The sequence below is a fragment of the Stegodyphus dumicola genome, chromosome 6 (assembly GCF_044657685.1).
Source record: "Stegodyphus dumicola isolate Sdum_Otavi_A_Nest chromosome 6, ASM4465768v1".
Lineage (NCBI taxonomy): Eukaryota > Metazoa > Arthropoda > Arachnida > Araneae > Eresidae > Stegodyphus > Stegodyphus dumicola.
In genome coordinates, this window is record NC_140773.1 from 232890468 (window position 1) to 232962556 (window position 72089).

The window sequence follows — 72089 nt, forward strand, 5'->3', positions numbered from 1 at the left end:
TTTTTTTAAAATTGATCTACTCTTCGAGAGCAACATTTTGGCTATCTCGGATTTTTAAAATTCGCGAAGGGAGTTTCTGCGGGGAATTTCCGTTCGATTTTTGGCCTATTCTTTAAACCTTCAAAAATTCGCCATAAAAAAACTATTAAAGCTAGGACCACGAAATTTGGAGGGTTTGTAGGAAAGAATAGGGAGCCCTTTCACACCAAAATTTGCGCAATTCTATCGAACCGTTTCGGAGATATTCGCGAGTTTTTGTTTTAGCATTACGGCGAAAAGGGGGGGACCCCCCCTGGTGAGGGGCGACTGCGGGGCATGGGGAGGAAGGCCGAAACCCTGTTAGGCCACGTTTCAAATTTCAAGTCGATCGGACAATTAGGGCCCGAGATATCGGGGGTCAAAGTTTGGCCCATTTCAGTCACCATTTCGGTGACCCCATCGAAATTTCGGTCCCTTGCGCCGGGGTCAAAAATTGAGCTACGAGAAAACGCTTGCGGGGGATTGTTCATGTGTCCGAATGGGAAGTGCTGTGTGAGCGGTTTGAAATTCGGTGCAACGGTTACAGGGAATTCTCGCGGCCGAAATGTGTCAAATTCGTGAACTTTGACCCTATGAAAGTCGGGTCCTATTGGGCCTAGAGAGAAACTTTTTTTTTTTAAATTGATCTACTCTTCGAGAGCAACATTTTGGCTATCTCGGATTTTTAAAATTCGCGAAGGGAGTTTCTGCGGGGAATTTCCGTTCGATTTTTGGCCTATTCTTTAAACCTTCAAAAATTCGCCATAAAAAAACTATTGAAGCTAGGACCACGAAATTTGGAGGGTTTGTAGGAAAGAATAGGGAGCCCTTTCACACCAAAATTTGCGCAATTCTATCGAACCGTTTCGGAGATATTCGCGAGTTTTTGTTTTAGCATTACGGCGAAAAGGGGGGGACCCCCCCCTGGTGAGGGGCGACTGCGGGGCATGGGGAGGAAGGCCGAAACCCTGTTAGGCCACGTTTCAAATTTCAAGTCGATCGGACAATTAGGGCCCGAGATATCGAGGGTCAAAGTTTGGCCCATTTCAGTCACCATTTCGGTGACCCCATCGAAATTTCGGTCGCTTGCGCCGGGGTCAAAAATTGAGCTACGAGAAAACGCTTGCGGGGGATTGTTCATGTGTCCGAATGGGAAGTGCTGTGTGAGCGGTTTGAAATTCGGTGCAACGGTTACAGGGAATTCTCGCGGCCGAAATGTGTCAAATTCGTGAACTTTGACCCTATGAAAGTCGGGTCCTATTGGGCCTAGAGAGAAACTTTTTTTTTTAAATTGATCTACTCTTCGAGAGCAACATTTTGGCTATCTCGGATTTTTAAAATTCGCGAACGGAGTTTCTGCGGGGAATTTCCGTTCGATTTTTGGCCTATTCTTTAAACCTTCAAAAATTCGCCATAAAAAAACTATTGAAGCTAGGACCACGAAATTTGGAGGGTTTGTAGGAAAGAATAGGGAGCCCTTTCACACCAAAATTTGCGCAATTCTATCGAACCGTTTCGGAGATATTCGCGAGTTTTTGTTTTAGCATTACGGCGAAAAGGGGGGGACCCCCCCTGGTGAGGGGCGACTGCGGGGCATGGGGAGGAAGGCCGAAACCCTGTTAGGCCACGTTTCAAATTTCAAGTCGATCGGACAATTAGGGCCCGAGATATCGGGGGTCAAAGTTTGGCCCATTTCAGTCACCATTTCGGTGACCCCATCGAAATTTCGGTCGCTTGCGCCGGGGTCAAAAATTGAGCTACGAGAAAACGCTTGCGGGGGATTGTTCATGTGTCCGAATGGGAAGTGCTGTGTGAGCGGTTTGAAATTCGGTGCAACGGTTACAGGGAATTCTCGCGGCCGAAATGTGTCAAATTCGTGAACTTTGACCCTATGAAAGTCGGGTCCTATTGGGCCTAGAGAGAAACTTTTTTTTTTAAATTGATCTACTCTTCGAGAGCAACATTTTGGCTATCTCGGATTTTTAAAATTCGCGAACGGAGTTTCTGCGGGGAATTTCCGTTCGATTTTTGGCCTATTCTTTAAACCTTCAAAAATTCGCCATAAAAAAACTATTGAAGCTAGGACCACGAAATTTGGAGGGTTTGTAGGAAAGAATAGGGAGCCCTTTCACACCAAAATTTGCGCAATTCTATCGAACCGTTTCGGAGATATTCGCGAGTTTCTGTTTTAGCATTACGTCGAAAAGGGGGGGACCCCCCCTGGTGAGGGGCGACTGCGGGGCATGGGGAGGAAGGCCGAAACCCTGTTAGGCCACGTTTCAAATTTCAAGTCGATCGGACAATTAGGGCCCGAGATATCGAGGGTCAAAGTTTGGCCCATTTCAGTCACCATTTCGGTGACCCCATCGAAATTTCGGTCGCTTGCGCCGGGGTCAAAAATTGAGCTACGAGAAAACGCTTGCGGGGGATTGTTCATGTGTCCGAATGGTAAGTGCTGTGTGAGTGGTTTGAAATTCGGTGCAACGGTTACAGGGAATTCTCGCGGCCGAAATGTGTCAAATTCGTGAACTTTGACCCTATGAAAGTCGGGTCCTGATGGGCCTAGAGAGAAACTTTTTTTTTTAAAATTGATCTACTCTTCGAGAGCAACATTTTGGCTATCTCGGATTTTTAAAATTCGCGAAGGGAGTTTCTGCGGGGAATTTCCGTTCGATTTTTGGCCTATTCTTTAAACCTTCAAAAATTCGCCATAAAAAAACTATTGAAGCTAGGACCAACGAAATTTGGAGGGTTTGTAGGAAAGAATAGGGAGCCCTTTCACACCAAAATTTGCGCAATTCTATCGAACCGTTTCGGAGATATTCGCGAGTTTTTGTTTTAGCATTACGGCGAAAAGGGGGGACCCCCCCCTGGTGAGGGGCGACTGCGGGGCATGGGGAGGAAGGCCGAAACCCTGTTAGGCCACGTTTCAAATTTCAAGTCGATCGGACAATTAGGGCCCGAGATATCGAGGGTCAAAGTTTGGCCCATTTCAGTCACCATTTCGGTGACCCCATCGAAATTTCGGTCGCTTGCGCCGGGGTCAAAATTTGAGCTACGAGAAAACGCTTGCGGGGGATTGTTCATGTGTCCGAATGGTAAGTGCTGTGTGAGCGGTTTGAAATTCGGTGCAACGGTTACAGGGAATTCTCGCGGCCGAAATGTGTCAAATTCGTGAACTTTGACCCTATGAAAGTCGGGTCCTGATGGGCCTAGAGAGAAACTTTTTTTTTTAAAATTGATCTACTCTTCGAGAGCAACATTTTGGCTATCTCGGATTTTTAAAATTCGCGAAGGGAGTTTCTGCGGGGAATTTCCGTTCGATTTTTGGCCTATTCTTTAAACCTTCAAAAATTCGCCATAAAAAAACTATTGAAGCTAGGACCACGAAATTTGGAGGGTTTGTAGGAAAGACTAGGGAGCCCTTTCACACCAAAATTTGCGCAATTCTATCGAACCGTTTCGGAGATATTCGCGAGTTTTTGTTTTAGCATTACGGCGAAAAGGGGGGGACCCCCCCTGGTGAGGGGCGACTGCGGGGCATGGGGAGGAAGGCCGAAACCCTGTTAGGCCACGTTTCAAATTTCAAGTCGATCGGACAATTAGGGCCCGAGATATCGGGGGTCAAAGTTTGGCCCATTTCAGTCACCATTTCGGTGACCCCATCGAAATTTCGGTCGCTTGCGCCGGGGTCAAAAATTGAGCTACGAGAAAACGCTTGCGGGGGATTGTTCATGTGTCCGAATGGGAAGTGCTGTGTGAGCGGTTTGAAATTCGGTGCAACGGTTACAGGGAATTCTCGCGGCCGAAATGTGTCAAATTCGTGAACTTTGACCCTATGAAAGTCGGGTCCTATTGGGCCTAGAGAGAAACTTTTTTTTTTAAATTGATCTACTCTTCGAGAGCAACATTTTGGCTATCTCGGATTTTTAAAATTCGCGAACGGAGTTTCTGCGGGGAATTTCCGTTCGATTTTTGGCCTATTCTTTAAACCTTCAAAAATTCGCCATAAAAAAACTATTGAAGCTAGGACCACGAAATTTGGAGGGTTTGTAGGAAAGAATAGGGAGCCCTTTCACACCAAAATTTGCGCAATTCTATCGAACCGTTTCGGAGATATTCGCGAGTTTTTGTTTTAGCATTACGGCGAAAAGGGGGGGACCCCCCCTGGTGAGGGGCGACTGCGGGGCATGGGGAGGAAGGCCGAAACCCTGTTAGGCCACGTTTCAAATTTCAAGTCGATCGGACAATTAGGGCCCGAGATATCGGGGGTCAAAGTTTGGCCCATTTCAGTCACCATTTCGGTGACCCCATCGAAATTTCGGTCGCTTGCGCCGGGGTCAAAAATTGAGCTACGAGAAAACGCTTGCGGGGGATTGTTCATGTGTCCGAATGGGAAGTGCTGTGTGAGCGGTTTGAAATTCGGTGCAACGGTTACAGGGAATTCTCGCGGCCGAAATGTGTCAAATTCGTGAACTTTGACCCTATGAAAGTCGGGTCCTATTGGGCCTAGAGAGAAACTTTTTTTTTTAAATTGATCTACTCTTCGAGAGCAACATTTTGGCTATCTCGGATTTTTAAAATTCGCGAACGGAGTTTCTGCGGGGAATTTCCGTTCGATTTTTGGCCTATTCTTTAAACCTTCAAAAATTCGCCATAAAAAAACTATTGAAGCTAGGACCACGAAATTTGGAGGGTTTGTAGGAAAGAATAGGGAGCCCTTTCACACCAAAATTTGCGCAATTCTATCGAACCGTTTCGGAGATATTCGCGAGTTTCTGTTTTAGCATTACGTCGAAAAGGGGGGGACCCCCCCTGGTGAGGGGCGACTGCGGGGCATGGGGAGGAAGGCCGAAACCCTGTTAGGCCACGTTTCAAATTTCAAGTCGATCGGACAATTAGGGCCCGAGATATCGAGGGTCAAAGTTTGGCCCATTTCAGTCACCATTTCGGTGACCCCATCGAAATTTCGGTCGCTTGCGCCGGGGTCAAAAATTGAGCTACGAGAAAACGCTTGCGGGGGATTGTTCATGTGTCCGAATGGTAAGTGCTGTGTGAGTGGTTTGAAATTCGGTGCAACGGTTACAGGGAATTCTCGCGGCCGAAATGTGTCAAATTCGTGAACTTTGACCCTATGAAAGTCGGGTCCTGATGGGCCTAGAGAGAAACTTTTTTTTTTAAAATTGATCTACTCTTCGAGAGCAACATTTTGGCTATCTCGGATTTTTAAAATTCGCGAAGGGAGTTTCTGCGGGGAATTTCCGTTCGATTTTTGGCCTATTCTTTAAACCTTCAAAAATTCGCCATAAAAAAACTATTGAAGCTAGGACCACGAAATTTGGAGGGTTTGTAGGAAAGACTAGGGAGCCCTTTCACACCAAAATTTGCGCAATTCTATCGAACCGTTTCGGAGATATTCGCGAGTTTTTGTTTTAGCATTACGGCGAAAAGGGGGGGACCCCCCCTGGTGAGGGGCGACTGCGGGGCATGGGGAGGAAGGCCGAAACCCTGTTAGGTCACGTTTCAAATTTCAAGTCGATCGGACAATTAGGGCCCGAGATATCGGGGGTCAAAGTTTGGCCCATTTCCGTGACCCTTTCCGTGACCCCATCGAAATTTCGGTCGCTTGCGCCGGCGTCAACGGAAATGGTGACTGAAATGGGCCAAAATTTGACCCCCCATATCTCGGGCCCTAATTGTACGATCGACTTGAAATTTGAAACGTGGCCTAACAGGGTTTCGGCCTTCCTCCCCATGCCCCGCAGTCGCCCCTCACCAGGGGGGGTCCCCCCCTTTTCGCCGTAATGCTAAAACAAAAACTCGCGAATATCTCCGAAACGGTTCGATAGAATTGCGCAAATTTTGGTGTGAAAGGGCTCCCTATTCTTTCCTACAAACCCTCCAAATTTCGTGGTCCTAGCTTCAATAGTTTTTTTATGGCGAATTTTTGAAGGTTTAAAGAATAGGCCAAAAATCGAACGGAAATTCCCCGCAGAAACTCCCTTCGCGAATTTTAAAAATCCGAGATAGCCAAAATGTTGCTCTCGAAGAGTAGATCAATTTAAAAAAAAAAGTTTCTCTCTAGGCCCAATAGGACCCGACTTTCATAGGGTCAAAGTTCACGAATTTGACACATTTCGGCCGCGAGAATTCCCTGTAACCGTTGCACCGAATTTCAAACCGCTCACACAGCACTTCCCATTCGGACACATGAACAATCCCCCGCAAGCGTTTTCTCGTAGCTCAATTTTTGACCCCGGCGCAAGGGACCGAAATTTCGATGGGGTCACCGAAATGGTGACTGAAATGGGCCAAACTTTCACACCCGATATCTCGGGCCCTAATTGTCCGATCGACTTGAAATTTGAAACGTGGCCTAACAGGGTTTCGGCCTTCCTCCCCATGCCCCGCAGTCGCCCCTCACCAGGGGGGGTCCCCCCCTTTTCGCCGTAATGCTAAAACAAAAACTCGCGAATATCTCCGAAACGGTTCGATAGAATTGCGCAAATTTTGGTGTGAAAGGGCTCCCTATTCTTTCCTACAAACCCTCCAAATTTCGTGGTCCTAGCTTCAATAGTTTTTTTATGGCGAATTTTTGAAGGTTTAAAGAATAGGCCAAAAATCGAACGGAAATTCCCCGCAGAAACTCCCTTCGCGAATTTTAAAAATCCGAGATAGCCAAAATGTTGCTCTCGAAGAGTAGATCAATTTAAAAAAAAAAGTTTCTCTCTAGGCCCAATAGGACCCGACTTTCATAGGGTCAAAGTTCACGAATTTGACACATTTCGGCCGCGAGAATTCCCTGTAACCGTTGCACCGAATTTCAAACCGCTCACACAGCACTTCCCATTCGGACACATGAACAATCCCCCGCAAGCGTTTTCTCGTAGCTCAATTTTTGACCCCGGCGCAAGCGACCGAAATTTCGATGGGGTCACGGAAATGGTGACTGAAATGGGCCAAACTTTGACCCCCGATATCTCGGGCCCTAATTGTCCGATCGACTTGAAATTTGAAACGTGGCCTAACAGGGTTTCGGCCTTCCTCCCCATGCCCCGCAGTCGCCCCTCACCAGGGGGGGTCCCCCCCTTTTCGCCGTAATGCTAAAACAAAAACTCGCAAATATCTCCGAAACGGTTCGATAGAATTGCGCAAATTTTGGTGTGAAAGGGCTCCCTATTCTTTCCTACAAACCCTCCAAATTTCGTGGTCCTAGCTTCAATAGTTTTTTTATGGCGAATTTTTGAAGGTTTAAAGAATAGGCCAAAAATCGAACGGAAATTCCCCGCAGAAACTCCCTTCGCGAATTTTAAAAATCCGAGATAGCCAAAATGTTGCTCTCGAAGAGTAGATCAATTTTAAAAAAAAAAGTTTCTCTCTAGGCCCAATAGGACCCGACTTTCATAGGGTCAAAGTTCACGAATTTGACACATTTCGGCCGCGAGAATTCCCTGTAACCGTTGCACCGAATTTCAAACCGCTCACACAGCACTTCCCATTCGGACACATGAACAATCCCCCGCAAGCGTTTTCTCGTAGCTCAATTTTTGACCCCGGCGCAAGGGACCGAAATTTCGATGGGGTCACCGAAATGGTGACTGAAATGGGCCAAACTTTGACCCCCGATATCTCGGGCCCTAATTGTCCGATCGACTTGAAATTTGAAACGTGGCCTAACAGGGTATCGGCCTTCCTCCCCATGCCCCGCAGTCGCCCCTCACCAGGGGGGGTCCCCCCCTTTTCGCCGTAATGCTAAAACAAAAACTCGCGAATATCTCCGAAACGGTTCGATAGAATTGCGCAAATTTTGGTGTGAAAGGGCTCCCTATTCTTTCCTACAAACCCTCCAAATTTCGTGGTCCTAGCTTCAATAGTTTTTTTATGGCGAATTTTTGAAGGTTTAAAGAATAGGCCAAAAATCGAACGGAAATTCCCCGCAGAAACTCCCTTCGCGAATTTTAAAAATCCGAGATAGCCAAAATGTTGCTCTCGAAGAGTAGATCAATTTTAAAAAAAAAAGTTTCTCTCTAGGCCCAATAGGACCCGACTTTCATAGGGTCAAAGTTCACGAATTTGACACATTTCGGCCGCGAGAATTCCCTGTAACCGTTGCACCGAATTTCAAACCGCTCACACAGCACTTCCCATTCGGACACATGAACAATCCCCCGCAAGCGTTTTCTCGTAGCTCAATTTTTGACCCCGGCGCAAGGGACCGAAATTTCGATGGGGTCACCGAAATGGTGACTGAAATGGGCCAAACTTTGACCCCCGATATCTCGGGCCCTAATTGTCCGATCGACTTGAAATTTGAAACGTGGCCTAACAGGGTTTCGGCCTTCCTCCCCATGCCCCGCAGTCGCCCCTCACCAGGGGGGGTCCCCCCCTTTTCGCCGTAATGCTAAAACAAAAACTCGCGAATATCTCCGAAACGGTTCGATAGAATTGCGCAAATTTTGGTGTGAAAGGGCTCCCTATTCTTTCCTACAAACCCTCCAAATTTCGTGGTCCTAGCTTCAATAGTTTTTTTATGGCGAATTTTTGAAGGTTTAAAGAATAGGCCAAAAATCGAACGGAAATTCCCCGCAGAAACTCCGTTCGCGAATTTTAAAAATCCGAGATAGCCAAAATGTTGCTCTCGAAGAGTAGATCAATTTAAAAAAAAAAAGTTTCTCTCTAGGCCCAATAGGACCCGACTTTCATAGGGTCAAAGTTCACGAATTTGACACATTTCGGCCGCGAGAATTCCCTGTAACCGTTGCTCCGAATTTAAAACCGCTCACACAGTACCTCCCATTTATGGACCTAATTAAACCTACAAAGGCATTTCCTCCCAACTCAATTTTTGCGACTTCATGGTCCGACCCTATATTCAATGTTAAGTGTATGGGAGCAAACCGTTTAAATAAAGATATCGGCTTGAAACTTTATCAGCGTCTTTAGTCCCCGGAATGCATTCGATTGCAGCAAGAGGATTCAAAATCGCTTCATTAGTTCTCTTCGTATAACGTTAAATGTGCGAAATCGTCGTTTCTCGGTGAGAAAACGCGTTTTCGCATATGCTTTCGAATTTTAAGGGAACGGCTGCACGGATTTTGAAACCGCTTTCACAGAACCTCGCATTTAGGGGACTGAACAAGCCTATAAAAGCATTTCCTCCTATCTCAATTTTTGCGACTTCATGGTACGACCCTATATTCAATGTTAAGTGTATGGGAGCAAACCGTTTAAATAAAGATATCGGCCTGAAACTTTATCAGGGTCTTTAGTCCCCGGAATGCATTCGATTGCAGCAAGAGGATTCAAAATCGCTTCATTAGTTCTCTTCGTATAACGTTAAATGTGCGAAATCGTCGTTTCTCCGCGAGAAAACGCGTTTTCGCATATGCTTTCGAATTTTAAGGGAACGGCTGCACGGATTTTGAAACCGCTTTCACAGAACCTCGCATTTAGGGGACTGAACATGCCTATAAACGCATTTCCTCCTATCTCAATTTTTGCGACTTCATGGTTCGACCCTATATTCAATGTTAAGTGTATGGGAGCGAACCGTTTAAATAAAGATATCGGCCTGAAACTTTATCAGCGTCTTTAGTCCCCGGAATGCATTCGATTGCAGCAAGAGCATTCAAAATCGCTTCATTAGTTCTCTTCGTATAACGTTAAATGTGCGAAATCGTCGTTTCTCGGCGAGAAAACGCGTTTTCGCATATGCTTTCGAATTTTAAGGGAACGGCTGCACGGATTTTGAAACCGCTTTCACAGAACCTCGCATTTAGGGGACTGAACAAGCCTATAAAAGCATTTCCTCCTATCTCAATTTTTGCGACTTCATGGTACGACCCTATATTCAATGTTAAGTGTATGGGAGCAAACCGTTTAAATAAAGATATCGGCCTGAAACTTTATCAGGGTCTTTAGTCCCCGGAATGCATTCGATTGCAGCAAGAGGATTCAAAATCGCTTCATTAGTTCTCTTCGTATAACGTTAAATGTGCGAAATCGTCGTTTCTCCGCGAGAAAACGCGTTTTCGCATATGCTTTCGAATTTTAAGGGAACGGCTGCACGGATTTTGAAACCGCTTTCACAGAACCTCGCATTTAGGGGACTGAACATGCCTATAAACGCATTTCCTCCTATCTCAATTTTTGCGACTTCATGGTTCGACCCTATATTCAATGTTAAGTGTATGGGAGCGAACCGTTTAAATAAAGATATCGGCCTGAAACTTTATCAGCGTCTTTAGTCCCCGGAATGCATTCGATTGCAGCAAGAGCATTCAAAATCGCTTCATTAGTTCTCTTCGTATAACGTTAAATGTGCGAAATCGTCGTTTCTCCGCGAGAAAACGCGTTTTCGCATATGCTTTCGAATTTTAAGGGAACGGCTGCACGGATTTTGAAACCGCTTTCACAGAACCTCGCATTTAGGGGACTGAACAAGCCTATAAAAGCATTTCCTCCTATCTCAATTTTTGCGACTTCATGGTACGACCCTATATTCAATGTTAAGTGTATGGGAGCAAACCGTTTAAATAAAGATATCGGCCTGAAACTTTATCAGCGTCTTTAGTCCCCGGAATGCATTCGATTGCAGCAAGAGCATTCAAAATCGCTTCATTAGTTCTCTTCGTATAACGTTAAATGTGCGAAATCGTCGTTTCTCGGCGAGAAAACGCGTTTTCGCATATGCTTTCGAATTTTAAGGGAACGGCTGCACGGATTTTGAAACCGCTTTCACAGAACCTCGCATTTAGGGGACTGAACAAGCCTATAAAAGCATTTCCTCCTATCTCAATTTTTGCGACTTCATGGTACGACCCTATATTCAATGTTAAGTGTATGGGAGCAAACCGTTTAAATAAAGATATCGGCCTGAAACTTTATCAGCGTCTTTAGTCCCCGGAATGCATTCGATTGCAGCAAGAGGATTCAAAATCGCTTCATTAGTTCTCTTCGTATAACGTTAAATGTGCGAAATCGTCGTTTCTCGGGGAGAAAACGCGTTTTCGCATATGCTTTCGAATTGTAAGGGAACGGCTGCACGGATTTTGAAACCGCTTTCACAGAACCTCGCATTTAGGGGACTGAACATGCCTATAAACGCATTTCCTCCTATCTCAATTTTTGCGACTTCATGGTTCGACCCTATATTCAATGTTAAGTGTATGGGAGCAAACCGTTTAAATAAAGATATCGGCCTGAAACTTTATCAGCGTCTTTAGTCCCCGGAATGCATTCGATTGCAGCAAGAGGATTCAAAATCGCTTCATTAGTTCCCTTCGTATAACGTTAAATGTGCGAAATCGTCGTTTCTCCGCGAGATAACGCGTTTTCGCATATGCTTTCGAATTTTAAGGGAACGGCTGCACGGATTTTGAAACCGCTTTCACAGAACCTCGCATTTAGGGGACTGAACATGCCTATAAACGCATTTCCTCCTATCTCAATTTTTGCGACTTAATGGTTCGACCCTATATTCAATGTTAAGTGTATGGGAGCAAACCGTTTAAATGAAGATATCGGTCTGAATCTTTATCAGCGTCTTTAGTCCCCGGAATGCATTCGATTGCAGCAAGAGGATTCAAAATCGCTTCATAATTTCTCTTGGTGTAACGTCAAATTTGCGAGAAACGCCGGACGGAATTTCAAACCGCTTACGTTGTACCTCGCATTTAGGGGTCTGATGAAGGCTATTAAAGCATTTCCTCCTATCTCAATTTTTGCGACCTGGGGTCATTGACCGCACTTCCAATGCATAGTTAATGGGAGCTTCAATAGTAACGGTAGCGGAGCAAAAATTCGATGTTCATGTGTCAAATTTCGAAACTTTGACCCTATCAAATTCGGGTCCTATTGGGCCTGGAGAGAAACTTTTTTTTTTAAAATTGATCTACTCTTCGAGAGCAACATTTTGGCTATCTCGGATTTTTAAAATTCGCGAAGGGAGTTTCTGCGGGGAATTTCCGTTCGATTTTTGGCCTATTCTTTAAACCTTCAAAAATTCGCCATAAAAAAACTATTGAAGCTAGGACCACGAAATTTGGAGGGTTTGTAGGAAAGAATAGGGAGCCCTTTCACACCAAAATTTGCGCAATTCTATCGAACCGTTTCGGAGATATTCGCGAGTTTTTGTTTTAGCATTACGGCGAAAAGGGGGGGACCCCCCCTGGTGAGGGGCGACTGCGGGGCATGGGGAGGAAGGCCGAAACCCTGTTAGGCCACGTTTCAAATTTCAAGTCGATCGGACAATTAGGGCCCGAGATATCGGGGGTCAAAGTTTGGCCCATTTCAGTCACCATTTCGGTGACCCCATCGAAATTTCGGTCCCTTGCGCCGGGGTCAAAAATTGAGCTACGAGAAAACGCTTGCGGGGGATTGTTCATGTGTCCGAATGGGAAGTGCTGTGTGAGCGGTTTGAAATTCGGTGCAACGGTTACAGGGAATTCTCGCGGCCGAAATGTGTCAAATTCGTGAACTTTGACCCTATGAAAGTCGGGTCCTATTGGGCCTAGAGAGAAACTTTTTTTTTTAAAATTGATCTACTCTTCGAGAGCAACATTTTGGCTATCTCGGATTTTTAAAATTCGCGAACGGAGTTTCTGCGGGGAATTTCCGTTCGATTTTTGGCCTATTCTTTAAACCTTCAAAAATTCGCCATAAAAAAACTATTGAAGCTAGGACCACGAAATTTGGAGGGTTTGTAGGAAAGAATAGGGAGCCCTTTCACACCAAAATTTGCGCAATTCTATCGAACCGTTTTGGAGATATTCGCGAGTTTTTGGTTTAGCATTACGGCGAAAAGGGGGGGACCCCCCCTGGTGAGGGGCGACTGCGGGGCATGGGGAGGAAGGCCGAAACCCTGTTAGGCCACGTTTCAAATTTCAAGTCGATCGGACAATTAGGGCCCGAGATATCGGGGGTCAAAGTTTGGCCCATTTCAGTCACCATTTCGGTGACCCCATCGAAATTTCGGTCGCTTGCGCCGGGGTCAAAAATTGAGCTACGAGAAAACGCTTGCGGGGGATTGTTCATGTGTCCGAATGGGAAGTGCTGTGTGAGCGGTTTGAAATTCGGTGCAACGGTTACAGGGAATTCTCGCGGCCGAAATGTGTCAAATTCGTGAACTTTGACCCTATGAAAGTCGGGTCCTATTGGGCCTAGAGAGAAACTTTTTTTTTTAAATTGATCTACTCTTCGAGAGCAACATTTTGGCTATCTCGGATTTTTAAAATTCGCGAACGGAGTTTCTGCGGGGAATTTCCGTTCGATTTTTGGCCTATTCTTTAAACCTTCAAAAATTCGCCATAAAAAAACTATTGAAGCTAGGACCACGAAATTTGGAGGGTTTGTAGGAAAGAATAGGGAGCCCTTTCACACCAAAATTTGCGCAATTCTATCGAACCGTTTCGGAGATATTCGCGAGTTTTTGTTTTAGCATTACGGCGAAAAGGGGGGGACCCCCCCTGGTGAGGGGCGACTGCGGGGCATGGGGAGGAAGGCCGAAACCCTGTTAGGCCACGTTTCAAATTTCAAGTCGATCGGACAATTAGGGCCCGAGATATCGGGGGTCAAAGTTTGGCCCATTTCAGTCACCATTTCGGTGACCCCATCGAAATTTCGGTCCCTTGCGCCGGGGTCAAAAATTGAGCTACGAGAAAACGCTTGCGGGGGATTGTTCATGTGTCCGAATGGGAAGTGCTGTGTGAGCGGTTTGAAATTCGGTGCAACGGTTACAGGGAATTCTCGCGGCCGAAATGTGTCAAATTCGTGAACTTTGACCCTATGAAAGTCGGGTCCTATTGGGCCTAGAGAGAAACTTTTTTTTTTAAAATTGATCTACTCTTCGAGAGCAACATTTTGGCTATCTCGGATTTTTAAAATTCGCGAAGGGAGTTTCTGCGGGGAATTTCCGTTCGATTTTTGGCCTATTCTTTAAACCTTCAAAAATTCGCCATAAAAAAACTATTGAAGCTAGGACCACGAAATTTGGAGGGTTTGTAGGAAAGAATAGGGAGCCCTTTCACACCAAAATTTGCGCAATTCTATCGAACCGTTTTGGAGATATTCGCGAGTTTTTGGTTTAGCATTACGGCGAAAAGGGGGGGACCCCCCCTGGTGAGGGGCGACTGCGGGGCATGGGGAGGAAGGCCGAAACCCTGTTAGGCCACGTTTCAAATTTCAAGTCGATCGGACAATTAGGGCCCGAGATATCGGGGGTCAAAGTTTGGCCCATTTCAGTCACCATTTCGGTGACCCCATCGAAATTTCGGTCGCTTGCGCCGGGGTCAAAAATTGAGCTACGAGAAAACGCTTGCGGGGGATTGTTCATGTGTCCGAATGGGAAGTGCTGTGTGAGCGGTTTGAAATTCGGTGCAACGGTTACAGGGAATTCTCGCGGCCGAAATGTGTCAAATTCGTGAACTTTGACCCTATGAAAGTCGGGTCCTATTGGGCCTAGAGAGAAACTTTTTTTTTTAAATTGATCTACTCTTCGAGAGCAACATTTTGGCTATCTCGGATTTTTAAAATTCGCGAACGGAGTTTCTGCGGGGAATTTCCGTTCGATTTTTGGCCTATTCTTTAAACCTTCAAAAATTCGCCATAAAAAAACTATTGAAGCTAGGACCACGAAATTTGGAGGGTTTGTAGGAAAGAATAGGGAGCCCTTTCACACCAAAATTTGCGCAATTCTATCGAACCGTTTTGGAGATATTCGCGAGTTTTTGGTTTAGCATTACGGCGAAAAGGGGGGGACCCCCCCTGGTGAGGGGCGACTGCGGGGCATGGGGAGGAAGGCCGAAACCCTGTTAGGCCACGTTTCAAATTTCAAGTCGATCGGACAATTAGGGCCCGAGATATCGGGGGTCAAAGTTTGGCCCATTTCAGTCACCATTTCGGTGACCCCATCGAAATTTCGGTCGCTTGCGCCGGGGTCAAAAATTGAGCTACGAGAAAACGCTTGCGGGGGATTGTTCATGTTTCCGAATGGGAAGTGCTGTGTGAGCGGTTTGAAATTCGGTGCAACGGTTACAGGGAATTCTCGCGGCCGAAATGTGTCAAATTCGTGAACTTTGACCCTATGAAAGTCGGGTCCTATTGGGCCTAGAGAGAAACTTTTTTTTTTTAAATTGATCTACTCTTCGAGAGCAACATTTTGGCTATCTCGGATTTTTAAAATTCGCGAACGGAGTTTCTGCGGGGAATTTCCGTTCGATTTTTGGCCTATTCTTTAAACCTTCAAAAATTCGCCATAAAAAAACTATTGAAGCTAGGACCACGAAATTTGGAGGGTTTGTAGGAAAGAATAGGGAGCCCTTTCACACCAAAATTTGCGCAATTCTATCGAACCGTTTCGGAGATATTCGCGAGTTTTTGTTTTAGCATTACGGCGAAAAGGGGGGGACCCCCCCTGGTGAGGGGCGACTGCGGGGCATGGGGAGGAAGGCCGAAACCCTGTTAGGCCACGTTTCAAATTTCAAGTCGATCGGACAATTAGGGCCCGAGATATCGGGGGTCAAAGTTTGGCCCATTTCAGTCACCATTTCGGTGACCCCATCGAAATTTCGGTCCCTTGCGCCGGGGTCAAAAATTGAGCTACGAGAAAACGCTTGCGGGGGATTGTTCATGTGTCCGAATGGGAAGTGCTGTGTGAGCGGTTTGAAATTCGGTGCAACGGTTACAGGGAATTCTCGCGGCCGAAATGTGTCAAATTCGTGAACTTTGACCCTATGAAAGTCGGGTCCTATTGGGCCTAGAGAGAAACTTTTTTTTTTAAAATTGATCTACTCTTCGAGAGCAACATTTTGGCTATCTCGGATTTTTAAAATTCGCGAAGGGAGTTTCTGCGGGGAATTTCCGTTCGATTTTTGGCCTATTCTTTAAACCTTCAAAAATTCGCCATAAAAAAACTATTGAAGCTAGGACCACGAAATTTGGAGGGTTTGTAGGAAAGAATAGGGAGCCCTTTCACACCAAAATTTGCGCAATTCTATCGAACCGTTTCGGAGATATTCGCGAGTTTTTGTTTTAGCATTACGGCGAAAAGGGGGGGACCCCCCCTGGTGAGGGGCGACTGCGGGGCATGGGGAGGAAGGCCGAAACCCTGTTAGGCCACGTTTCAAATTTCAAGTCGATCGGACAATTAGGGCCCGAGATATCGGGGGTCAAAGTTTGGCCCATTTCAGTCACCATTTCGGTGACCCCATCGAAATTTCGGTCCCTTGCGCCGGGGTCAAAAATTGAGCTACGAGAAAACGCTTGCGGGGGATTGTTCATGTGTCCGAATGGGAAGTGCTGTGTGAGCGGTTTGAAATTCGGTGCAACGGTTACAGGGAATTCTCGCGGCCGAAATGTGTCAAATTCGTGAACTTTGACCCTATGAAAGTCGGGTCCTATTGGGCCTAGAGAGAAACTTTTTTTTTTTAAATTGATCTACTCTTCGAGAGCAACATTTTGGCTATCTCGGATTTTTAAAATTCGCGAAGGGAGTTTCTGCGGGGAATTTCCGTTCGATTTTTGGCCTATTCTTTAAACCTTCAAAAATTCGCCATAAAAAAACTATTGAAGCTAGGACCACGAAATTTGGAGGGTTTGTAGGAAAGAATAGGGAGCCCTTTCACACCAAAATTTGCGCAATTCTATCGAACCGTTTCGGAGATATTCGCGAGTTTTTGTTTTAGCATTACGGCGAAAAGGGGGGACCCCCCCCTGGTGAGGGGCGACTGCGGGGCATGGGGAGGAAGGCCGAAACCCTGTTAGGCCACGTTTCAAATTTCAAGTCGATCGGACAATTAGGGCCCGAGATATCGAGGGTCAAAGTTTGGCCCATTTCAGTCACCATTTCGGTGACCCCATCGAAATTTCGGTCGCTTGCGCCGGGGTCAAAATTTGAGCTACGAGAAAACGCTTGCGGGGGATTGTTCATGTGTCCGAATGGTAAGTGCTGTGTGAGCGGTTTGAAATTCGGTGCAACGGTTACAGGGAATTCTCGCGGCCGAAATGTGTCAAATTCGTGAACTTTGACCCTATGAAAGTCGGGTCCTGATGGGCCTAGAGAGAAACTTTTTTTTTTAAAATTGATCTACTCTTCGAGAGCAACATTTTGGCTATCTCGGATTTTTAAAATTCGCGAAGGGAGTTTCTGCGGGGAATTTCCGTTCGATTTTTGGCCTATTCTTTAAACCTTCAAAAATTCGCCATAAAAAAACTATTGAAGCTAGGACCACGAAATTTGGAGGGTTTGTAGGAAAGACTAGGGAGCCCTTTCACACCAAAATTTGCGCAATTCTATCGAACCGTTTCGGAGATATTCGCGAGTTTTTGTTTTAGCATTACGGCGAAAAGGGGGGGACCCCCCCTGGTGAGGGGCGACTGCGGGGCATGGGGAGGAAGGCCGAAACCCTGTTAGGCCACGTTTCAAATTTCAAGTCGATCGGACAATTAGGGCCCGAGATATCGGGGGTCAAAGTTTGGCCCATTTCAGTCACCATTTCGGTGACCCCATCGAAATTTCGGTCGCTTGCGCCGGGGTCAAAAATTGAGCTACGAGAAAACGCTTGCGGGGGATTGTTCATGTGTCCGAATGGGAAGTGCTGTGTGAGCGGTTTGAAATTCGGTGCAACGGTTACAGGGAATTCTCGCGGCCGAAATGTGTCAAATTCGTGAACTTTGACCCTATGAAAGTCGGGTCCTATTGGGCCTAGAGAGAAACTTTTTTTTTTAAATTGATCTACTCTTCGAGAGCAACATTTTGGCTATCTCGGATTTTTAAAATTCGCGAACGGAGTTTCTGCGGGGAATTTCCGTTCGATTTTTGGCCTATTCTTTAAACCTTCAAAAATTCGCCATAAAAAAACTATTGAAGCTAGGACCACGAAATTTGGAGGGTTTGTAGGAAAGAATAGGGAGCCCTTTCACACCAAAATTTGCGCAATTCTATCGAACCGTTTCGGAGATATTCGCGAGTTTTTGTTTTAGCATTACGGCGAAAAGGGGGGGACCCCCCCTGGTGAGGGGCGACTGCGGGGCATGGGGAGGAAGGCCGAAACCCTGTTAGGCCACGTTTCAAATTTCAAGTCGATCGGACAATTAGGGCCCGAGATATCGGGGGTCAAAGTTTGGCCCATTTCAGTCACCATTTCGGTGACCCCATCGAAATTTCGGTCGCTTGCGCCGGGGTCAAAAATTGAGCTACGAGAAAACGCTTGCGGGGGATTGTTCATGTGTCCGAATGGGAAGTGCTGTGTGAGCGGTTTGAAATTCGGTGCAACGGTTACAGGGAATTCTCGCGGCCGAAATGTGTCAAATTCGTGAACTTTGACCCTATGAAAGTCGGGTCCTATTGGGCCTAGAGAGAAACTTTTTTTTTTAAATTGATCTACTCTTCGAGAGCAACATTTTGGCTATCTCGGATTTTTAAAATTCGCGAACGGAGTTTCTGCGGGGAATTTCCGTTCGATTTTTGGCCTATTCTTTAAACCTTCAAAAATTCGCCATAAAAAAACTATTGAAGCTAGGACCACGAAATTTGGAGGGTTTGTAGGAAAGAATAGGGAGCCCTTTCACACCAAAATTTGCGCAATTCTATCGAACCGTTTCGGAGATATTCGCGAGTTTCTGTTTTAGCATTACGTCGAAAAGGGGGGGACCCCCCCTGGTGAGGGGCGACTGCGGGGCATGGGGAGGAAGGCCGAAACCCTGTTAGGCCACGTTTCAAATTTCAAGTCGATCGGACAATTAGGGCCCGAGATATCGAGGGTCAAAGTTTGGCCCATTTCAGTCACCATTTCGGTGACCCCATCGAAATTTCGGTCGCTTGCGCCGGGGTCAAAAATTGAGCTACGAGAAAACGCTTGCGGGGGATTGTTCATGTGTCCGAATGGTAAGTGCTGTGTGAGTGGTTTGAAATTCGGTGCAACGGTTACAGGGAATTCTCGCGGCCGAAATGTGTCAAATTCGTGAACTTTGACCCTATGAAAGTCGGGTCCTGATGGGCCTAGAGAGAAACTTTTTTTTTTAAAATTGATCTACTCTTCGAGAGCAACATTTTGGCTATCTCGGATTTTTAAAATTCGCGAAGGGAGTTTCTGCGGGGAATTTCCGTTCGATTTTTGGCCTATTCTTTAAACCTTCAAAAATTCGCCATAAAAAAACTATTGAAGCTAGGACCACGAAATTTGGAGGGTTTGTAGGAAAGACTAGGGAGCCCTTTCACACCAAAATTTGCGCAATTCTATCGAACCGTTTCGGAGATATTCGCGAGTTTTTGTTTTAGCATTACGGCGAAAAGGGGGGGACCCCCCCTGGTGAGGGGCGACTGCGGGGCATGGGGAGGAAGGCCGAAACCCTGTTAGGTCACGTTTCAAATTTCAAGTCGATCGGACAATTAGGGCCCGAGATATCGGGGGTCAAAGTTTGGCCCATTTCCGTGACCCTTTCCGTGACCCCATCGAAATTTCGGTCGCTTGCGCCGGCGTCAACGGAAATGGTGACTGAAATGGGCCAAAATTTGACCCCCCATATCTCGGGCCCTAATTGTACGATCGACTTGAAATTTGAAACGTGGCCTAACAGGGTTTCGGCCTTCCTCCCCATGCCCCGCAGTCGCCCCTCACCAGGGGGGGTCCCCCCCTTTTCGCCGTAATGCTAAAACAAAAACTCGCGAATATCTCCGAAACGGTTCGATAGAATTGCGCAAATTTTGGTGTGAAAGGGCTCCCTATTCTTTCCTACAAACCCTCCAAATTTCGTGGTCCTAGCTTCAATAGTTTTTTTATGGCGAATTTTTGAAGGTTTAAAGAATAGGCCAAAAATCGAACGGAAATTCCCCGCAGAAACTCCCTTCGCGAATTTTAAAAATCCGAGATAGCCAAAATGTTGCTCTCGAAGAGTAGATCAATTTAAAAAAAAAAGTTTCTCTCTAGGCCCAATAGGACCCGACTTTCATAGGGTCAAAGTTCACGAATTTGACACATTTCGGCCGCGAGAATTCCCTGTAACCGTTGCACCGAATTTCAAACCGCTCACACAGCACTTCCCATTCGGACACATGAACAATCCCCCGCAAGCGTTTTCTCGTAGCTCAATTTTTGACCCCGGCGCAAGGGACCGAAATTTCGATGGGGTCACCGAAATGGTGACTGAAATGGGCCAAACTTTCACACCCGATATCTCGGGCCCTAATTGTCCGATCGACTTGAAATTTGAAACGTGGCCTAACAGGGTTTCGGCCTTCCTCCCCATGCCCCGCAGTCGCCCCTCACCAGGGGGGGTCCCCCCCTTTTCGCCGTAATGCTAAAACAAAAACTCGCGAATATCTCCGAAACGGTTCGATAGAATTGCGCAAATTTTGGTGTGAAAGGGCTCCCTATTCTTTCCTACAAACCCTCCAAATTTCGTGGTCCTAGCTTCAATAGTTTTTTTATGGCGAATTTTTGAAGGTTTAAAGAATAGGCCAAAAATCGAACGGAAATTCCCCGCAGAAACTCCCTTCGCGAATTTTAAAAATCCGAGATAGCCAAAATGTTGCTCTCGAAGAGTAGATCAATTTAAAAAAAAAAGTTTCTCTCTAGGCCCAATAGGACCCGACTTTCATAGGGTCAAAGTTCACGAATTTGACACATTTCGGCCGCGAGAATTCCCTGTAACCGTTGCACCGAATTTCAAACCGCTCACACAGCACTTCCCATTCGGACACATGAACAATCCCCCGCAAGCGTTTTCTCGTAGCTCAATTTTTGACCCCGGCGCAAGCGACCGAAATTTCGATGGGGTCACGGAAATGGTGACTGAAATGGGCCAAACTTTGACCCCCGATATCTCGGGCCCTAATTGTCCGATCGACTTGAAATTTGAAACGTGGCCTAACAGGGTTTCGGCCTTCCTCCCCATGCCCCGCAGTCGCCCCTCACCAGGGGGGGTCCCCCCCTTTTCGCCGTAATGCTAAAACAAAAACTCGCAAATATCTCCGAAACGGTTCGATAGAATTGCGCAAATTTTGGTGTGAAAGGGCTCCCTATTCTTTCCTACAAACCCTCCAAATTTCGTGGTCCTAGCTTCAATAGTTTTTTTATGGCGAATTTTTGAAGGTTTAAAGAATAGGCCAAAAATCGAACGGAAATTCCCCGCAGAAACTCCCTTCGCGAATTTTAAAAATCCGAGATAGCCAAAATGTTGCTCTCGAAGAGTAGATCAATTTTAAAAAAAAAAGTTTCTCTCTAGGCCCAATAGGACCCGACTTTCATAGGGTCAAAGTTCACGAATTTGACACATTTCGGCCGCGAGAATTCCCTGTAACCGTTGCACCGAATTTCAAACCGCTCACACAGCACTTCCCATTCGGACACATGAACAATCCCCCGCAAGCGTTTTCTCGTAGCTCAATTTTTGACCCCGGCGCAAGGGACCGAAATTTCGATGGGGTCACCGAAATGGTGACTGAAATGGGCCAAACTTTGACCCCCGATATCTCGGGCCCTAATTGTCCGATCGACTTGAAATTTGAAACGTGGCCTAACAGGGTATCGGCCTTCCTCCCCATGCCCCGCAGTCGCCCCTCACCAGGGGGGGTCCCCCCCTTTTCGCCGTAATGCTAAAACAAAAACTCGCGAATATCTCCGAAACGGTTCGATAGAATTGCGCAAATTTTGGTGTGAAAGGGCTCCCTATTCTTTCCTACAAACCCTCCAAATTTCGTGGTCCTAGCTTCAATAGTTTTTTTATGGCGAATTTTTGAAGGTTTAAAGAATAGGCCAAAAATCGAACGGAAATTCCCCGCAGAAACTCCCTTCGCGAATTTTAAAAATCCGAGATAGCCAAAATGTTGCTCTCGAAGAGTAGATCAATTTTAAAAAAAAAAGTTTCTCTCTAGGCCCAATAGGACCCGACTTTCATAGGGTCAAAGTTCACGAATTTGACACATTTCGGCCGCGAGAATTCCCTGTAACCGTTGCACCGAATTTCAAACCGCTCACACAGCACTTCCCATTCGGACACATGAACAATCCCCCGCAAGCGTTTTCTCGTAGCTCAATTTTTGACCCCGGCGCAAGGGACCGAAATTTCGATGGGGTCACCGAAATGGTGACTGAAATGGGCCAAACTTTGACCCCCGATATCTCGGGCCCTAATTGTCCGATCGACTTGAAATTTGAAACGTGGCCTAACAGGGTTTCGGCCTTCCTCCCCATGCCCCGCAGTCGCCCCTCACCAGGGGGGGTCCCCCCCTTTTCGCCGTAATGCTAAAACAAAAACTCGCGAATATCTCCGAAACGGTTCGATAGAATTGCGCAAATTTTGGTGTGAAAGGGCTCCCTATTCTTTCCTACAAACCCTCCAAATTTCGTGGTCCTAGCTTCAATAGTTTTTTTATGGCGAATTTTTGAAGGTTTAAAGAATAGGCCAAAAATCGAACGGAAATTCCCCGCAGAAACTCCGTTCGCGAATTTTAAAAATCCGAGATAGCCAAAATGTTGCTCTCGAAGAGTAGATCAATTTAAAAAAAAAAAGTTTCTCTCTAGGCCCAATAGGACCCGACTTTCATAGGGTCAAAGTTCACGAATTTGACACATTTCGGCCGCGAGAATTCCCTGTAACCGTTGCTCCGAATTTAAAACCGCTCACACAGTACCTCCCATTTATGGACCTAATTAAACCTACAAAGGCATTTCCTCCCAACTCAATTTTTGCGACTTCATGGTCCGACCCTATATTCAATGTTAAGTGTATGGGAGCAAACCGTTTAAATAAAGATATCGGCTTGAAACTTTATCAGCGTCTTTAGTCCCCGGAATGCATTCGATTGCAGCAAGAGGATTCAAAATCGCTTCATTAGTTCTCTTCGTATAACGTTAAATGTGCGAAATCGTCGTTTCTCGGTGAGAAAACGCGTTTTCGCATATGCTTTCGAATTTTAAGGGAACGGCTGCACGGATTTTGAAACCGCTTTCACAGAACCTCGCATTTAGGGGACTGAACAAGCCTATAAAAGCATTTCCTCCTATCTCAATTTTTGCGACTTCATGGTACGACCCTATATTCAATGTTAAGTGTATGGGAGCAAACCGTTTAAATAAAGATATCGGCCTGAAACTTTATCAGGGTCTTTAGTCCCCGGAATGCATTCGATTGCAGCAAGAGGATTCAAAATCGCTTCATTAGTTCTCTTCGTATAACGTTAAATGTGCGAAATCGTCGTTTCTCCGCGAGAAAACGCGTTTTCGCATATGCTTTCGAATTTTAAGGGAACGGCTGCACGGATTTTGAAACCGCTTTCACAGAACCTCGCATTTAGGGGACTGAACATGCCTATAAACGCATTTCCTCCTATCTCAATTTTTGCGACTTCATGGTTCGACCCTATATTCAATGTTAAGTGTATGGGAGCGAACCGTTTAAATAAAGATATCGGCCTGAAACTTTATCAGCGTCTTTAGTCCCCGGAATGCATTCGATTGCAGCAAGAGCATTCAAAATCGCTTCATTAGTTCTCTTCGTATAACGTTAAATGTGCGAAATCGTCGTTTCTCGGCGAGAAAACGCGTTTTCGCATATGCTTTCGAATTTTAAGGGAACGGCTGCACGGATTTTGAAACCGCTTTCACAGAACCTCGCATTTAGGGGACTGAACAAGCCTATAAAAGCATTTCCTCCTATCTCAATTTTTGCGACTTCATGGTACGACCCTATATTCAATGTTAAGTGTATGGGAGCAAACCGTTTAAATAAAGATATCGGCCTGAAACTTTATCAGGGTCTTTAGTCCCCGGAATGCATTCGATTGCAGCAAGAGGATTCAAAATCGCTTCATTAGTTCTCTTCGTATAACGTTAAATGTGCGAAATCGTCGTTTCTCCGCGAGAAAACGCGTTTTCGCATATGCTTTCGAATTTTAAGGGAACGGCTGCACGGATTTTGAAACCGCTTTCACAGAACCTCGCATTTAGGGGACTGAACATGCCTATAAACGCATTTCCTCCTATCTCAATTTTTGCGACTTCATGGTTCGACCCTATATTCAATGTTAAGTGTATGGGAGCGAACCGTTTAAATAAAGATATCGGCCTGAAACTTTATCAGCGTCTTTAGTCCCCGGAATGCATTCGATTGCAGCAAGAGCATTCAAAATCGCTTCATTAGTTCTCTTCGTATAACGTTAAATGTGCGAAATCGTCGTTTCTCCGCGAGAAAACGCGTTTTCGCATATGCTTTCGAATTTTAAGGGAACGGCTGCACGGATTTTGAAACCGCTTTCACAGAACCTCGCATTTAGGGGACTGAACAAGCCTATAAAAGCATTTCCTCCTATCTCAATTTTTGCGACTTCATGGTACGACCCTATATTCAATGTTAAGTGTATGGGAGCAAACCGTTTAAATAAAGATATCGGCCTGAAACTTTATCAGCGTCTTTAGTCCCCGGAATGCATTCGATTGCAGCAAGAGCATTCAAAATCGCTTCATTAGTTCTCTTCGTATAACGTTAAATGTGCGAAATCGTCGTTTCTCGGCGAGAAAACGCGTTTTCGCATATGCTTTCGAATTTTAAGGGAACGGCTGCACGGATTTTGAAACCGCTTTCACAGAACCTCGCATTTAGGGGACTGAACAAGCCTATAAAAGCATTTCCTCCTATCTCAATTTTTGCGACTTCATGGTACGACCCTATATTCAATGTTAAGTGTATGGGAGCAAACCGTTTAAATAAAGATATCGGCCTGAAACTTTATCAGCGTCTTTAGTCCCCGGAATGCATTCGATTGCAGCAAGAGGATTCAAAATCGCTTCATTAGTTCTCTTCGTATAACGTTAAATGTGCGAAATCGTCGTTTCTCGGGGAGAAAACGCGTTTTCGCATATGCTTTCGAATTGTAAGGGAACGGCTGCACGGATTTTGAAACCGCTTTCACAGAACCTCGCATTTAGGGGACTGAACATGCCTATAAACGCATTTCCTCCTATCTCAATTTTTGCGACTTCATGGTTCGACCCTATATTCAATGTTAAGTGTATGGGAGCAAACCGTTTAAATAAAGATATCGGCCTGAAACTTTATCAGCGTCTTTAGTCCCCGGAATGCATTCGATTGCAGCAAGAGGATTCAAAATCGCTTCATTAGTTCCCTTCGTATAACGTTAAATGTGCGAAATCGTCGTTTCTCCGCGAGATAACGCGTTTTCGCATATGCTTTCGAATTTTAAGGGAACGGCTGCACGGATTTTGAAACCGCTTTCACAGAACCTCGCATTTAGGGGACTGAACATGCCTATAAACGCATTTCCTCCTATCTCAATTTTTGCGACTTAATGGTTCGACCCTATATTCAATGTTAAGTGTATGGGAGCAAACCGTTTAAATGAAGATATCGGTCTGAATCTTTATCAGCGTCTTTAGTCCCCGGAATGCATTCGATTGCAGCAAGAGGATTCAAAATCGCTTCATAATTTCTCTTGGTGTAACGTCAAATTTGCGAGAAACGCCGGACGGAATTTCAAACCGCTTACGTTGTACCTCGCATTTAGGGGTCTGATGAAGGCTATTAAAGCATTTCCTCCTATCTCAATTTTTGCGACCTGGGGTCATTGACCGCACTTCCAATGCATAGTTAATGGGAGCTTCAATAGTAACGGTAGCGGAGCAAAAATTCGATGTTCATGTGTCAAATTTCGAAACTTTGACCCTATCAAATTCGGGTCCTATTGGGCCTGGAGAGAAACTTTTTTTTTTAAAATTGATCTACTCTTCGAGAGCAACATTTTGGCTATCTCGGATTTTTAAAATTCGCGAAGGGAGTTTCTGCGGGGAATTTCCGTTCGATTTTTGGCCTATTCTTTAAACCTTCAAAAATTCGCCATAAAAAAACTATTGAAGCTAGGACCACGAAATTTGGAGGGTTTGTAGGAAAGAATAGGGAGCCCTTTCACACCAAAATTTGCGCAATTCTATCGAACCGTTTCGGAGATATTCGCGAGTTTTTGTTTTAGCATTACGGCGAAAAGGGGGGGACCCCCCCTGGTGAGGGGCGACTGCGGGGCATGGGGAGGAAGGCCGAAACCCTGTTAGGCCACGTTTCAAATTTCAAGTCGATCGGACAATTAGGGCCCGAGATATCGGGGGTCAAAGTTTGGCCCATTTCAGTCACCATTTCGGTGACCCCATCGAAATTTCGGTCCCTTGCGCCGGGGTCAAAAATTGAGCTACGAGAAAACGCTTGCGGGGGATTGTTCATGTGTCCGAATGGGAAGTGCTGTGTGAGCGGTTTGAAATTCGGTGCAACGGTTACAGGGAATTCTCGCGGCCGAAATGTGTCAAATTCGTGAACTTTGACCCTATGAAAGTCGGGTCCTATTGGGCCTAGAGAGAAACTTTTTTTTTTAAAATTGATCTACTCTTCGAGAGCAACATTTTGGCTATCTCGGATTTTTAAAATTCGCGAACGGAGTTTCTGCGGGGAATTTCCGTTCGATTTTTGGCCTATTCTTTAAACCTTCAAAAATTCGCCATAAAAAAACTATTGAAGCTAGGACCACGAAATTTGGAGGGTTTGTAGGAAAGAATAGGGAGCCCTTTCACACCAAAATTTGCGCAATTCTATCGAACCGTTTTGGAGATATTCGCGAGTTTTTGGTTTAGCATTACGGCGAAAAGGGGGGGACCCCCCCTGGTGAGGGGCGACTGCGGGGCATGGGGAGGAAGGCCGAAACCCTGTTAGGCCACGTTTCAAATTTCAAGTCGATCGGACAATTAGGGCCCGAGATATCGGGGGTCAAAGTTTGGCCCATTTCAGTCACCATTTCGGTGACCCCATCGAAATTTCGGTCGCTTGCGCCGGGGTCAAAAATTGAGCTACGAGAAAACGCTTGCGGGGGATTGTTCATGTGTCCGAATGGGAAGTGCTGTGTGAGCGGTTTGAAATTCGGTGCAACGGTTACAGGGAATTCTCGCGGCCGAAATGTGTCAAATTCGTGAACTTTGACCCTATGAAAGTCGGGTCCTATTGGGCCTAGAGAGAAACTTTTTTTTTTAAATTGATCTACTCTTCGAGAGCAACATTTTGGCTATCTCGGATTTTTAAAATTCGCGAACGGAGTTTCTGCGGGGAATTTCCGTTCGATTTTTGGCCTATTCTTTAAACCTTCAAAAATTCGCCATAAAAAAACTATTGAAGCTAGGACCACGAAATTTGGAGGGTTTGTAGGAAAGAATAGGGAGCCCTTTCACACCAAAATTTGCGCAATTCTATCGAACCGTTTTGGAGATATTCGCGAGTTTTTGGTTTAGCATTACGGCGAAAAGGGGGGGACCCCCCCTGGTGAGGGGCGACTGCGGGGCATGGGGAGGAAGGCCGAAACCCTGTTAGGCCACGTTTCAAATTTCAAGTCGATCGGACAATTAGGGCCCGAGATATCGGGGGTCAAAGTTTGGCCCATTTCAGTCACCATTTCGGTGACCCCATCGAAATTTCGGTCGCTTGCGCCGGGGTCAAAAATTGAGCTACGAGAAAACGCTTGCGGGGGATTGTTCATGTTTCCGAATGGGAAGTGCTGTGTGAGCGGTTTGAAATTCGGTGCAACGGTTACAGGGAATTCTCGCGGCCGAAATGTGTCAAATTCGTGAACTTTGACCCTATGAAAGTCGGGTCCTATTGGGCCTAGAGAGAAACTTTTTTTTTTTAAATTGATCTACTCTTCGAGAGCAACATTTTGGCTATCTCGGATTTTTAAAATTCGCGAACGGAGTTTCTGCGGGGAATTTCCGTTCGATTTTTGGCCTATTCTTTAAACCTTCAAAAATTCGCCATAAAAAAACTATTGAAGCTAGGACCACGAAATTTGGAGGGTTTGTAGGAAAGAATAGGGAGCCCTTTCACACCAAAATTTGCGCAATTCTATCGAACCGTTTCGGAGATATTCGCGAGTTTTTGTTTTAGCATTACGGCGAAAAGGGGGGGACCCCCCCTGGTGAGGGGCGACTGCGGGGCATGGGGAGGAAGGCCGAAACCCTGTTAGGCCACGTTTCAAATTTCAAGTCGATCGGACAATTAGGGCCCGAGATATCGGGGGTCAAAGTTTGGCCCATTTCAGTCACCATTTCGGTGACCCCATCGAAATTTCGGTCCCTTGCGCCGGGGTCAAAAATTGAGCTACGAGAAAACGCTTGCGGGGGATTGTTCATGTGTCCGAATGGGAAGTGCTGTGTGAGCGGTTTGAAATTCGGTGCAACGGTTACAGGGAATTCTCGCGGCCGAAATGTGTCAAATTCGTGAACTTTGACCCTATGAAAGTCGGGTCCTATTGGGCCTAGAGAGAAACTTTTTTTTTTAAAATTGATCTACTCTTCGAGAGCAACATTTTGGCTATCTCGGATTTTTAAAATTCGCGAAGGGAGTTTCTGCGGGGAATTTCCGTTCGATTTTTGGCCTATTCTTTAAACCTTCAAAAATTCGCCATAAAAAAACTATTGAAGCTAGGACCACGAAATTTGGAGGGTTTGTAGGAAAGAATAGGGAGCCCTTTCACACCAAAATTTGCGCAATTCTATCGAACCGTTTTGGAGATATTCGCGAGTTTTTGGTTTAGCATTACGGCGAAAAGGGGGGGACCCCCCCTGGTGAGGGGCGACTGCGGGGCATGGGGAGGAAGGCCGAAACCCTGTTAGGCCACGTTTCAAATTTCAAGTCGATCGGACAATTAGGGCCCGAGATATCGGGGGTCAAAGTTTGGCCCATTTCAGTCACCATTTCGGTGACCCCATCGAAATTTCGGTCGCTTGCGCCGGGGTCAAAAATTGAGCTACGAGAAAACGCTTGCGGGGGATTGTTCATGTGTCCGAATGGGAAGTGCTGTGTGAGCGGTTTGAAATTCGGTGCAACGGTTACAGGGAATTCTCGCGGCCGAAATGTGTCAAATTCGTGAACTTTGACCCTATGAAAGTCGGGTCCTATTGGGCCTAGAGAGAAACTTTTTTTTTTAAATTGATCTACTCTTCGAGAGCAACATTTTGGCTATCTCGGATTTTTAAAATTCGCGAACGGAGTTTCTGCGGGGAATTTCCGTTCGATTTTTGGCCTATTCTTTAAACCTTCAAAAATTCGCCATAAAAAAACTATTGAAGCTAGGACCACGAAATTTGGAGGGTTTGTAGGAAAGAATAGGGAGCCCTTTCACACCAAAATTTGCGCAATTCTATCGAACCGTTTTGGAGATATTCGCGAGTTTTTGGTTTAGCATTACGGCGAAAAGGGGGGGACCCCCCCTGGTGAGGGGCGACTGCGGGGCATGGGGAGGAAGGCCGAAACCCTGTTAGGCCACGTTTCAAATTTCAAGTCGATCGGACAATTAGGGCCCGAGATATCGGGGGTCAAAGTTTGGCCCATTTCAGTCACCATTTCGGTGACCCCATCGAAATTTCGGTCGCTTGCGCCGGGGTCAAAAATTGAGCTACGAGAAAACGCTTGCGGGGGATTGTTCATGTTTCCGAATGGGAAGTGCTGTGTGAGCGGTTTGAAATTCGGTGCAACGGTTACAGGGAATTCTCGCGGCCGAAATGTGTCAAATTCGTGAACTTTGACCCTATGAAAGTCGGGTCCTATTGGGCCTAGAGAGAAACTTTTTTTTTTTAAATTGATCTACTCTTCGAGAGCAACATTTTGGCTATCTCGGATTTTTAAAATTCGCGAACGGAGTTTCTGCGGGGAATTTCCGTTCGATTTTTGGCCTATTCTTTAAACCTTCAAAAATTCGCCATAAAAAAACTATTGAAGCTAGGACCACGAAATTTGGAGGGTTTGTAGGAAAGAATAGGGAGCCCTTTCACACCAAAATTTGCGCAATTCTATCGAACCGTTTCGGAGATATTCGCGAGTTTTTGTTTTAGCATTACGGCGAAAAGGGGGGGACCCCCCCTGGTGAGGGGCGACTGCGGGGCATGGGGAGGAAGGCCGAAACCCTGTTAGGCCACGTTTCAAATTTCAAGTCGATCGGACAATTAGGGCCCGAGATATCGGGGGTCAAAGTTTGGCCCATTTCAGTCACCATTTCGGTGACCCCATCGAAATTTCGGTCCCTTGCGCCGGGGTCAAAAATTGAGCTACGAGAAAACGCTTGCGGGGGATTGTTCATGTGTCCGAATGGGAAGTGCTGTGTGAGCGGTTTGAAATTCGGTGCAACGGTTACAGGGAATTCTCGCGGCCGAAATGTGTCAAATTCGTGAACTTTGACCCTATGAAAGTCGGGTCCTATTGGGCCTAGAGAGAAACTTTTTTTTTTAAAATTGATCTACTCTTCGAGAGCAACATTTTGGCTATCTCGGATTTTTAAAATTCGCGAAGGGAGTTTCTGCGGGGAATTTCCGTTCGATTTTTGGCCTATTCTTTAAACCTTCAAAAATTCGCCATAAAAAAACTATTGAAGCTAGGACCACGAAATTTGGAGGGTTTGTAGGAAAGAATAGGGAGCCCTTTCACACCAAAATTTGCGCAATTCTATCGAACCGTTTCGGAGATATTCGCGAGTTTTTGTTTTAGCATTACGGCGAAAAGGGGGGGACCCCCCCTGGTGAGGGGCGACTGCGGGGCATGGGGAGGAAGGCCGAAACCCTGTTAGGCCACGTTTCAAATTTCAAGTCGATCGGACAATTAGGGCCCGAGATATCGGGGGTCAAAGTTTGGCCCATTTCAGTCACCATTTCGGTGACCCCATCGAAATTTCGGTCCCTTGCGCCGGGGTCAAAAATTGAGCTACGAGAAAACGCTTGCGGGGGATTGTTCATGTGTCCGAATGGGAAGTGCTGTGTGAGCGGTTTGAAATTCGGTGCAACGGTTACAGGGAATTCTCGCGGCCGAAATGTGTCAAATTCGTGAACTTTGACCCTATGAAAGTCGGGTCCTATTGGGCCTAGAGAGAAACTTTTTTTTTTTAAATTGATCTACTCTTCGAGAGCAACATTTTGGCTATCTCGGATTTTTAAAATTCGCGAAGGGAGTTTCTGCGGGGAATTTCCGTTCGATTTTTGGCCTATTCTTTAAACCTTCAAAAATTCGCCATAAAAAAACTATTGAAGCTAGGACCACGAAATTTGGAGGGTTTGTAGGAAAGAATAGGGAGCCCTTTCACACCAAAATTTGCGCAATTCTATCGAACCGTTTCGGAGATATTCGCGAGTTTTTGTTTTAGCATTACGGCGAAAAGGGGGGGACCCCCCCCTGGTGAGGGGCGACTGCGGGGCATGGGGAGGAAGGCCGAAACCCTGTTAGGCCACGTTTCAAATTTCAAGTCGATCGGACAATTAGGGCCCGAGATATCGAGGGTCAAAGTTTGGCCCATTTCAGTCACCATTTCGGTGACCCCATCGAAATTTCGGTCGCTTGCGCCGGGGTCAAAATTTGAGCTACGAGAAAACGCTTGCGGGGGATTGTTCATGTGTCCGAATGGTAAGTGCTGTGTGAGCGGTTTGAAATTCGGTGCAACGGTTACAGGGAATTCTCGCGGCCGAAATGTGTCAAATTCGTGAACTTTGACCCTATGAAAGTCGGGTCCTGATGGGCCTAGAGAGAAACTTTTTTTTTTAAAATTGATCTACTCTTCGAGAGCAACATTTTGGCTATCTCGGATTTTTAAAATTCGCGAAGGGAGTTTCTGCGGGGAATTTCCGTTCGATTTTTGGCCTATTCTTTAAACCTTCAAAAATTCGCCATAAAAAAACTATTGAAGCTAGGACCACGAAATTTGGAGGGTTTGTAGGAAAGACTAGGGAGCCCTTTCACACCAAAATTTGCGCAATTCTATCGAACCGTTTCGGAGATATTCGCGAGTTTTTGTTTTAGCATTACGGCGAAAAGGGGGGGACCCCCCCTGGTGAGGGGCGACTGCGGGGCATGGGGAGGAAGGCCGAAACCCTGTTAGGCCACGTTTCAAATTTCAAGTCGATCGGACAATTAGGGCCCGAGATATCGGGGGTCAAAGTTTGGCCCATTTCAGTCACCATTTCGGTGACCCCATCGAAATTTCGGTCGCTTGCGCCGGGGTCAAAAATTGAGCTACGAGAAAACGCTTGCGGGGGATTGTTCATGTGTCCGAATGGGAAGTGCTGTGTGAGCGGTTTGAAATTCGGTGCAACGGTTACAGGGAATTCTCGCGGCCGAAATGTGTCAAATTCGTGAACTTTGACCCTATGAAAGTCGGGTCCTATTGGGCCTAGAGAGAAACTTTTTTTTTTAAATTGATCTACTCTTCGAGAGCAACATTTTGGCTATCTCGGATTTTTAAAATTCGCGAACGGAGTTTCTGCGGGGAATTTCCGTTCGATTTTTGGCCTATTCTTTAAACCTTCAAAAATTCGCCATAAAAAAACTATTGAAGCTAGGACCACGAAATTTGGAGGGTTTGTAGGAAAGAATAGGGAGCCCTTTCACACCAAAATTTGCGCAATTCTATCGAACCGTTTCGGAGATATTCGCGAGTTTTTGTTTTAGCATTACGGCGAAAAGGGGGGGACCCCCCCTGGTGAGGGGCGACTGCGGGGCATGGGGAGGAAGGCCGAAACCCTGTTAGGCCACGTTTCAAATTTCAAGTCGATCGGACAATTAGGGCCCGAGATATCGGGGGTCAAAGTTTGGCCCATTTCAGTCACCATTTCGGTGACCCCATCGAAATTTCGGTCGCTTGCGCCGGGGTCAAAAATTGAGCTACGAGAAAACGCTTGCGGGGGATTGTTCATGTGTCCGAATGGGAAGTGCTGTGTGAGCGGTTTGAAATTCGGTGCAACGGTTACAGGGAATTCTCGCGGCCGAAATGTGTCAAATTCGTGAACTTTGACCCTATGAAAGTCGGGTCCTATTGGGCCTAGAGAAAAACTTTTTTTTTTAAATTGATCTACTCTTCGAGAGCAACATTTTGGCTATCTCGGATTTTTAAAATTCGCGAACGGAGTTTCTGCGGGGAATTTCCGTTCGATTTTTGGCCTATTCTTTAAACCTTCAAAAATTCGCCATAAAAAAACTATTGAAGCTAGGACCACGAAATTTGGAGGGTTTGTAGGAAAGAATAGGGAGCCCTTTCACACCAAAATTTGCGCAATTCTATCGAACCGTTTCGGAGATATTCGCGAGTTTCTGTTTTAGCATTACGTCGAAAAGGGGGGGACCCCCCCTGGTGAGGGGCGACTGCGGGGCATGGGGAGGAAGGCCGAAACCCTGTTAGGCCACGTTTCAAATTTCAAGTCGATCGGACAATTAGGGCCCGAGATATCGAGGGTCAAAGTTTGGCCCATTTCAGTCACCATTTCGGTGACCCCATCGAAATTTCGGTCGCTTGCGCCGGGGTCAAAAATTGAGCTACGAGAAAACGCTTGCGGGGGATTGTTCATGTGTCCGAATGGTAAGTGCTGTGTGAGTGGTTTGAAATTCGGTGCAACGGTTACAGGGAATTCTCGCGGCCGAAATGTGTCAAATTCGTGAACTTTGACCCTATGAAAGTCGGGTCCTGATGGGCCTAGAGAGAAACTTTTTTTTTTAAAATTGATCTACTCTTCGAGAGCAACATTTTGGCTATCTCGGATTTTTAAAATTCGCGAAGGGAGTTTCTGCGGGGAATTTCCGTTCGATTTTTGGCCTATTCTTTAAACCTTCAAAAATTCGCCATAAAAAAACTATTGAAGCTAGGACCACGAAATTTGGAGGGTTTGTAGGAAAGACTAGGGAGCCCTTTCACACCAAAATTTGCGCAATTCTATCGAACCGTTTCGGAGATATTCGCGAGTTTTTGTTTTAGCATTACGGCGAAAAGGGGGGGACCCCCCCTGGTGAGGGGCGACTGCGGGGCATGGGGAGGAAGGCCGAAACCCTGTTAGGTCACGTTTCAAATTTCAAGTCGATCGGACAATTAGGGCCCGAGATATCGGGGGTCAAAGTTTGGCCCATTTCCGTGACCCTTTCCGTGACCCCATCGAAATTTCGGTCGCTTGCGCCGGCGTCAACGGAAATGGTGACTGAAATGGGCCAAAATTTGACCCCCCATATCTCGGGCCCTAATTGTACGATCGACTTGAAATTTGAAACGTGGCCTAACAGGGTTTCGGCCTTCCTCCCCATGCCCCGCAGTCGCCCCTCACCAGGGGGGGTCCCCCCCTTTTCGCCGTAATGCTAAAACAAAAACTCGCGAATATCTCCGAAACGGTTCGATAGAATTGCGCAAATTTTGGTGTGAAAGGGCTCCCTATTCTTTCCTACAAACCCTCCAAATTTCGTGGTCCTAGCTTCAATAGTTTTTTTATGGCGAATTTTTGAAGGTTTAAAGAATAGGCCAAAAATCGAACGGAAATTCCCCGCAGAAACTCCCTTCGCGAATTTTAAAAATCCGAGATAGCCAAAATGTTGCTCTCGAAGAGTAGATCAATTTAAAAAAAAAAGTTTCTCTCTAGGCCCAATAGGACCCGACTTTCATAGGGTCAAAGTTCACGAATTTGACACATTTCGGCCGCGAGAATTCCCTGTAACCGTTGCACCGAATTTCAAACCGCTCACACAGCACTTCCCATTCGGACACATGAACAATCCCCCGCAAGCGTTTTCTCGTAGCTCAATTTTTGACCCCGGCGCAAGCGACCGAAATTTCGATGGGGTCACGGAAATGGTGACTGAAATGGGCCAAACTTTGACCCCCGATATCTCGGGCCCTAATTGTCCGATCGACTTGAAATTTGAAACGTGGCCTAACAGGGTTTCGGCCTTCCTCCCCATGCCCCGCAGTCGCCCCTCACCAGGGGGGGTCCCCCCCTTTTCGCCGTAATGCTAAAACAAAAACTCGCAAATATCTCCGAAACGGTTCGATAGAATTGCGCAAATTTTGGTGTGAAAGGGCTCCCTATTCTTTCCTACAAACCCTCCAAATTTCGTGGTCCTAGCTTCAATAGTTTTTTTATGGCGAATTTTTGAAGGTTTAAAGAATAGGCCAAAAATCGAACGGAAATTCCCCGCAGAAACTCCCTTCGCGAATTTTAAAAATCCGAGATAGCCAAAATGTTGCTCTCGAAGAGTAGATCAATTTTAAAAAAAAAAGTTTCTCTCTAGGCCCAATAGGACCCGACTTTCATAGGGTCAAAGTTCACGAATTTGACACATTTCGGCCGCGAGAATTCCCTGTAACCGTTGCACCGAATTTCAAACCGCTCACACAGCACTTCCCATTCGGACACATGAACAATCCCCCGCAAGCGTTTTCTCGTAGCTCAATTTTTGACCCCGGCGCAAGGGACCGAAATTTCGATGGGGTCACCGAAATGGTGACTGAAATGGGCCAAACTTTGACCCCCGATATCTCGGGCCCTAATTGTCCGATCGACTTGAAATTTGAAACGTGGCCTAACAGGGTATCGGCCTTCCTCCCCATGCCCCGCAGTCGCCCCTCACCAGGGGGGGTCCCCCCCTTTTCGCCGTAATGCTAAAACAAAAACTCGCGAATATCTCCGAAACGGTTCGATAGAATTGCGCAAATTTTGGTGTGAAAGGGCTCCCTATTCTTTCCTACAAACCCTCCAAATTTCGTGGTCCTAGCTTCAATAGTTTTTTTATGGCGAATTTTTGAAGGTTTAAAGAATAGGCCAAAAATCGAACGGAAATTCCCCGCAGAAACTCCCTTCGCGAATTTTAAAAATCCGAGATAGCCAAAATGTTGCTCTCGAAGAGTAGATCAATTTTAAAAAAAAAAGTTTCTCTCTAGGCCCAATAGGACCCGACTTTCATAGGGTCAAAGTTCACGAATTTGACACATTTCGGCCGCGAGAATTCCCTGTAACCGTTGCACCGAATTTCAAACCGCTCACACAGCACTTCCCATTCGGACACATGAACAATCCCCCGCAAGCGTTTTCTCGTAGCTCAATTTTTGACCCCGGCGCAAGGGACCGAAATTTCGATGGGGTCACCGAAATGGTGACTGAAATGGGCCAAACTTTGACCCCCGATATCTCGGGCCCTAATTGTCCGATCGACTTGAAATTTGAAACGTGGCCTAACAGGGTTTCGGCCTTCCTCCCCATGCCCCGCAGTCGCCCCTCACCAGGGGGGGTCCCCCCCTTTTCGCCGTAATGCTAAAACAAAAACTCGCGAATATCTCCGAAACGGTTCGATAGAATTGCGCAAATTTTGGTGTGAAAGGGCTCCCTATTCTTTCCTACAAACCCTCCAAATTTCGTGGTCCTAGCTTCAATAGTTTTTTTATGGCGAATTTTTGAAGGTTTAAAGAATAGGCCAAAAATCGAACGGAAATTCCCCGCAGAAACTCCGTTCGCGAATTTTAAAAATCCGAGATAGCCAAAATGTTGCTCTCGAAGAGTAGATCAATTTAAAAAAAAAAAGTTTCTCTCTAGGCCCAATAGGACCCGACTTTCATAGGGTCAAAGTTCACGAATTTGACACATTTCGGCCGCGAGAATTCCCTGTAACCGTTGCTCCGAATTTAAAACCGCTCACACAGTACCTCCCATTTATGGACCTAATTAAACCTACAAAGGCATTTCCTCCCAACTCAATTTTTGCGACTTCATGGTCCGACCCTATATTCAATGTTAAGTGTATGGGAGCAAACCGTTTAAATAAAGATATCGGCTTGAAACTTTATCAGCGTCTTTAGTCCCCGGAATGCATTCGATTGCAGCAAGAGGATTCAAAATCGCTTCATTAGTTCTCTTCGTATAACGTTAAATGTGCGAAATCGTCGTTTCTCGGTGAGAAAACGCGTTTTCGCATATGCTTTCGAATTTTAAGGGAACGGCTGCACGGATTTTGAAACCGCTTTCACAGAACCTCGCATTTAGGGGACTGAACAAGCCTATAAAAGCATTTCCTCCTATCTCAATTTTTGCGACTTCATGGTACGACCCTATATTCAATGTTAAGTGTATGGGAGCAAACCGTTTAAATAAAGATATCGGCCTGAAACTTTATCAGGGTCTTTAGTCCCCGGAATGCATTCGATTGCAGCAAGAGGATTCAAAATCGCTTCATTAGTTCTCTTCGTATAACGTTAAATGTGCGAAATCGTCGTTTCTCCGCGAGAAAACGCGTTTTCGCATATGCTTTCGAATTTTAAGGGAACGGCTGCACGGATTTTGAAACCGCTTTCACAGAACCTCGCATTTAGGGGACTGAACATGCCTATAAACGCATTTCCTCCTATCTCAATTTTTGCGACTTCATGGTTCGACCCTATATTCAATGTTAAGTGTATGGGAGCGAACCGTTTAAATAAAGATATCGGCCTGAAACTTTATCAGCGTCTTTAGTCCCCGGAATGCATTCGATTGCAGCAAGAGCATTCAAAATCGCTTCATTAGTTCTCTTCGTATAACGTTAAATGTGCGAAATCGTCGTTTCTCGGCGAGAAAACGCGTTTTCGCATATGCTTTCGAATTTTAAGGGAACGGCTGCACGGATTTTGAAACCGCTTTCACAGAACCTCGCATTTAGGGGACTGAACAAGCCTATAAAAGCATTTCCTCCTATCTCAATTTTTGCGACTTCATGGTACGACCCTATATTCAATGTTAAGTGTATGGGAGCAAACCGTTTAAATAAAGATATCGGCCTGAAACTTTATCAGGGTCTTTAGTCCCCGGAATGCATTCGATTGCAGCAAGAGGATTCAAAATCGCTTCATTAGTTCTCTTCGTATAACGTTAAATGTGCGAAATCGTCGTTTCTCCGCGAGAAAACGCGTTTTCGCATATGCTTTCGAATTTTAAGGGAACGGCTGCACGGATTTTGAAACCGCTTTCACAGAACCTCGCATTTAGGGGACTGAACATGCCTATAAACGCATTTCCTCCTATCTCAATTTTTGCGACTTCATGGTTCGACCCTATATTCAATGTTAAGTGTATGGGAGCGAACCGTTTAAATAAAGATATCGGCCTGAAACTTTATCAGCGTCTTTAGTCCCCGGAATGCATTCGATTGCAGCAAGAGCATTCAAAATCGCTTCATTAGTTCTCTTCGTATAACGTTAAATGTGCGAAATCGTCGTTTCTCCGCGAGAAAACGCGTTTTCGCATATGCTTTCGAATTTTAAGGGAACGGCTGCACGGATTTTGAAACCGCTTTCACAGAACCTCGCATTTAGGGGACTGAACAAGCCTATAAAAGCATTTCCTCCTATCTCAATTTTTGCGACTTCATGGTACGACCCTATATTCAATGTTAAGTGTATGGGAGCAAACCGTTTAAATAAAGATATCGGCCTGAAACTTTATCAGCGTCTTTAGTCCCCGGAATGCATTCGATTGCAGCAAGAGCATTCAAAATCGCTTCATTAGTTCTCTTCGTATAACGTTAAATGTGCGAAATCGTCGTTTCTCGGCGAGAAAACGCGTTTTCGCATATGCTTTCGAATTTTAAGGGAACGGCTGCACGGATTTTGAAACCGCTTTCACAGAACCTCGCATTTAGGGGACTGAACAAGCCTATAAAAGCATTTCCTCCTATCTCAATTTTTGCGACTTCATGGTACGACCCTATATTCAATGTTAAGTGTATGGGAGCAAACCGTTTAAATAAAGATATCGGCCTGAAACTTTATCAGCGTCTTTAGTCCCCGGAATGCATTCGATTGCAGCAAGAGGATTCAAAATCGCTTCATTAGTTCTCTTCGTATAACGTTAAATGTGCGAAATCGTCGTTTCTCGGGGAGAAAACGCGTTTTCGCATATGCTTTCGAATTGTAAGGGAACGGCTGCACGGATTTTGAAACCGCTTTCACAGAACCTCGCATTTAGGGGACTGAACATGCCTATAAACGCATTTCCTCCTATCTCAATTTTTGCGACTTCATGGTTCGACCCTATATTCAATGTTAAGTGTATGGGAGCAAACCGTTTAAATAAAGATATCGGCCTGAAACTTTATCAGCGTCTTTAGTCCCCGGAATGCATTCGATTGCAGCAAGAGGATTCAAAATCGCTTCATTAGTTCCCTTCGTATAACGTTAAATGTGCGAAATCGTCGTTTCTCCGCGAGATAACGCGTTTTCGCATATGCTTTCGAATTTTAAGGGAACGGCTGCACGGATTTTGAAACCGCTTTCACAGAACCTCGCATTTAGGGGACTGAACATGCCTATAAACGCATTTCCTCCTATCTCAATTTTTGCGACTTAATGGTTCGACCCTATATTCAATGTTAAGTGTATGGGAGCAAACCGTTTAAATGAAGATATCGGTCTGAATCTTTATCAGCGTCTTTAGTCCCCGGAATGCATTCGATTGCAGCAAGAGGATTCAAAATCGCTTCATAATTTCTCTTGGTGTAACGTCAAATTTGCGAGAAACGCCGGACGGAATTTCAAACCGCTTACGTTGTACCTCGCATTTAGGGGTCTGATGAAGGCTATTAAAGCATTTCCTCCTATCTCAATTTTTGCGACCTGGGGTCATTGACCGCACTTCCAATGCATAGTTAATGGGAGCTTCAATAGTAACGGTAGCGGAGCAAAAATTCGATGTTCATGTGTCAAATTTCGAAACTTTGACCCTATCAAATTCGGGTCCTATTGGGCCTGGAGAGAAACTTTTTTTTTTAAAATTGATCTACTCTTCGAGAGCAACATTTTGGCTATCTCGGATTTTTAAAATTCGCGAAGGGAGTTTCTGCGGGGAATTTCCGTTCGATTTTTGGCCTATTCTTTAAACCTTCAAAAATTCGCCATAAAAAAACTATTGAAGCTAGGACCACGAAATTTGGAGGGTTTGTAGGAAAGAATAGGGAGCCCTTTCACACCAAAATTTGCGCAATTCTATCGAACCGTTTCGGAGATATTCGCGAGTTTTTGTTTTAGCATTACGGCGAAAAGGGGGGGACCCCCCCTGGTGAGGGGCGACTGCGGGGCATGGGGAGGAAGGCCGAAACCCTGTTAGGCCACGTTTCAAATTTCAAGTCGATCGGACAATTAGGGCCCGAGATATCGGGGGTCAAAGTTTGGCCCATTTCAGTCACCATTTCGGTGACCCCATCGAAATTTCGGTCCCTTGCGCCGGGGTCAAAAATTGAGCTACGAGAAAACGCTTGCGGGGGATTGTTCATGTGTCCGAATGGGAAGTGCTGTGTGAGCGGTTTGAAATTCGGTGCAACGGTTACAGGGAATTCTCGCGGCCGAAATGTGTCAAATTCGTGAACTTTGACCCTATGAAAGTCGGGTCCTATTGGGCCTAGAGAGAAACTTTTTTTTTTAAAATTGATCTACTCTTCGAGAGCAACATTTTGGCTATCTCGGATTTTTAAAATTCGCGAACGGAGTTTCTGCGGGGAATTTCCGTTCGATTTTTGGCCTATTCTTTAAACCTTCAAAAATTCGCCATAAAAAAACTATTGAAGCTAGGACCACGAAATTTGGAGGGTTTGTAGGAAAGAATAGGGAGCCCTTTCACACCAAAATTTGCGCAATTCTATCGAACCGTTTTGGAGATATTCGCGAGTTTTTGGTTTAGCATTACGGCGAAAAGGGGGGGACCCCCCCTGGTGAGGGGCGACTGCGGGGCATGGGGAGGAAGGCCGAAACCCTGTTAGGCCACGTTTCAAATTTCAAGTCGATCGGACAATTAGGGCCCGAGATATCGGGGGTCAAAGTTTGGCCCATTTCAGTCACCATTTCGGTGACCCCATCGAAATTTCGGTCGCTTGCGCCGGGGTCAAAAATTGAGCTACGAGAAAACGCTTGCGGGGGATTGTTCATGTGTCCGAATGGGAAGTGCTGTGTGAGCGGTTTGAAATTCGGTGCAACGGTTACAGGGAATTCTCGCGGCCGAAATGTGTCAAATTCGTGAACTTTGACCCTATGAAAGTCGGGTCCTATTGGGCCTAGAGAGAAACTTTTTTTTTTAAATTGATCTACTCTTCGAGAGCAACATTTTGGCTATCTCGGATTTTTAAAATTCGCGAACGGAGTTTCTGCGGGGAATTTCCGTTCGATTTTTGGCCTATTCTTTAAACCTTCAAAAATTCGCCATAAAAAAACTATTGAAGCTAGGACCACGAAATTTGGAGGGTTTGTAGGAAAGAATAGGGAGCCCTTTCACACCAAAATTTGCGCAATTCTATCGAACCGTTTCGGAGATATTCGCGAGTTTTTGTTTTAGCATTACGGCGAAAAGGGGGGGACCCCCCCTGGTGAGGGGCGACTGCGGGGCATGGGGAGGAAGGCCGAAACCCTGTTAGGCCACGTTTCAAATTTCAAGTCGATCGGACAATTAGGGCCCGAGATATCGGGGGTCAAAGTTTGGCCCATTTCAGTCACCATTTCGGTGACCCCATCGAAATTTCGGTCCCTTGCGCCGGGGTCAAAAATTGAGCTACGAGAAAACGCTTGCGGGGGATTGTTCATGTGTCCGAATGGGAAGTGCTGTGTGAGCGGTTTGAAATTCGGTGCAACGGTTACAGGGAATTCTCGCGGCCGAAATGTGTCAAATTCGTGAACTTTGACCCTATGAAAGTCGGGTCCTATTGGGCCTAGAGAGAAACTTTTTTTTTTAAAATTGATCTACTCTTCGAGAGCAACATTTTGGCTATCTCGGATTTTTAAAATTCGCGAAGGGAGTTTCTGCGGGGAATTTCCGTTCGATTTTTGGCCTATTCTTTAAACCTTCAAAAATTCGCCATAAAAAAACTATTGAAGCTAGGACCACGAAATTTGGAGGGTTTGTAGGAAAGAATAGGGAGCCCTTTCACACCAAAATTTGCGCAATTCTATCGAACCGTTTTGGAGATATTCGCGAGTTTTTGGTTTAGCATTACGGCGAAAAGGGGGGGACCCCCCCTGGTGAGGGGCGACTGCGGGGCATGGGGAGGAAGGCCGAAACCCTGTTAGGCCACGTTTCAAATTTCAAGTCGATCGGACAATTAGGGCCCGAGATATCGGGGGTCAAAGTTTGGCCCATTTCAGTCACCATTTCGGTGACCCCATCGAAATTTCGGTCGCTTGCGCCGGGGTCAAAAATTGAGCTACGAGAAAACGCTTGCGGGGGATTGTTCATGTGTCCGAATGGGAAGTGCTGTGTGAGCGGTTTGAAATTCGGTGCAACGGTTACAGGGAATTCTCGCGGCCGAAATGTGTCAAATTCGTGAACTTTGACCCTATGAAAGTCGGGTCCTATTGGGCCTAGAGAGAAACTTTTTTTTTTAAATTGATCTACTCTTCGAGAGCAACATTTTGGCTATCTCGGATTTTTAAAATTCGCGAACGGAGTTTCTGCGGGGAATTTCCGTTCGATTTTTGGCCTATTCTTTAAACCTTCAAAAATTCGCCATAAAAAAACTATTGAAGCTAGGACCACGAAATTTGGAGGGTTTGTAGGAAAGAATAGGGAGCCCTTTCACACCAAAATTTGCGCAATTCTATCGAACCGTTTTGGAGATATTCGCGAGTTTTTGGTTTAGCATTACGGCGAAAAGGGGGGGACCCCCCCTGGTGAGGGGCGACTGCGGGGCATGGGGAGGAAGGCCGAAACCCTGTTAGGCCACGTTTCAAATTTCAAGTCGATCGGACAATTAGGGCCCGAGATATCGGGGGTCAAAGTTTGGCCCATTTCAGTCACCATTTCGGTGACCCCATCGAAATTTCGGTCGCTTGCGCCGGGGTCAAAAATTGAGCTACGAGAAAACGCTTGCGGGGGATTGTTCATGTTTCCGAATGGGAAGTGCTGTGTGAGCGGTTTGAAATTCGGTGCAACGGTTACAGGGAATTCTCGCGGCCGAAATGTGTCAAATTCGTGAACTTTGACCCTATGAAAGTCGGGTCCTATTGGGCCTAGAGAGAAACTTTTTTTTTTTAAATTGATCTACTCTTCGAGAGCAACATTTTGGCTATCTCGGATTTTTAAAATTCGCGAACGGAGTTTCTGCGGGGAATTTCCGTTCGATTTTTGGCCTATTCTTTAAACCTTCAAAAATTCGCCATAAAAAAACTATTGAAGCTAGGACCACGAAATTTGGAGGGTTTGTAGGAAAGAATAGGGAGCCCTTTCACACCAAAATTTGCGCAATTCTATCGAACCGTTTCGGAGATATTCGCGAGTTTTTGTTTTAGCATTACGGCGAAAAGGGGGGGACCCCCCCTGGTGAGGGGCGACTGCGGGGCATGGGGAGGAAGGCCGAAACCCTGTTAGGCCACGTTTCAAATTTCAAGTCGATCGGACAATTAGGGCCCGAGATATCGGGGGTCAAAGTTTGGCCCATTTCAGTCACCATTTCGGTGACCCCATCGAAATTTCGGTCCCTTGCGCCGGGGTCAAAAATTGAGCTACGAGAAAACGCTTGCGGGGGATTGTTCATGTGTCCGAATGGGAAGTGCTGTGTGAGCGGTTTGAAATTCGGTGCAACGGTTACAGGGAATTCTCGCGGCCGAAATGTGTCAAATTCGTGAACTTTGACCCTATGAAAGTCGGGTCCTATTGGGCCTAGAGAGAAACTTTTTTTTTTAAAATTGATCTACTCTTCGAGAGCAACATTTTGGCTATCTCGGATTTTTAAAATTCGCGAAGGGAGTTTCTGCGGGGAATTTCCGTTCGATTTTTGGCCTATTCTTTAAACCTTCAAAAATTCGCCATAAAAAAACTATTGAAGCTAGGACCACGAAATTTGGAGGGTTTGTAGGAAAGAATAGGGAGCCCTTTCACACCAAAATTTGCGCAATTCTATCGAACCGTTTCGGAGATATTCGCGAGTTTTTGTTTTAGCATTACGGCGAAAAGGGGGGGACCCCCCCTGGTGAGGGGCGACTGCGGGGCATGGGGAGGAAGGCCGAAACCCTGTTAGGCCACGTTTCAAATTTCAAGTCGATCGGACAATTAGGGCCCGAGATATCGGGGGTCAAAGTTTGGCCCATTTCAGTCACCATTTCGGTGACCCCATCGAAATTTCGGTCCCTTGCGCCGGGGTCAAAAATTGAGCTACGAGAAAACGCTTGCGGGGGATTGTTCATGTGTCCGAATGGGAAGTGCTGTGTGAGCGGTTTGAAATTCGGTGCAACGGTTACAGGGAATTCTCGCGGCCGAAATGTGTCAAATTCGTGAACTTTGACCCTATGAAAGTCGGGTCCTATTGGGCCTAGAGAGAAACTTTTTTTTTTTAAATTGATCTACTCTTCGAGAGCAACATTTTGGCTATCTCGGATTTTTAAAATTCGCGAAGGGAGTTTCTGCGGGGAATTTCCGTTCGATTTTTGGCCTATTCTTTAAACCTTCAAAAATTCGCCATAAAAAAACTATTGAAGCTAGGACCACGAAATTTGGAGGGTTTGTAGGAAAGAATAGGGAGCCCTTTCACACCAAAATTTGCGCAATTCTATCGAACCGTTTCGGAGATATTCGCGAGTTTTTGTTTTAGCATTACGGCGAAAAGGGGGGACCCCCCCCTGGTGAGGGGCGACTGCGGGGCATGGGGAGGAAGGCCGAAACCCTGTTAGGCCACGTTTCAAATTTCAAGTCGATCGGACAATTAGGGCCCGAGATATCGAGGGTCAAAGTTTGGCCCATTTCAGTCACCATTTCGGTGACCCCATCGAAATTTCGGTCGCTTGCGCCGGGGTCAAAATTTGAGCTACGAGAAAACGCTTGCGGGGGATTGTTCATGTGTCCGAATGGTAAGTGCTGTGTGAGCGGTTTGAAATTCGGTGCAACGGTTACAGGGAATTCTCGCGGCCGAAATGTGTCAAATTCGTGAACTTTGACCCTATGAAAGTCGGGTCCTGATGGGCCTAGAGAGAAACTTTTTTTTTTAAAATTGATCTACTCTTCGAGAGCAACATTTTGGCTATCTCGGATTTTTAAAATTCGCGAAGGGAGTTTCTGCGGGGAATTTCCGTTCGATTTTTGGCCTATTCTTTAAACCTTCAAAAATTCGCCATAAAAAAACTATTGAAGCTAGGACCACGAAATTTGGAGGGTTTGTAGGAAAGACTAGGGAGCCCTTTCACACCAAAATTTGCGCAATTCTATCGAACCGTTTCGGAGATATTCGCGAGTTTTTGTTTTAGCATTACGGCGAAAAGGGGGGGACCCCCCCTGGTGAGGGGCGACTGCGGGGCATGGGGAGGAAGGCCGAAACCCTGTTAGGCCACGTTTCAAATTTCAAGTCGATCGGACAATTAGGGCCCGAGATATCGGGGGTCAAAGTTTGGCCCATTTCAGTCACCATTTCGGTGACCCCATCGAAATTTCGGTCCCTTGCGCCGGGGTCAAAAATTGAGCTACGAGAAAACGCTTGCGGGGGATTGTTCATGTGTCCGAATGGGAAGTGCTGTGTGAGCGGTTTGAAATTCGGTGCAACGGTTACAGGGAATTCTCGCGGCCGAAATGTGTCAAATTCGTGAACTTTGACCCTATGAAAGTCGGGTCCTATTGGGCCTAGAGAGAAACTTTTTTTTTTAAAATTGATCTACTCTTCGAGAGCAACATTTTGGCTATCTCGGATTTTTAAAATTCGCGAAGGGAGTTTCTGCGGGGAATTTCCGTTCGATTTTTGGCCTATTCTTTAAACCTTCAAAAATTCGCCATAAAAAAACTATTGAAGCTAGGACCACGAAATTTGGAGGGTTTGTAGGAAAGAATAGGGAGCCCTTTCACACCAAAATTTGCGCAATTCTATCGAACCGTTTCGGAGATATTCGCGAGTTTTTGTTTTAGCATTACGGCGAAAAGGGGGGGACCCCCCCTGGTGAGGGGCGACTGCGGGGCATGGGGAGGAAGGCCGAAACCCTGTTAGGCCACGTTTCAAATTTCAAGTCGATCGGACAATTAGGGCCCGAGATATCGGGGGTCAAAGTTTGGCCCATTTCAGTCACCATTTCGGTGACCCCATCGAAATTTCGGTCCCTTGCGCCGGGGTCAAAAATTGAGCTACGAGAAAACGCTTGCGGGGGATTGTTCATGTGTCCGAATGGGAAGTGCTGTGTGAGCGGTTTGAAATTCGGTGCAACGGTTACAGGGAATTCTCGCGGCCGAAATGTGTCAAATTCGTGAACTTTGACCCTATGAAAGTCGGGTCCTATTGGGCCTAGAGAGAAACTTTTTTTTTTTAAATTGATCTACTCTTCGAGAGCAACATTTTGGCTATCTCGGATTTTTAAAATTCGCGAAGGGAGTTTCTGCGGGGAATTTCCGTTCGATTTTTGGCCTATTCTTTAAACCTTCAAAAATTCGCCATAAAAAAACTATTGAAGCTAGGACCACGAAATTTGGAGGGTTTGTAGGAAAGAATAGGGAGCCCTTTCACACCAAAATTTGCGCAATTCTATCGAACCGTTTCGGAGATATTCGCGAGTTTTTGTTTTAGCATTACGGCGAAAAGGGGGGACCCCCCCCTGGTGAGGGGCGACTGCGGGGCATGGGGAGGAAGGCCGAAACCCTGTTAGGCCACGTTTCAAATTTCAAGTCGATCGGACAATTAGGGCCCGAGATATCGAGGGTCAAAGTTTGGCCCATTTCAGTCACCATTTCGGTGACCCCATCGAAATTTCGGTCGCTTGCGCCGGGGTCAAAATTTGAGCTACGAGAAAACGCTTGCGGGGGATTGTTCATGTGTCCGAATGGTAAGTGCTGTGTGAGCGGTTTGAAATTCGGTGCAACGGTTACAGGGAATTCTCGCGGCCGAAATGTGTCAAATTCGTGAACTTTGACCCTATGAAAGTCGGGTCCTGATGGGCCTAGAGAGAAACTTTTTTTTTTAAAATTGATCTACTCTTCGAGAGCAACATTTTGGCTATCTCGGATTTTTAAAATTCGCGAAGGGAGTTTCTGCGGGGAATTTCCGTTCGATTTTTGGCCTATTCTTTAAACCTTCAAAAATTCGCCATAAAAAAACTATTGAAGCTAGGACCACGAAATTTGGAGGGTTTGTAGGAAAGACTAGGGAGCCCTTTCACACCAAAATTTGCGCAATTCTATCGAACCGTTTCGGAGATATTCGCGAGTTTTTGTTTTAGCATTACGGCGAAAAGGGGGGGACCCCCCCTGGTGAGGGGCGACTGCGGGGCATGGGGAGGAAGGCCGAAACCCTGTTAGGCCACGTTTCAAATTTCAAGTCGATCGGACAATTAGGGCCCGAGATATCGGGGGTCAAAGTTTGGCCCATTTCAGTCACCATTTCGGTGACCCCATCGAAATTTCGGTCGCTTGCGCCGGGGTCAAAAATTGAGCTACGAGAAAACGCTTGCGGGGGATTGTTCATGTGTCCGAATGGGAAGTGCTGTGTGAGCGGTTTGAAATTCGGTGCAACGGTTACAGGGAATTCTCGCGGCCGAAATGTGTCAAATTCGTGAACTTTGACCCTATGAAAGTCGGGTCCTATTGGGCCTAGAGAGAAACTTTTTTTTTTAAATTGATCTACTCTTCGAGAGCAACATTTTGGCTATCTCGGATTTTTAAAATTCGCGAACGGAGTTTCTGCGGGGAATTTCCGTTCGATTTTTGGCCTATTCTTTAAACCTTCAAAAATTCGCCATAAAAAAACTATTGAAGCTAGGACCACGAAATTTGGAGGGTTTGTAGGAAAGAATAGGGAGCCCTTTCACACCAAAATTTGCGCAATTCTATCGAACCGTTTCGGAGATATTCGCGAGTTTTTGTTTTAGCATTACGGCGAAAAGGGGGGGACCCCCCCTGGTGAGGGGCGACTGCGGGGCATGGGGAGGAAGGCCGAAACCCTGTTAGGCCACGTTTCAAATTTCAAGTCGATCGGACAATTAGGGCCCGAGATATCGGGGGTCAAAGTTTGGCCCATTTCAGTCACCATTTCGGTGACCCCATCGAAATTTCGGTCGCTTGCGCCGGGGTCAAAAATTGAGCTACGAGAAAACGCTTGCGGGGGATTGTTCATGTGTCCGAATGGGAAGTGCTGTGTGAGCGGTTTGAAATTCGGTGCAACGGTTACAGGGAATTCTCGCGGCCGAAATGTGTCAAATTCGTGAACTTTGACCCTATGAAAGTCGGGTCCTATTGGGCCTAGAGAGAAACTTTTTTTTTTAAATTGATCTACTCTTCGAGAGCAACATTTTGGCTATCTCGGATTTTTAAAATTCGCGAACGGAGTTTCTGCGGGGAATTTCCGTTCGATTTTTGGCCTATTCTTTAAACCTTCAAAAATTCGCCATAAAAAAACTATTGAAGCTAGGACCACGAAATTTGGAGGGTTTGTAGGAAAGAATAGGGAGCCCTTTCACACCAAAATTTGCGCAATTCTATCGAACCGTTTCGGAGATATTCGCGAGTTTCTGTTTTAGCATTACGTCGAAAAGGGGGGGACCCCCCCTGGTGAGGGGCGACTGCGGGGCATGGGGAGGAAGGCCGAAACCCTGTTAGGCCACGTTTCAAATTTCAAGTCGATCGGACAATTAGGGCCCGAGATATCGAGGGTCAAAGTTTGGCCCATTTCAGTCACCATTTCGGTGACCCCATCGAAATTTCGGTCGCTTGCGCCGGGGTCAAAAATTGAGCTACGAGAAAACGCTTGCGGGGGATTGTTCATGTGTCCGAATGGTAAGTGCTGTGTGAGTGGTTTGAAATTCGGTGCAACGGTTACAGGGAATTCTCGCGGCCGAAATGTGTCAAATTCGTGAACTTTGACCCTATGAAAGTCGGGTCCTGATGGGCCTAGAGAGAAACTTTTTTTTTTAAAATTGATCTACTCTTCGAGAGCAACATTTTGGCTATCTCGGATTTTTAAAATTCGCGAAGGGAGTTTCTGCGGGGAATTTCCGTTCGATTTTTGGCCTATTCTTTAAACCTTCAAAAATTCGCCATAAAAAAACTATTGAAGCTAGGACCACGAAATTTGGAGGGTTTGTAGGAAAGACTAGGGAGCCCTTTCACACCAAAATTTGCGCAATTCTATCGAACCGTTTCGGAGATATTCGCGAGTTTTTGTTTTAGCATTACGGCGAAAAGGGGGGGACCCCCCCTGGTGAGGGGCGACTGCGGGGCATGGGGAGGAAGGCCGAAACCCTGTTAGGTCACGTTTCAAATTTCAAGTCGATCGGACAATTAGGGCCCGAGATATCGGGGGTCAAAGTTTGGCCCATTTCCGTGACCCTTTCCGTGACCCCATCGAAATTTCGGTCGCTTGCGCCGGCGTCAACGGAAATGGTGACTGAAATGGGCCAAAATTTGACCCCCCATATCTCGGGCCCTAATTGTACGATCGACTTGAAATTTGAAACGTGGCCTAACAGGGTTTCGGCCTTCCTCCCCATGCCCCGCAGTCGCCCCTCACCAGGGGGGGTCCCCCCCTTTTCGCCGTAATGCTAAAACAAAAACTCGCGAATATCTCCGAAACGGTTCGATAGAATTGCGCAAATTTTGGTGTGAAAGGGCTCCCTATTCTTTCCTACAAACCCTCCAAATTTCGTGGTCCTAGCTTCAATAGTTTTTTTATGGCGAATTTTTGAAGGTTTAAAGAATAGGCCAAAAATCGAACGGAAATTCCCCGCAGAAACTCCCTTCGCGAATTTTAAAAATCCGAGATAGCCAAAATGTTGCTCTCGAAGAGTAGATCAATTTAAAAAAAAAAGTTTCTCTCTAGGCCCAATAGGACCCGACTTTCATAGGGTCAAAGTTCACGAATTTGACACATTTCGGCCGCGAGAATTCCCTGTAACCGTTGCACCGAATTTCAAACCGCTCACACAGCACTTCCCATTCGGACACATGAACAATCCCCCGCAAGCGTTTTCTCGTAGCTCAATTTTTGACCCCGGCGCAAGGGACCGAAATTTCGATGGGGTCACCGAAATGGTGACTGAAATGGGCCAAACTTTCACACCCGATATCTCGGGCCCTAATTGTCCGATCGACTTGAAATTTGAAACGTGGCCTAACAGGGTTTCGGCCTTCCTCCCCATGCCCCGCAGTCGCCCCTCACCAGGGGGGGTCCCCCCCTTTTCGCCGTAATGCTAAAACAAAAACTCGCGAATATCTCCGAAACGGTTCGATAGAATTGCGCAAATTTTGGTGTGAAAGGGCTCCCTATTCTTTCCTACAAACCCTCCAAATTTCGTGGTCCTAGCTTCAATAGTTTTTTTATGGCGAATTTTTGAAGGTTTAAAGAATAGGCCAAAAATCGAACGGAAATTCCCCGCAGAAACTCCCTTCGCGAATTTTAAAAATCCGAGATAGCCAAAATGTTGCTCTCGAAGAGTAGATCAATTTAAAAAAAAAAGTTTCTCTCTAGGCCCAATAGGACCCGACTTTCATAGGGTCAAAGTTCACGAATTTGACACATTTCGGCCGCGAGAATTCCCTGTAACCGTTGCACCGAATTTCAAACCGCTCACACAGCACTTCCCATTCGGACACATGAACAATCCCCCGCAAGCGTTTTCTCGTAGCTCAATTTTTGACCCCGGCGCAAGCGACCGAAATTTCGATGGGGTCACGGAAATGGTGACTGAAATGGGCCAAACTTTGACCCCCGATATCTCGGGCCCTAATTGTCCGATCGACTTGAAATTTGAAACGTGGCCTAACAGGGTTTCGGCCTTCCTCCCCATGCCCCGCAGTCGCCCCTCACCAGGGGGGGTCCCCCCCTTTTCGCCGTAATGCTAAAACAAAAACTCGCAAATATCTCCGAAACGGTTCGATAGAATTGCGCAAATTTTGGTGTGAAAGGGCTCCCTATTCTTTCCTACAAACCCTCCAAATTTCGTGGTCCTAGCTTCAATAGTTTTTTTATGGCGAATTTTTGAAGGTTTAAAGAATAGGCCAAAAATCGAACGGAAATTCCCCGCAGAAACTCCCTTCGCGAATTTTAAAAATCCGAGATAGCCAAAATGTTGCTCTCGAAGAGTAGATCAATTTTAAAAAAAAAAGTTTCTCTCTAGGCCCAATAGGACCCGACTTTCATAGGGTCAAAGTTCACGAATTTGACACATTTCGGCCGCGAGAATTCCCTGTAACCGTTGCACCGAATTTCAAACCGCTCACACAGCACTTCCCATTCGGACACATGAACAATCCCCCGCAAGCGTTTTCTCGTAGCTCAATTTTTGACCCCGGCGCAAGGGACCGAAATTTCGATGGGGTCACCGAAATGGTGACTGAAATGGGCCAAACTTTGACCCCCGATATCTCGGGCCCTAATTGTCCGATCGACTTGAAATTTGAAACGTGGCCTAACAGGGTATCGGCCTTCCTCCCCATGCCCCGCAGTCGCCCCTCACCAGGGGGGGTCCCCCCCTTTTCGCCGTAATGCTAAAACAAAAACTCGCGAATATCTCCGAAACGGTTCGATAGAATTGCGCAAATTTTGGTGTGAAAGGGCTCCCTATTCTTTCCTACAAACCCTCCAAATTTCGTGGTCCTAGCTTCAATAGTTTTTTTATGGCGAATTTTTGAAGGTTTAAAGAATAGGCCAAAAATCGAACGGAAATTCCCCGCAGAAACTCCCTTCGCGAATTTTAAAAATCCGAGATAGCCAAAATGTTGCTCTCGAAGAGTAGATCAATTTTAAAAAAAAAAGTTTCTCTCTAGGCCCAATAGGACCCGACTTTCATAGGGTCAAAGTTCACGAATTTGACACATTTCGGCCGCGAGAATTCCCTGTAACCGTTGCACCGAATTTCAAACCGCTCACACAGCACTTCCCATTCGGACACATGAACAATCCCCCGCAAGCGTTTTCTCGTAGCTCAATTTTTGACCCCGGCGCAAGGGACCGAAATTTCGATGGGGTCACCGAAATGGTGACTGAAATGGGCCAAACTTTGACCCCCGATATCTCGGGCCCTAATTGTCCGATCGACTTGAAATTTGAAACGTGGCCTAACAGGGTTTCGGCCTTCCTCCCCATGCCCCGCAGTCGCCCCTCACCAGGGGGGGTCCCCCCCTTTTCGCCGTAATGCTAAAACAAAAACTCGCGAATATCTCCGAAACGGTTCGATAGAATTGCGCAAATTTTGGTGTGAAAGGGCTCCCTATTCTTTCCTACAAACCCTCCAAATTTCGTGGTCCTAGCTTCAATAGTTTTTTTATGGCGAATTTTTGAAGGTTTAAAGAATAGGCCAAAAATCGAACGGAAATTCCCCGCAGAAACTCCGTTCGCGAATTTTAAAAATCCGAGATAGCCAAAATGTTGCTCTCGAAGAGTAGATCAATTTAAAAAAAAAAAGTTTCTCTCTAGGCCCAATAGGACCCGACTTTCATAGGGTCAAAGTTCACGAATTTGACACATTTCGGCCGCGAGAATTCCCTGTAACCGTTGCTCCGAATTTAAAACCGCTCACACAGTACCTCCCATTTATGGACCTAATTAAACCTACAAAGGCATTTCCTCCCAACTCAATTTTTGCGACTTCATGGTCCGACCCTATATTCAATGTTAAGTGTATGGGAGCAAACCGTTTAAATAAAGATATCGGCTTGAAACTTTATCAGCGTCTTTAGTCCCCGGAATGCATTCGATTGCAGCAAGAGGATTCAAAATCGCTTCATTAGTTCTCTTCGTATAACGTTAAATGTGCGAAATCGTCGTTTCTCGGTGAGAAAACGCGTTTTCGCATATGCTTTCGAATTTTAAGGGAACGGCTGCACGGATTTTGAAACCGCTTTCACAGAACCTCGCATTTAGGGGACTGAACAAGCCTATAAAAGCATTTCCTCCTATCTCAATTTTTGCGACTTCATGGTACGACCCTATATTCAATGTTAAGTGTATGGGAGCAAACCGTTTAAATAAAGATATCGGCCTGAAACTTTATCAGGGTCTTTAGTCCCCGGAATGCATTCGATTGCAGCAAGAGGATTCAAAATCGCTTCATTAGTTCTCTTCGTATAACGTTAAATGTGCGAAATCGTCGTTTCTCCGCGAGAAAACGCGTTTTCGCATATGCTTTCGAATTTTAAGGGAACGGCTGCACGGATTTTGAAACCGCTTTCACAGAACCTCGCATTTAGGGGACTGAACATGCCTATAAACGCATTTCCTCCTATCTCAATTTTTGCGACTTCATGGTTCGACCCTATATTCAATGTTAAGTGTATGGGAGCGAACCGTTTAAATAAAGATATCGGCCTGAAACTTTATCAGCGTCTTTAGTCCCCGGAATGCATTCGATTGCAGCAAGAGCATTCAAAATCGCTTCATTAGTTCTCTTCGTATAACGTTAAATGTGCGAAATCGTCGTTTCTCGGCGAGAAAACGCGTTTTCGCATATGCTTTCGAATTTTAAGGGAACGGCTGCACGGATTTTGAAACCGCTTTCACAGAACCTCGCATTTAGGGGACTGAACAAGCCTATAAAAGCATTTCCTCCTATCTCAATTTTTGCGACTTCATGGTACGACCCTATATTCAATGTTAAGTGTATGGGAGCAAACCGTTTAAATAAAGATATCGGCCTGAAACTTTATCAGGGTCTTTAGTCCCCGGAATGCATTCGATTGCAGCAAGAGGATTCAAAATCGCTTCATTAGTTCTCTTCGTATAACGTTAAATGTGCGAAATCGTCGTTTCTCCGCGAGAAAACGCGTTTTCGCATATGCTTTCGAATTTTAAGGGAACGGCTGCACGGATTTTGAAACCGCTTTCACAGAACCTCGCATTTAGGGGACTGAACATGCCTATAAACGCATTTCCTCCTATCTCAATTTTTGCGACTTCATGGTTCGACCCTATATTCAATGTTAAGTGTATGGGAGCGAACCGTTTAAATAAAGATATCGGCCTGAAACTTTATCAGCGTCTTTAGTCCCCGGAATGCATTCGATTGCAGCAAGAGCATTCAAAATCGCTTCATTAGTTCTCTTCGTATAACGTTAAATGTGCGAAATCGTCGTTTCTCCGCGAGAAAACGCGTTTTCGCATATGCTTTCGAATTTTAAGGGAACGGCTGCACGGATTTTGAAACCGCTTTCACAGAACCTCGCATTTAGGGGACTGAACAAGCCTATAAAAGCATTTCCTCCTATCTCAATTTTTGCGACTTCATGGTACGACCCTATATTCAATGTTAAGTGTATGGGAGCAAACCGTTTAAATAAAGATATCGGCCTGAAACTTTATCAGCGTCTTTAGTCCCCGGAATGCATTCGATTGCAGCAAGAGCATTCAAAATCGCTTCATTAGTTCTCTTCGTATAACGTTAAATGTGCGAAATCGTCGTTTCTCGGCGAGAAAACGCGTTTTCGCATATGCTTTCGAATTTTAAGGGAACGGCTGCACGGATTTTGAAACCGCTTTCACAGAACCTCGCATTTAGGGGACTGAACAAGCCTATAAAAGCATTTCCTCCTATCTCAATTTTTGCGACTTCATGGTACGACCCTATATTCAATGTTAAGTGTATGGGAGCAAACCGTTTAAATAAAGATATCGGCCTGAAACTTTATCAGCGTCTTTAGTCCCCGGAATGCATTCGATTGCAGCAAGAGGATTCAAAATCGCTTCATTAGTTCTCTTCGTATAACGTTAAATGTGCGAAATCGTCGTTTCTCGGGGAGAAAACGCGTTTTCGCATATGCTTTCGAATTGTAAGGGAACGGCTGCACGGATTTTGAAACCGCTTTCACAGAACCTCGCATTTAGGGGACTGAACATGCCTATAAACGCATTTCCTCCTATCTCAATTTTTGCGACTTCATGGTTCGACCCTATATTCAATGTTAAGTGTATGGGAGCAAACCGTTTAAATAAAGATATCGGCCTGAAACTTTATCAGCGTCTTTAGTCCCCGGAATGCATTCGATTGCAGCAAGAGGATTCAAAATCGCTTCATTAGTTCCCTTCGTATAACGTTAAATGTGCGAAATCGTCGTTTCTCCGCGAGATAACGCGTTTTCGCATATGCTTTCGAATTTTAAGGGAACGGCTGCACGGATTTTGAAACCGCTTTCACAGAACCTCGCATTTAGGGGACTGAACATGCCTATAAACGCATTTCCTCCTATCTCAATTTTTGCGACTTAATGGTTCGACCCTATATTCAATGTTAAGTGTATGGGAGCAAACCGTTTAAATGAAGATATCGGTCTGAATCTTTATCAGCGTCTTTAGTCCCCGGAATGCATTCGATTGCAGCAAGAGGATTCAAAATCGCTTCATAATTTCTCTTGGTGTAACGTCAAATTTGCGAGAAACGCCGGACGGAATTTCAAACCGCTTACGTTGTACCTCGCATTTAGGGGTCTGATGAAGGCTATTAAAGCATTTCCTCCTATCTCAATTTTTGCGACCTGGGGTCATTGACCGCACTTCCAATGCATAGTTAATGGGAGCTTCAATAGTAACGGTAGCGGAGCAAAAATTCGATGTTCATGTGTCAAATTTCGAAACTTTGACCCTATCAAATTCGGGTCCTATTGGGCCTGGAGAGAAACTTTTTTTTTTAAAATTGATCTACTCTTCGAGAGCAACATTTTGGCTATCTCGGATTTTTAAAATTCGCGAAGGGAGTTTCTGCGGGGAATTTCCGTTCGATTTTTGGCCTATTCTTTAAACCTTCAAAAATTCGCCATAAAAAAACTATTGAAGCTAGGACCACGAAATTTGGAGGGTTTGTAGGAAAGAATAGGGAGCCCTTTCACACCAAAATTTGCGCAATTCTATCGAACCGTTTCGGAGATATTCGCGAGTTTTTGTTTTAGCATTACGGCGAAAAGGGGGGGACCCCCCCTGGTGAGGGGCGACTGCGGGGCATGGGGAGGAAGGCCGAAACCCTGTTAGGCCACGTTTCAAATTTCAAGTCGATCGGACAATTAGGGCCCGAGATATCGGGGGTCAAAGTTTGGCCCATTTCAGTCACCATTTCGGTGACCCCATCGAAATTTCGGTCCCTTGCGCCGGGGTCAAAAATTGAGCTACGAGAAAACGCTTGCGGGGGATTGTTCATGTGTCCGAATGGGAAGTGCTGTGTGAGCGGTTTGAAATTCGGTGCAACGGTTACAGGGAATTCTCGCGGCCGAAATGTGTCAAATTCGTGAACTTTGACCCTATGAAAGTCGGGTCCTATTGGGCCTAGAGAGAAACTTTTTTTTTTAAAATTGATCTACTCTTCGAGAGCAACATTTTGGCTATCTCGGATTTTTAAAATTCGCGAACGGAGTTTCTGCGGGGAATTTCCGTTCGATTTTTGGCCTATTCTTTAAACCTTCAAAAATTCGCCATAAAAAAACTATTGAAGCTAGGACCACGAAATTTGGAGGGTTTGTAGGAAAGAATAGGGAGCCCTTTCACACCAAAATTTGCGCAATTCTATCGAACCGTTTTGGAGATATTCGCGAGTTTTTGGTTTAGCATTACGGCGAAAAGGGGGGGACCCCCCCTGGTGAGGGGCGACTGCGGGGCATGGGGAGGAAGGCCGAAACCCTGTTAGGCCACGTTTCAAATTTCAAGTCGATCGGACAATTAGGGCCCGAGATATCGGGGGTCAAAGTTTGGCCCATTTCAGTCACCATTTCGGTGACCCCATCGAAATTTCGGTCGCTTGCGCCGGGGTCAAAAATTGAGCTACGAGAAAACGCTTGCGGGGGATTGTTCATGTGTCCGAATGGGAAGTGCTGTGTGAGCGGTTTGAAATTCGGTGCAACGGTTACAGGGAATTCTCGCGGCCGAAATGTGTCAAATTCGTGAACTTTGACCCTATGAAAGTCGGGTCCTATTGGGCCTAGAGAGAAACTTTTTTTTTTAAATTGATCTACTCTTCGAGAGCAACATTTTGGCTATCTCGGATTTTTAAAATTCGCGAACGGAGTTTCTGCGGGGAATTTCCGTTCGATTTTTGGCCTATTCTTTAAACCTTCAAAAATTCGCCATAAAAAAACTATTGAAGCTAGGACCACGAAATTTGGAGGGTTTGTAGGAAAGAATAGGGAGCCCTTTCACACCAAAATTTGCGCAATTCTATCGAACCGTTTCGGAGATATTCGCGAGTTTTTGTTTTAGCATTACGGCGAAAAGGGGGGGACCCCCCCTGGTGAGGGGCGACTGCGGGGCATGGGGAGGAAGGCCGAAACCCTGTTAGGCCACGTTTCAAATTTCAAGTCGATCGGACAATTAGGGCCCGAGATATCGGGGGTCAAAGTTTGGCCCATTTCAGTCACCATTTCGGTGACCCCATCGAAATTTCGGTCCCTTGCGCCGGGGTCAAAAATTGAGCTACGAGAAAACGCTTGCGGGGGATTGTTCATGTGTCCGAATGGGAAGTGCTGTGTGAGCGGTTTGAAATTCGGTGCAACGGTTACAGGGAATTCTCGCGGCCGAAATGTGTCAAATTCGTGAACTTTGACCCTATGAAAGTCGGGTCCTATTGGGCCTAGAGAGAAACTTTTTTTTTTAAAATTGATCTACTCTTCGAGAGCAACATTTTGGCTATCTCGGATTTTTAAAATTCGCGAACGGAGTTTCTGCGGGGAATTTCCGTTCGATTTTTGGCCTATTCTTTAAACCTTCAAAAATTCGCCATAAAAAAACTATTGAAGCTAGGACCACGAAATTTGGAGGGTTTGTAGGAAAGAATAGGGAGCCCTTTCACACCAAAATTTGCGCAATTCTATCGAACCGTTTTGGAGATATTCGCGAGTTTTTGGTTTAGCATTACGGCGAAAAGGGGGGGACCCCCCCTGGTGAGGGGCGACTGCGGGGCATGGGGAGGAAGGCCGAAACCCTGTTAGGCCACGTTTCAAATTTCAAGTCGATCGGACAATTAGGGCCCGAGATATCGGGGGTCAAAGTTTGGCCCATTTCAGTCACCATTTCGGTGACCCCATCGAAATTTCGGTCGCTTGCGCCGGGGTCAAAAATTGAGCTACGAGAAAACGCTTGCGGGGGATTGTTCATGTGTCCGAATGGGAAGTGCTGTGTGAGCGGTTTGAAATTCGGTGCAACGGTTACAGGGAATTCTCGCGGCCGAAATGTGTCAAATTCGTGAACTTTGACCCTATGAAAGTCGGGTCCTATTGGGCCTAGAGAGAAACTTTTTTTTTTAAATTGATCTACTCTTCGAGAGCAACATTTTGGCTATCTCGGATTTTTAAAATTCGCGAACGGAGTTTCTGCGGGGAATTTCCGTTCGATTTTTGGCCTATTCTTTAAACCTTCAAAAATTCGCCATAAAAAAACTATTGAAGCTAGGACCACGAAATTTGGAGGGTTTGTAGGAAAGAATAGGGAGCCCTTTCACACCAAAATTTGCGCAATTCTATCGAACCGTTTCGGAGATATTCGCGAGTTTTTGTTTTAGCATTACGGCGAAAAGGGGGGGACCCCCCCTGGTGAGGGGCGACTGCGGGGCATGGGGAGGAAGGCCGAAACCCTGTTAGGCCACGTTTCAAATTTCAAGTCGATCGGACAATTAGGGCCCGAGATATCGGGGGTCAAAGTTTGGCCCATTTCAGTCACCATTTCGGTGACCCCATCGAAATTTCGGTCCCTTGCGCCGGGGTCAAAAATTGAGCTACGAGAAAACGCTTGCGGGGGATTGTTCATGTGTCCGAATGGGAAGTGCTGTGTGAGCGGTTTGAAATTCGGTGCAACGGTTACAGGGAATTCTCGCGGCCGAAATGTGTCAAATTCGTGAACTTTGACCCTATGAAAGTCGGGTCCTATTGGGCCTAGAGAGAAACTTTTTTTTTTAAAATTGATCTACTCTTCGAGAGCAACATTTTGGCTATCTCGGATTTTTAAAATTCGCGAAGGGAGTTTCTGCGGGGAATTTCCGTTCGATTTTTAGCCTATTCTTTAAACCTTCAAAAATTCGCCATAAAAAAACTATTGAAGCTAGGACCACGAAATTTGGAGGGTTTGTAGGAAAGAATAGGGAGCCCTTTCACACCAAAATTTGCGCAATTCTATCGAACCGTTTTGGAGATATTCGCGAGTTTTTGGTTTAGCATTACGGCGAAAAGGGGGGGACCCCCCCTGGTGAGGGGCGACTGCGGGGCATGGGGAGGAAGGCCGAAACCCTGTTAGGCCACGTTTCAAATTTCAAGTCGATCGGACAATTAGGGCCCGAGATATCGGGGGTCAAAGTTTGGCCCATTTCAGTCACCATTTCGGTGACCCCATCGAAATTTCGGTCGCTTGCGCCGGGGTCAAAAATTGAGCTACGAGAAAACGCTTGCGGGGGATTGTTCATGTGTCCGAATGGGAAGTGCTGTGTGAGCGGTTTGAAATTCGGTGCAACGGTTACAGGGAATTCTCGCGGCCGAAATGTGTCAAATTCGTGAACTTTGACCCTATGAAAGTCGGGTCCTATTGGGCCTAGAGAGAAACTTTTTTTTTTAAATTGATCTACTCTTCGAGAGCAACATTTTGGCTATCTCGGATTTTTAAAATTCGCGAACGGAGTTTCTGCGGGGAATTTCCGTTCGATTTTTGGCCTATTCTTTAAACCTTCAAAAATTCGCCATAAAAAAACTATTGAAGCTAGGACCACGAAATTTGGAGGGTTTGTAGGAAAGAATAGGGAGCCCTTTCACACCAAAATTTGCGCAATTCTATCGAACCGTTTTGGAGATATTCGCGAGTTTTTGGTTTAGCATTACGGCGAAAAGGGGGGGACCCCCCCTGGTGAGGGGCGACTGCGGGGCATGGGGAGGAAGGCCGAAACCCTGTTAGGCCACGTTTCAAATTTCAAGTCGATCGGACAATTAGGGCCCGAGATATCGGGGGTCAAAGTTTGGCCCATTTCAGTCACCATTTCGGTGACCCCATCGAAATTTCGGTCGCTTGCGCCGGGGTCAAAAATTGAGCTACGAGAAAACGCTTGCGGGGGATTGTTCATGTTTCCGAATGGGAAGTGCTGTGTGAGCGGTTTGAAATTCGGTGCAACGGTTACAGGGAATTCTCGCGGCCGAAATGTGTCAAATTCGTGAACTTTGACCCTATGAAAGTCGGGTCCTATTGGGCCTAGAGAGAAACTTTTTTTTTTTAAATTGATCTACTCTTCGAGAGCAACATTTTGGCTATCTCGGATTTTTAAAATTCGCGAACGGAGTTTCTGCGGGGAATTTCCGTTCGATTTTTGGCCTATTCTTTAAACCTTCAAAAATTCGCCATAAAAAAACTATTGAAGCTAGGACCACGAAATTTGGAGGGTTTGTAGGAAAGAATAGGGAGCCCTTTCACACCAAAATTTGCGCAATTCTATCGAACCGTTTCGGAGATATTCGCGAGTTTTTGTTTTAGCATTACGGCGAAAAGGGGGGGACCCCCCCTGGTGAGGGGCGACTGCGGGGCATGGGGAGGAAGGCCGAAACCCTGTTAGGCCACGTTTCAAATTTCAAGTCGATCGGACAATTAGGGCCCGAGATATCGGGGGTCAAAGTTTGGCCCATTTCAGTCACCATTTCGGTGACCCCATCGAAATTTCGGTCCCTTGCGCCGGGGTCAAAAATTGAGCTACGAGAAAACGCTTGCGGGGGATTGTTCATGTGTCCGAATGGGAAGTGCTGTGTGAGCGGTTTGAAATTCGGTGCAACGGTTACAGGGAATTCTCGCGGCCGAAATGTGTCAAATTCGTGAACTTTGACCCTATGAAAGTCGGGTCCTATTGGGCCTAGAGAGAAACTTTTTTTTTTAAAATTGATCTACTCTTCGAGAGCAACATTTTGGCTATCTCGGATTTTTAAAATTCGCGAAGGGAGTTTCTGCGGGGAATTTCCGTTCGATTTTTGGCCTATTCTTTAAACCTTCAAAAATTCGCCATAAAAAAACTATTGAAGCTAGGACCACGAAATTTGGAGGGTTTGTAGGAAAGAATAGGGAGCCCTTTCACACCAAAATTTGCGCAATTCTATCGAACCGTTTCGGAGATATTCGCGAGTTTTTGTTTTAGCATTACGGCGAAAAGGGGGGGACCCCCCCTGGTGAGGGGCGACTGCGGGGCATGGGGAGGAAGGCCGAAACCCTGTTAGGCCACGTTTCAAATTTCAAGTCGATCGGACAATTAGGGCCCGAGATATCGGGGGTCAAAGTTTGGCCCATTTCAGTCACCATTTCGGTGACCCCATCGAAATTTCGGTCCCTTGCGCCGGGGTCAAAAATTGAGCTACGAGAAAACGCTTGCGGGGGATTGTTCATGTGTCCGAATGGGAAGTGCTGTGTGAGCGGTTTGAAATTCGGTGCAACGGTTACAGGGAATTCTCGCGGCCGAAATGTGTCAAATTCGTGAACTTTGACCCTATGAAAGTCGGGTCCTATTGGGCCTAGAGAGAAACTTTTTTTTTTTAAATTGATCTACTCTTCGAGAGCAACATTTTGGCTATCTCGGATTTTTAAAATTCGCGAAGGGAGTTTCTGCGGGGAATTTCCGTTCGATTTTTGGCCTATTCTTTAAACCTTCAAAAATTCGCCATAAAAAAACTATTGAAGCTAGGACCACGAAATTTGGAGGGTTTGTAGGAAAGAATAGGGAGCCCTTTCACACCAAAATTTGCGCAATTCTATCGAACCGTTTCGGAGATATTCGCGAGTTTTTGTTTTAGCATTACGGCGAAAAGGGGGGACCCCCCCCTGGTGAGGGGCGACTGCGGGGCATGGGGAGGAAGGCCGAAACCCTGTTAGGCCACGTTTCAAATTTCAAGTCGATCGGACAATTAGGGCCCGAGATATCGAGGGTCAAAGTTTGGCCCATTTCAGTCACCATTTCGGTGACCCCATCGAAATTTCGGTCGCTTGCGCCGGGGTCAAAATTTGAGCTACGAGAAAACGCTTGCGGGGGATTGTTCATGTGTCCGAATGGTAAGTGCTGTGTGAGCGGTTTGAAATTCGGTGCAACGGTTACAGGGAATTCTCGCGGCCGAAATGTGTCAAATTCGTGAACTTTGACCCTATGAAAGTCGGGTCCTGATGGGCCTAGAGAGAAACTTTTTTTTTTAAAATTGATCTACTCTTCGAGAGCAACATTTTGGCTATCTCGGATTTTTAAAATTCGCGAAGGGAGTTTCTGCGGGGAATTTCCGTTCGATTTTTGGCCTATTCTTTAAACCTTCAAAAATTCGCCATAAAAAAACTATTGAAGCTAGGACCACGAAATTTGGAGGGTTTGTAGGAAAGACTAGGGAGCCCTTTCACACCAAAATTTGCGCAATTCTATCGAACCGTTTCGGAGATATTCGCGAGTTTTTGTTTTAGCATTACGGCGAAAAGGGGGGGACCCCCCCTGGTGAGGGGCGACTGCGGGGCATGGGGAGGAAGGCCGAAACCCTGTTAGGCCACGTTTCAAATTTCAAGTCGATCGGACAATTAGGGCCCGAGATATCGGGGGTCAAAGTTTGGCCCATTTCAGTCACCATTTCGGTGACCCCATCGAAATTTCGGTCGCTTGCGCCGGGGTCAAAAATTGAGCTACGAGAAAACGCTTGCGGGGGATTGTTCATGTGTCCGAATGGGAAGTGCTGTGTGAGCGGTTTGAAATTCGGTGCAACGGTTACAGGGAATTCTCGCGGCCGAAATGTGTCAAATTCGTGAACTTTGACCCTATGAAAGTCGGGTCCTATTGGGCCTAGAGAGAAACTTTTTTTTTTAAATTGATCTACTCTTCGAGAGCAACATTTTGGCTATCTCGGATTTTTAAAATTCGCGAACGGAGTTTCTGCGGGGAATTTCCGTTCGATTTTTGGCCTATTCTTTAAACCTTCAAAAATTCGCCATAAAAAAACTATTGAAGCTAGGACCACGAAATTTGGAGGGTTTGTAGGAAAGAATAGGGAGCCCTTTCACACCAAAATTTGCGCAATTCTATCGAACCGTTTCGGAGATATTCGCGAGTTTTTGTTTTAGCATTACGGCGAAAAGGGGGGGACCCCCCCTGGTGAGGGGCGACTGCGGGGCATGGGGAGGAAGGCCGAAACCCTGTTAGGCCACGTTTCAAATTTCAAGTCGATCGGACAATTAGGGCCCGAGATATCGGGGGTCAAAGTTTGGCCCATTTCAGTCACCATTTCGGTGACCCCATCGAAATTTCGGTCGCTTGCGCCGGGGTCAAAAATTGAGCTACGAGAAAACGCTTGCGGGGGATTGTTCATGTGTCCGAATGGGAAGTGCTGTGTGAGCGGTTTGAAATTCGGTGCAACGGTTACAGGGAATTCTCGCGGCCGAAATGTGTCAAATTCGTGAACTTTGACCCTATGAAAGTCGGGTCCTATTGGGCCTAGAGAGAAACTTTTTTTTTTAAATTGATCTACTCTTCGAGAGCAACATTTTGGCTATCTCGGATTTTTAAAATTCGCGAACGGAGTTTCTGCGGGGAATTTCCGTTCGATTTTTGGCCTATTCTTTAAACCTTCAAAAATTCGCCATAAAAAAACTATTGAAGCTAGGACCACGAAATTTGGAGGGTTTGTAGGAAAGAATAGGGAGCCCTTTCACACCAAAATTTGCGCAATTCTATCGAACCGTTTCGGAGATATTCGCGAGTTTCTGTTTTAGCATTACGTCGAAAAGGGGGGGACCCCCCCTGGTGAGGGGCGACTGCGGGGCATGGGGAGGAAGGCCGAAACCCTGTTAGGCCACGTTTCAAATTTCAAGTCGATCGGACAATTAGGGCCCGAGATATCGAGGGTCAAAGTTTGGCCCATTTCAGTCACCATTTCGGTGACCCCATCGAAATGTCGGTCGCTTGCGCCGGGGTCAAAAATTGAGCTACGAGAAAACGCTTGCGGGGGATTGTTCATGTGTCCGAATGGTAAGTGCTGTGTGAGTGGTTTGAAATTCGGTGCAACGGTTACAGGGAATTCTCGCGGCCGAAATGTGTCAAATTCGTGAACTTTGACCCTATGAAAGTCGGGTCCTGATGGGCCTAGAGAGAAACTTTTTTTTTTAAAATTGATCTACTCTTCGAGAGCAACATTTTGGCTATCTCGGATTTTTAAAATTCGCGAAGGGAGTTTCTGCGGGGAATTTCCGTTCGATTTTTGGCCTATTCTTTAAACCTTCAAAAATTCGCCATAAAAAAACTATTGAAGCTAGGACCACGAAATTTGGAGGGTTTGTAGGAAAGACTAGGGAGCCCTTTCACACCAAAATTTGCGCAATTCTATCGAACCGTTTCGGAGATATTCGCGAGTTTTTGTTTTAGCATTACGGCGAAAAGGGGGGGACCCCCCCTGGTGAGGGGCGACTGCGGGGCATGGGGAGGAAGGCCGAAACCCTGTTAGGTCACGTTTCAAATTTCAAGTCGATCGGACAATTAGGGCCCGAGATATCGGGGGTCAAAGTTTGGCCCATTTCCGTGACCCTTTCCGTGACCCCATCGAAATTTCGGTCGCTTGCGCCGGCGTCAACGGAAATGGTGACTGAAATGGGCCAAAATTTGACCCCCCATATCTCGGGCCCTAATTGTACGATCGACTTGAAATTTGAAACGTGGCCTAACAGGGTTTCGGCCTTCCTCCCCATGCCCCGCAGTCGCCCCTCACCAGGGGGGGTCCCCCCCTTTTCGCCGTAATGCTAAAACAAAAACTCGCGAATATCTCCGAAACGGTTCGATAGAATTGCGCAAATTTTGGTGTGAAAGGGCTCCCTATTCTTTCCTACAAACCCTCCAAATTTCGTGGTCCTAGCTTCAATAGTTTTTTTATGGCGAATTTTTGAAGGTTTAAAGAATAGGCCAAAAATCGAACGGAAATTCCCCGCAGAAACTCCCTTCGCGAATTTTAAAAATCCGAGATAGCCAAAATGTTGCTCTCGAAGAGTAGATCAATTTAAAAAAAAAAGTTTCTCTCTAGGCCCAATAGGACCCGACTTTCATAGGGTCAAAGTTCACGAATTTGACACATTTCGGCCGCGAGAATTCCCTGTAACCGTTGCACCGAATTTCAAACCGCTCACACAGCACTTCCCATTCGGACACATGAACAATCCCCCGCAAGCGTTTTCTCGTAGCTCAATTTTTGACCCCGGCGCAAGGGACCGAAATTTCGATGGGGTCACCGAAATGGTGACTGAAATGGGCCAAACTTTCACACCCGATATCTCGGGCCCTAATTGTCCGATCGACTTGAAATTTGAAACGTGGCCTAACAGGGTTTCGGCCTTCCTCCCCATGCCCCGCAGTCGCCCCTCACCAGGGGGGGTCCCCCCCTTTTCGCCGTAATGCTAAAACAAAAACTCGCGAATATCTCCGAAACGGTTCGATAGAATTGCGCAAATTTTGGTGTGAAAGGGCTCCCTATTCTTTCCTACAAACCCTCCAAATTTCGTGGTCCTAGCTTCAATAGTTTTTTTATGGCGAATTTTTGAAGGTTTAAAGAATAGGCCAAAAATCGAACGGAAATTCCCCGCAGAAACTCCCTTCGCGAATTTTAAAAATCCGAGATAGCCAAAATGTTGCTCTCGAAGAGTAGATCAATTTAAAAAAAAAAGTTTCTCTCTAGGCCCAATAGGACCCGACTTTCATAGGGTCAAAGTTCACGAATTTGACACATTTCGGCCGCGAGAATTCCCTGTAACCGTTGCACCGAATTTCAAACCGCTCACACAGCACTTCCCATTCGGACACATGAACAATCCCCCGCAAGCGTTTTCTCGTAGCTCAATTTTTGACCCCGGCGCAAGCGACCGAAATTTCGATGGGGTCACGGAAATGGTGACTGAAATGGGCCAAACTTTGACCCCCGATATCTCGGGCCCTAATTGTCCGATCGACTTGAAATTTGAAACGTGGCCTAACAGGGTTTCGGCCTTCCTCCCCATGCCCCGCAGTCGCCCCTCACCAGGGGGGGTCCCCCCCTTTTCGCCGTAATGCTAAAACAAAAACTCGCAAATATCTCCGAAACGGTTCGATAGAATTGCGCAAATTTTGGTGTGAAAGGGCTCCCTATTCTTTCCTACAAACCCTCCAAATTTCGTGGTCCTAGCTTCAATAGTTTTTTTATGGCGAATTTTTGAAGGTTTAAAGAATAGGCCAAAAATCGAACGGAAATTCCCCGCAGAAACTCCCTTCGCGAATTTTAAAAATCCGAGATAGCCAAAATGTTGCTCTCGAAGAGTAGATCAATTTTAAAAAAAAAAGTTTCTCTCTAGGCCCAATAGGACCCGACTTTCATAGGGTCAAAGTTCACGAATTTGACACATTTCGGCCGCGAGAATTCCCTGTAACCGTTGCACCGAATTTCAAACCGCTCACACAGCACTTCCCATTCGGACACATGAACAATCCCCCGCAAGCGTTTTCTCGTAGCTCAATTTTTGACCCCGGCGCAAGGGACCGAAATTTCGATGGGGTCACCGAAATGGTGACTGAAATGGGCCAAACTTTGACCCCCGATATCTCGGGCCCTAATTGTCCGATCGACTTGAAATTTGAAACGTGGCCTAACAGGGTATCGGCCTTCCTCCCCATGCCCCGCAGTCGCCCCTCACCAGGGGGGGTCCCCCCCTTTTCGCCGTAATGCTAAAACAAAAACTCGCGAATATCTCCGAAACGGTTCGATAGAATTGCGCAAATTTTGGTGTGAAAGGGCTCCCTATTCTTTCCTACAAACCCTCCAAATTTCGTGGTCCTAGCTTCAATAGTTTTTTTATGGCGAATTTTTGAAGGTTTAAAGAATAGGCCAAAAATCGAACGGAAATTCCCCGCAGAAACTCCCTTCGCGAATTTTAAAAATCCGAGATAGCCAAAATGTTGCTCTCGAAGAGTAGATCAATTTTAAAAAAAAAAGTTTCTCTCTAGGCCCAATAGGACCCGACTTTCATAGGGTCAAAGTTCACGAATTTGACACATTTCGGCCGCGAGAATTCCCTGTAACCGTTGCACCGAATTTCAAACCGCTCACACAGCACTTCCCATTCGGACACATGAACAATCCCCCGCAAGCGTTTTCTCGTAGCTCAATTTTTGACCCCGGCGCAAGGGACCGAAATTTCGATGGGGTCACCGAAATGGTGACTGAAATGGGCCAAACTTTGACCCCCGATATCTCGGGCCCTAATTGTCCGATCGACTTGAAATTTGAAACGTGGCCTAACAGGGTTTCGGCCTTCCTCCCCATGCCCCGCAGTCGCCCCTCACCAGGGGGGGTCCCCCCCTTTTCGCCGTAATGCTAAAACAAAAACTCGCGAATATCTCCGAAACGGTTCGATAGAATTGCGCAAATTTTGGTGTGAAAGGGCTCCCTATTCTTTCCTACAAACCCTCCAAATTTCGTGGTCCTAGCTTCAATAGTTTTTTTATGGCGAATTTTTGAAGGTTTAAAGAATAGGCCAAAAATCGAACGGAAATTCCCCGCAGAAACTCCGTTCGCGAATTTTAAAAATCCGAGATAGCCAAAATGTTGCTCTCGAAGAGTAGATCAATTTAAAAAAAAAAAGTTTCTCTCTAGGCCCAATAGGACCCGACTTTCATAGGGTCAAAGTTCACGAATTTGACACATTTCGGCCGCGAGAATTCCCTGTAACCGTTGCTCCGAATTTAAAACCGCTCACACAGTACCTCCCATTTATGGACCTAATTAAACCTACAAAGGCATTTCCTCCCAACTCAATTTTTGCGACTTCATGGTCCGACCCTATATTCAATGTTAAGTGTATGGGAGCAAACCGTTTAAATAAAGATATCGGCTTGAAACTTTATCAGCGTCTTTAGTCCCCGGAATGCATTCGATTGCAGCAAGAGGATTCAAAATCGCTTCATTAGTTCTCTTCGTATAACGTTAAATGTGCGAAATCGTCGTTTCTCGGTGAGAAAACGCGTTTTCGCATATGCTTTCGAATTTTAAGGGAACGGCTGCACGGATTTTGAAACCGCTTTCACAGAACCTCGCATTTAGGGGACTGAACAAGCCTATAAAAGCATTTCCTCCTATCTCAATTTTTGCGACTTCATGGTACGACCCTATATTCAATGTTAAGTGTATGGGAGCAAACCGTTTAAATAAAGATATCGGCCTGAAACTTTATCAGGGTCTTTAGTCCCCGGAATGCATTCGATTGCAGCAAGAGGATTCAAAATCGCTTCATTAGTTCTCTTCGTATAACGTTAAATGTGCGAAATCGTCGTTTCTCCGCGAGAAAACGCGTTTTCGCATATGCTTTCGAATTTTAAGGGAACGGCTGCACGGATTTTGAAACCGCTTTCACAGAACCTCGCATTTAGGGGACTGAACATGCCTATAAACGCATTTCCTCCTATCTCAATTTTTGCGACTTCATGGTTCGACCCTATATTCAATGTTAAGTGTATGGGAGCGAACCGTTTAAATAAAGATATCGGCCTGAAACTTTATCAGCGTCTTTAGTCCCCGGAATGCATTCGATTGCAGCAAGAGCATTCAAAATCGCTTCATTAGTTCTCTTCGTATAACGTTAAATGTGCGAAATCGTCGTTTCTCGGCGAGAAAACGCGTTTTCGCATATGCTTTCGAATTTTAAGGGAACGGCTGCACGGATTTTGAAACCGCTTTCACAGAACCTCGCATTTAGGGGACTGAACAAGCCTATAAAAGCATTTCCTCCTATCTCAATTTTTGCGACTTCATGGTACGACCCTATATTCAATGTTAAGTGTATGGGAGCAAACCGTTTAAATAAAGATATCGGCCTGAAACTTTATCAGGGTCTTTAGTCCCCGGAATGCATTCGATTGCAGCAAGAGGATTCAAAATCGCTTCATTAGTTCTCTTCGTATAACGTTAAATGTGCGAAATCGTCGTTTCTCCGCGAGAAAACGCGTTTTCGCATATGCTTTCGAATTTTAAGGGAACGGCTGCACGGATTTTGAAACCGCTTTCACAGAACCTCGCATTTAGGGGACTGAACATGCCTATAAACGCATTTCCTCCTATCTCAATTTTTGCGACTTCATGGTTCGACCCTATATTCAATGTTAAGTGTATGGGAGCGAACCGTTTAAATAAAGATATCGGCCTGAAACTTTATCAGCGTCTTTAGTCCCCGGAATGCATTCGATTGCAGCAAGAGCATTCAAAATCGCTTCATTAGTTCTCTTCGTATAACGTTAAATGTGCGAAATCGTCGTTTCTCCGCGAGAAAACGCGTTTTCGCATATGCTTTCGAATTTTAAGGGAACGGCTGCACGGATTTTGAAACCGCTTTCACAGAACCTCGCATTTAGGGGACTGAACAAGCCTATAAAAGCATTTCCTCCTATCTCAATTTTTGCGACTTCATGGTACGACCCTATATTCAATGTTAAGTGTATGGGAGCAAACCGTTTAAATAAAGATATCGGCCTGAAACTTTATCAGCGTCTTTAGTCCCCGGAATGCATTCGATTGCAGCAAGAGCATTCAAAATCGCTTCATTAGTTCTCTTCGTATAACGTTAAATGTGCGAAATCGTCGTTTCTCGGCGAGAAAACGCGTTTTCGCATATGCTTTCGAATTTTAAGGGAACGGCTGCACGGATTTTGAAACCGCTTTCACAGAACCTCGCATTTAGGGGACTGAACAAGCCTATAAAAGCATTTCCTCCTATCTCAATTTTTGCGACTTCATGGTACGACCCTATATTCAATGTTAAGTGTATGGGAGCAAACCGTTTAAATAAAGATATCGGCCTGAAACTTTATCAGCGTCTTTAGTCCCCGGAATGCATTCGATTGCAGCAAGAGGATTCAAAATCGCTTCATTAGTTCTCTTCGTATAACGTTAAATGTGCGAAATCGTCGTTTCTCGGGGAGAAAACGCGTTTTCGCATATGCTTTCGAATTGTAAGGGAACGGCTGCACGGATTTTGAAACCGCTTTCACAGAACCTCGCATTTAGGGGACTGAACATGCCTATAAACGCATTTCCTCCTATCTCAATTTTTGCGACTTCATGGTTCGACCCTATATTCAATGTTAAGTGTATGGGAGCAAACCGTTTAAATAAAGATATCGGCCTGAAACTTTATCAGCGTCTTTAGTCCCCGGAATGCATTCGATTGCAGCAAGAGGATTCAAAATCGCTTCATTAGTTCCCTTCGTATAACGTTAAATGTGCGAAATCGTCGTTTCTCCGCGAGATAACGCGTTTTCGCATATGCTTTCGAATTTTAAGGGAACGGCTGCACGGATTTTGAAACCGCTTTCACAGAACCTCGCATTTAGGGGACTGAACATGCCTATAAACGCATTTCCTCCTATCTCAATTTTTGCGACTTAATGGTTCGACCCTATATTCAATGTTAAGTGTATGGGAGCAAACCGTTTAAATGAAGATATCGGTCTGAATCTTTATCAGCGTCTTTAGTCCCCGGAATGCATTCGATTGCAGCAAGAGGATTCAAAATCGCTTCATAATTTCTCTTGGTGTAACGTCAAATTTGCGAGAAACGCCGGACGGAATTTCAAACCGCTTACGTTGTACCTCGCATTTAGGGGTCTGATGAAGGCTATTAAAGCATTTCCTCCTATCTCAATTTTTGCGACCTGGGGTCATTGACCGCACTTCCAATGCATAGTTAATGGGAGCTTCAATAGTAACGGTAGCGGAGCAAAAATTCGATGTTCATGTGTCAAATTTCGAAACTTTGACCCTATCAAATTCGGGTCCTATTGGGCCTGGAGAGAAACTTTTTTTTTTAAAATTGATCTACTCTTCGAGAGCAACATTTTGGCTATCTCGGATTTTTAAAATTCGCGAAGGGAGTTTCTGCGGGGAATTTCCGTTCGATTTTTGGCCTATTCTTTAAACCTTCAAAAATTCGCCATAAAAAAACTATTGAAGCTAGGACCACGAAATTTGGAGGGTTTGTAGGAAAGAATAGGGAGCCCTTTCACACCAAAATTTGCGCAATTCTATCGAACCGTTTCGGAGATATTCGCGAGTTTTTGTTTTAGCATTACGGCGAAAAGGGGGGGACCCCCCCTGGTGAGGGGCGACTGCGGGGCATGGGGAGGAAGGCCGAAACCCTGTTAGGCCACGTTTCAAATTTCAAGTCGATCGGACAATTAGGGCCCGAGATATCGGGGGTCAAAGTTTGGCCCATTTCAGTCACCATTTCGGTGACCCCATCGAAATTTCGGTCCCTTGCGCCGGGGTCAAAAATTGAGCTACGAGAAAACGCTTGCGGGGGATTGTTCATGTGTCCGAATGGGAAGTGCTGTGTGAGCGGTTTGAAATTCGGTGCAACGGTTACAGGGAATTCTCGCGGCCGAAATGTGTCAAATTCGTGAACTTTGACCCTATGAAAGTCGGGTCCTATTGGGCCTAGAGAGAAACTTTTTTTTTTAAAATTGATCTACTCTTCGAGAGCAACATTTTGGCTATCTCGGATTTTTAAAATTCGCGAACGGAGTTTCTGCGGGGAATTTCCGTTCGATTTTTGGCCTATTCTTTAAACCTTCAAAAATTCGCCATAAAAAAACTATTGAAGCTAGGACCACGAAATTTGGAGGGTTTGTAGGAAAGAATAGGGAGCCCTTTCACACCAAAATTTGCGCAATTCTATCGAACCGTTTTGGAGATATTCGCGAGTTTTTGGTTTAGCATTACGGCGAAAAGGGGGGGACCCCCCCTGGTGAGGGGCGACTGCGGGGCATGGGGAGGAAGGCCGAAACCCTGTTAGGCCACGTTTCAAATTTCAAGTCGATCGGACAATTAGGGCCCGAGATATCGGGGGTCAAAGTTTGGCCCATTTCAGTCACCATTTCGGTGACCCCATCGAAATTTCGGTCGCTTGCGCCGGGGTCAAAAATTGAGCTACGAGAAAACGCTTGCGGGGGATTGTTCATGTGTCCGAATGGGAAGTGCTGTGTGAGCGGTTTGAAATTCGGTGCAACGGTTACAGGGAATTCTCGCGGCCGAAATGTGTCAAATTCGTGAACTTTGACCCTATGAAAGTCGGGTCCTATTGGGCCTAGAGAGAAACTTTTTTTTTTAAATTGATCTACTCTTCGAGAGCAACATTTTGGCTATCTCGGATTTTTAAAATTCGCGAACGGAGTTTCTGCGGGGAATTTCCGTTCGATTTTTGGCCTATTCTTTAAACCTTCAAAAATTCGCCATAAAAAAACTATTGAAGCTAGGACCACGAAATTTGGAGGGTTTGTAGGAAAGAATAGGGAGCCCTTTCACACCAAAATTTGCGCAATTCTATCGAACCGTTTCGGAGATATTCGCGAGTTTTTGTTTTAGCATTACGGCGAAAAGGGGGGGACCCCC